The 56,849-nt window shown below is 61.8% G+C and overlaps 1 protein-coding gene across 1 annotated transcript; it reads left to right on the top strand.

The window, feature by feature from the left end:
* Positions 1–8,888: 8,888 nt before the first annotated feature.
* POC1A (POC1 centriolar protein A) lies at positions 8,889–54,698 on the top strand. The gene is made up of 13 exons (XM_090284853.1): positions 8,889–9,565; positions 11,013–11,118; positions 11,583–11,889; positions 14,163–14,247; positions 15,153–15,324; positions 15,690–15,869; positions 16,965–17,072; positions 17,893–18,008; positions 23,057–23,190; positions 28,884–28,952; positions 30,121–30,216; positions 46,197–46,340; positions 54,071–54,698. The coding sequence occupies exons 3-13, from the start codon at positions 11,872–11,874 to the stop codon at positions 54,167–54,169; spliced, it is 1,221 nt and encodes a 406-aa protein (XP_090140979.1). The 5' UTR covers positions 8,889–9,565; positions 11,013–11,118; positions 11,583–11,871; the 3' UTR covers positions 54,170–54,698.
* The last annotated feature ends 2,151 nt before the right edge of the window (positions 54,699–56,849 follow it).

Here is a 56,849-nt window from a genome sequence, read left to right as displayed (position 1 = left end):
TGGTCAGCCGGGCAAGAAGTCGTGCAGCCCTTCCCCCAAGGAGACCTGGGCGGGCGTGGGACCGTTGGGACGATGGTCAGAACCTCCAGCCTGTGCCGCCAAGGCTTGGTGTGGCTCCCAGAGTCCCCGGTGTCGCCCACAATGTGATCATCAACCAAGGCGAGGCCTTCATTTCTCTCTGGTCCTGGAGGCATTTTAGAGGCCTGCCCAGCACCCCTTCTGCCCAGACGGGGAGCTGGAACACAGGAGGGGGAAGAGAGCGAGTGAGTGAGGCTCAGGGAGGTGGTGCGGGGTGGGAGGGGCGGTACGGGGAAAGCCCGGGACGCTGGCACTACACGAACAGTGTGGCAGCAGTAGCAGCTCGGTTCAGCTGTTTGGCCTGGCACGGTGATCACATCTGTCACGTCAGCCCTCGAAGCAGCAGGCCAGTGTGACGATTAGCCTGTGCAGAGGCCAGAAGTTCAGAGGGTTCAGTAACCTGCCCAAGATCACACCGCCAGCGAGTGGGGAGCTTGGCTGACCTCTGCCCTCCAGCCTAGTTCTCCACCAAGGGAGGCGGCGGTGGCTGGCAGAATGAGGCCGGGGCTGCATCAGGGCTTCAGGCCTCAGTGGAAGTGGTCCTCGGCTTCTGGGGAGACGGGTGGCGCCCTGCCAGGAGCCAGCCAGCCCAAGTTTGTGGAAGTCACCCACTTTCAGGAACCTCTGGGCAGCCAGCCAGGGCCTCGCGGGGCAGGAGTCTTCCCAGACCCCACGTGCTGGTGGGCCCTGCTCTTCCCTGTCCCCTGCACCCAGGTCGGTGGAGGCCTCCTTCTACCCTTCTCTTTCTCTCTTTGGGGGACCGTGGAAGGAAGACGGGGAGTCCTGACCACTGTGGGTTTCTGCCCTAGACTCCGGGACTCGTCCCCAGGGTGGGGAGCAGCTCTTCTCTGCCCCCTCCAGTTCCCGCAGCCACGCCATCCTTCTCCAGCATTGGTAGGAGTCCTGGAGCGACAGCCCCTGATGGGCCCGGGTGCGCGGTGTGCTCCCCTCTCTGGCCGCCCGGTGACGCAGCTCTCCGCCTGGGTGTGCGCTCGGCTCCCAACTCCGTCCCCTCTGCTGCTTCCCCTTGAGTGGTCAGCACAGCCCCTCTGAGCTCCAATGTCCTCTCGTACAGAAAGGGAGGCTTTCTGTGACGGCGAGCTGCTGCGTGTCAGCTCGGCTGGGCCACGCGTCCGTCCTCGGTCAAGCACTGGCTGTTGCCGGGTGGAAATTTTGTGTGTGAGTAACATCCGCAATCGGCGATGGAAGTTTTCCTTGATAGTGTGTGCGGGCCCCATGCCGCCGGCCCACTGAAGGCCTTCAGAGTAAAGACAGTTTCCAGGGAGGGACTTCCCCGGACACTGGAACCAAATTCTGCCCGAGGTCCCAGCTTCCGGGCCAGTTACCAGCCTCCACAGTCACATGAGCCAACTCCTAAAATAACACTGAAGAGCTGGTTCTGTTTCTCTGCAGAAGCCTGACTGATACACTCTCCACTCACAAGGTGGATGGGGGGACTCGCTGAGATGCTGTCTCTGTGCCTGGGGCAGGGACCAGCCCCTGGACATGGCAGGCACGTGGTGTTAGCTGGTGGCTTCGGGTGAGGGCACTGAGGCTGGGAAGGGTCATGTCCCCAGATTCAGAGCTGGACCAGGCAGGACTCAAGCAGGCCTGCCTTCCTTCCTCTCTCAAGGTGTCCTTGCCCCGTCACCCACCTCCCTGCCGAGACCCTCAGGTCTAGGTGCCCAAGGGCCACTGGCAGCTCCCCTCTACAGGTGAGCTCCTTGGGTCTAAAGCCCTCGAGCCACAGCCAGGGAGGGGGGACGGTGAGGCCAGAAACAGTGTTGGGGCCCTGCTGGTGTTGAGTTAGCAGGTTCTTACACAAGACCAGCAGGCTTGTGACATGCCAACGGTCGCCGGCCCTCGCACTCTGGGGTCCCGCTGGGGGCTTCAGAGTGTTGTGGGTGAAACCGACCTGGAGCTGTGGCTGAATAGCCAGCCCTCCCCGGGGGGAGCCTTCTGCACCCCGCTCTGCACCCTGCACACCCTGCAGAAGGGCAGGGCCCCTGGGCCCCCCTGAGGGACGGCCACATCTCAGCACTGGCCATGGTCACCCCCAGGAACACAGCCCATGTGACCGGGCCTTCTTCCCATTTTTCAAGAAAAGCCTCACAGCCAGATTTTTTGAATTCTTACTGTTTTCTAAATAAGAAGAGCACTTATTTGAACAAATAATATTTGTATATGGTAAAGACGTAAACAGTATGTATGACGGTAAGCAAAGCAGTTCCCTCTAGGTCTTGGCCCAGACAACACGCTCGCGGTTCAACCCACTCGTCCGTTCAGCACGTATGAGGGACACCACCACGTGTCCAGCTCTGCCCTCAGAAAACACGCTCCCCCTTGTCTGCTCCTCGCTCTTTGTGCTTAACGCTGTGACATCACGCCCAGCACCAAGGAGGTCTGGGAAGTGCCCGTGTGTGGCTAAAACGTGAGCAAGGTGGCCTGGGTGACACGGTTGCGCAAGGCTCTCCAGGCCTCTGAGGACTGAGGAGGGGCTCGGGGAGGAGCCGGCAGCCCGCCAAGCCCGCATCGAGGTCGCAGAGGCCAGTGCAGCCGCGGGAAGGGGCGTGAAGGGCGGCAAAGACAGTCTGGGCCCGGCTGAGGGGCCCTGAGAGCCAGCTGAGAGGGCCCTTGCTCTACAGGTTTGGGGCTGGGGGACAGCTCTGAAGCCTTGGGGCTCAACCGCAGCTGAGGCAGACCCTGGGGTTCAGGCAGGGTGACTGCCAGACCCAGCCAGGCGGGCCTCGGGGGGTGGGAGGGCAGCCCTGCCATTACCCAACCTCCCCAGCCCCTCTGGCCCCGCGCAGCAGCCTGGTTGTGACACCAGCTCAGAGCTTCCCTCCAGCTAAGGGCCACCAGCCCACCCAGCCCCGGGTTCCTCTTTTCTGAGCCACCCACATCCCGATCCGTTGGGACTCTGCCTTCATTGCTCCGACCTGGGGGGCCGGGCGGGGGTCAGCAGTGCTGGCGGCTCACGGGGTGCTCCGTGAGCGCTGGGGAAGGAAGGAAGGAAGGAAGGAGCAGACGAGCAGGTGCATGTGTGCACGAAGGAAAGGTGCCCGCAGCGGGGAAACACATGCAGGCTCTCTGGGCGCCGCGAGCACGCGCTGCTGGGGGCTCTCAGGCCCGGGGATGCGGCCGGGTGCGGGCAGGCTGTGTCGGCAAAGGGGCAGCTGTGGAAAGGGGGAAGCCCATGCGGAGATGGGCAGCGAGTCCGAGCGGGGTCACTCACTGGGCGCCTGGTTGCTGGGGCCTCGGTGGGAGCCAGCCCCCGCCGCTCCTCCGCTTGTCCACGTCCCCGCTGACACGGGCCCTCCCAGGGGTCTGTACACCCTCCTCCACGCCTCCCTCTGTCTGTGCTCACCCTGGGCCTGCCGTCTCTGATCCTGGGCCTGCTCTGTGGACTGGGCACGCAGTCAGGACCCCACCGAGGCCCCCGTGGAGTGGAGCTGGGGTGGGAGCTGCGGGAAAGACCGCAGCGCAGGGGGCAAGTCCCCCGCCCCGGCCCGGCCCTCCCGCGGCCTCCTGTGGCTGGCAGATGGGGAGAGGACCACGGCTATGCAGCAGGGGGCCTCTGCTCTATCCGGTCACTACTTTTAGAGAGTAGTTTTTCCAAACCCTGCCCATGCCTTACAGACACAAGGTTGCTGGCATCTCTGAAGCAGGAGTCCCCATCTTCTTAGGGCCCCGTGTCTGCCAGGGCAGCCTGCTGGTCACCGTCATAGGTGCCGACACTGGGTATTTCTCACATGTACGCGTGGTCCCAGGCCCCTTGGTCCCGAGCCACTAATGCCCCCTCCTGCCCAGCCACTGTCATCAGAGGGGCAGCAACACACACACTAACAGCCATGTGTAGCTGCAAAGTCACATTGTCCCAGGCAGGCAGACACACAAGGACAGCCACGTACACCATGGTTGTGACATTGCACACGGTGTCACATCCACATGTGTGGAGCAGTGCAGGGTCACAGGATTGTGTATGCTGGATCATCCCTCATCCTTACCACTCCCTGCCCCCCCCCCCCAAAAAAAGTGCTCGCTAGCTTCCTGGGATGGGCCCTCACCATCCCTTCCACCGCCCGCCTCCCTGATGAGGTCTGGACTGGCATGAGCTCTGACTGTCCCTCCCTTAGCCTGCTGCTCTGTGGCCATCCTGCCCAAGGCTGCCCCTGGATTCCTCTGAAAGCCACGCGCTGACCAGTGTGGGCCCAGGGTGTTAGTCGGCTGTGTGACTCCAACACTCCTTTCGGGGCCTCGGGGCCTCCACCTGTTTCATGCAGGGAGACATACCTGGTGGTTCTAAATCTTTCCTGGCACCCACGACAGGTACAGCTACAATCCTGTGGCCTCCCTGGCACTTCCTGGTTCCTGGACTTCTTGGAGTGAGGCCATCTGGCCCCTGAGTCTCTACTCCACTTCATGGCCGGCTGCCCCTTGCTAGTGGATGGGCCCCCAGCAAGGTTTCCTGGGAGCCAAGAGCACAGCCCAGCTGTGCGTGAGCCTCCATGGGGCCCCGGAGCCAGGCCTGACGCCCAGTGGCAGGGCCAGAGTGGGGGCCCCCAGATTGGACACAGGACTGACTGCTGGGGACCTACTCAAGCCCCCAGGAAACGTGTCCTCAGCAAAAAGCCCCCTGGAGGAGCTGCCTGTAACTCAGGCACGGGGGCTCGGCACTAGAGCCGGTCAGTATTTCAGGAAGAGCTAGGTGGCTCTCCCTTCCCTTCCTGTTCCTGATGCTCCCATACCCCTGGGGGTGGCGGCGTTGCCCCAGGGCAGCCCAGGAGTGCGGATGCCCCACCCCCGAGGCCTCTGGAAAGGTCAGTGGGCTTGTGAGTGCCCCCGGTCCAGCCGGGGGCACCATTCTGTGCACTTAGAGACTGGCGCACTTCCCAAAGGGCAGTTGGTTGGTCACTCAGTGCCAGGCATAGTTTGGGGGGGCGGGGGCGATGTGGGAAGAGGAAATAGCCAAAGTGCAACTGAAGTAGCGTTTGTTGGTGTGCGGGGTGTTTAACAGGTGTTCTCTGGGGAAAAAAATGTTCTGGGGCTGAGTAAGGAAAACATATTATATAACCCAGCTGGGCTGAGCAAAGGTGAGCCAGTGTCTCGTTCGCAGGTCCTGGCAGTGCAGCTGGGAGGACCAATAGTGTGAGTCTCGTTTCCCACACCCCCACCCAGCTTTTGCTGCTGAGCCCCTGGTAGTGGGAGCTCTTGAGGGGTCCCAGCAACCCCTAAGGGCTCTGCACCCCACCCCAGGGCTCCAGACTCAGCAGGCACCCGAGGGCCTGCATTTCTCCAAGTCCTCAGGGCTGCCACTGGGACCACACTTGGCCAACTGCTCATCTTATCTCACGTAGTCAGAACCGTTTGAAGCAAAAAAAAAAGAAGAAGAAGCTGCCTGGAGTCCCTCCTCTGCTCAAAGCCCGAGTCGGAGTTTGCCAGGCCCAGCCACCTAGGTGACACCCACACACTGTTTGTTTTTCTGTCCCTTAGACACCCCCAGCTTGGCCTTTGCGGTTGCTGTCCCCACTGCCCCAGGATGGCCCAGCCCCAGATCTTGCAGGCAAGACCGCCCTCCCGCCCCTTGGACCACCGCCCCCCCATCCTGTGAGCCCTGCTCTTCCAGGAGATGGGCCCCTGCAGCTACCACAGCCCTGCCTGTCCCGGCTGAAGCCAGGGCCAGGCCATCTAGTTCAGAGCTCTGTTCCCAGTGCTCTGCAAAGGTGGGGGAGAGGGCTTTAGGGGTGCCCTTACGTGAACAGAGCCTAGAATAGCTCAGGGCCCTCCAGTGGGGCTGAAGCCTGGGCCTCCCAAGCTGGTCAGGCCTGAGCAGGTGGGGGCCCTCACCCAGGGGGGCACAGAATGGGGCCCTCTGCTCTGATGCCAGGTCTGGTGCCCTGGGTGGGGGTGGGGAGGAGGGGAGAGGTGCCCAGGCTGGAGTTGGGGGGAGTACCCCCATAAGCAACCCAGCTCCGGCACTGGTTCCGCGAACCGTATCAGTGCTGGTCTGCTTCCCATCCTTGGACCACGCCACGTTCCTGACGCAAACCCCAGAGGTCACGGCAGTGCAGATGAACTCAGCTCAGTGAGCGGCCCGAAGTGACCCTGATGAGCTCAGAGGGCGTCTTCTGGCAGGACCTGGCCTAGGGCTGGCCTCCCTGGACAGCCAGGGGAAGGAGAGTTAGCCCAGGCCTGCCTGTCTGACACCCTGGGGCCATGGGAGTCGTGGGGAGGGGCGGGAGAGGGGCAGATCCCCTCTGACCTCCTTGTCTGTGAGGTGGGGGGTGGTTGCTCAGAACCTTTGCTGGGGTCACTGGAGCCTGTCTGACTCTGTGTCCGTCCTCCCCCCTCCTGCCCCCATCAGGCCAAGGCTGTGGGTGTGAGTGGCCTTGGGGGTGGGGACTGTCTGTGAACGCGCCCTTGATGTCAGTGGTGACCTTGCTCAGGATTCCCAAGGAATTTGCTGACAAGCAAGGCTTGCACGTGGGGTCCTCCTGCCCAGGGAGCTGACATGAGGCCCTGAGTCTTGCGCTGAATGGTCCTGCCTGGTAGGTGGGCTGCAGGCTGAGGCCCGGGTCATCTGTCTGGCCTCCTGGGTGTAGTTCCTTGAGTGGGGCTTGACTTCCTGTGCACTCATATCTACACATGTGTGAACATGTATGTGGATACCTACCGGAAAAGTCCGCCAGACTGAGCTCCACAATCTGCCCCTTTCTGCCCTTCTTTTTTTTTAATCTTCACCCAAAGATATATTTATTGATTTTGAGAGAGAGAGAGAGACAGAAACAGATTGGTACACAACCCGACTGAGGATCAAACCCACAACCCAGGTACATGCCCCGATCAGGAATCGAACATGCAACATTTTGGTGCGAGGGCGATGCTCCAACCAACTGAGCCACCCGGGGCCCTGCCTTTCTTTCTAAAGCGACAGTTTATTGAGAGCGTACCATGTGCCAGGCCTGCGCTTTAACCCTCACAGCAGCCCTGTGCCCTAGGGTTCCTTTCCTCCTCTGAAAAGATAGCGGGAGGTCCTGCTTGTGAATGTGACCTTATTCGGAACTAGGGTCTTTGCATATGTAACCAAGTTAAAATGAGGGAAAGTTGGGCACAGAGGCATGTAGAGAAGGCGGCATAGGCTAGAGCCATCCGGCCACAAGCCAAGGAGCCCAGGGGCCACCAGGAGCCGGAAGAGGCAAGGGAGGGTCCTCCCCTAGATGCTTCAGGGGGAGAACGGCCCTGCCAACACTTGTCCTCTACTTTTGGCCGCCAGACCTGTGAGTGAATAAACTCGCGTTATGAATAAACTCAAGCCACCCGTGGGTGGTACTTTGCTCCAGCAGCCCCAGGAGGCTAACACACCAAGCTTCTCTCGTGATCCCACATGGTCTCCATGTCACATGAGGATGTAGGCTCAGTGGGTTAAGCTCTCGCCCCCAGTTACGCAGCAAATCAGTGCTGCCCCTGGGATGGGAACCCAGGTCTGCCCAGCCCCACCCTCTCCCCAGCAGACCCCCTCGCCTGTTACCTCCTCCCTTGGCTCCACCCCCTGGCCCCCTCCAGCACACCCCCACATACACACTAACCTAACGGGAGACCCCCTCCCCGCTGGGGGTCTACCCTGCTCGCTCCTAAAGACTTCCAGTGTGCAGGCTTCCCCGGCTCCAGCTTCACTTCCCGCCGGCTCCCTGCATTGGCGCCGTCCGTCCCCTCCCCTCCCACCAGCCTGCACCCTCCTTGTGCTCCCAAGCTCAGATCTCTCTGCTCCCACAGAGGAGCTTTTCCTGACTAATCCCCTTCCCTTCTCTCCAGCTGAGAACAGGTCCTGCCTGCCACAGACTCCACTGCAATCTATGAGCAATCCTGTGATTCATTTATTTATTTGGCAAATATTTATTGTGCTCCCACTCTGTCCGGGCCCTGCACTGGGTGCGACAGTATGGTCACATCTGCTCCCCAGAGCTGACATTCTCAGGGAGAAGACGATGAACCAATAGGTGCCGTGTGTCAGATGGTGATAATGCGCCAGTGGGAAATAAAGCAGGGAGCCCTGGCTGGCGCTGCTCGGTGGGTAGGGCATCATCCTGCAAACTGAAAGGTCACTGGTTTATTCCCAGTCGGCGCCCACGCCCGGGTGACAGGCTCGGTCTCCATTTGGGGCGTGTATGAGAGGCAGCAATCAATGATGTTTCTCTCCCTCTTTCTCCCTCCCTTCCCCTCTCTCTAAAAATAAATAAATAAAATCTTTTAAAAAATCAAACCAAAAAAACAAAAAAAGTAATACACCATAAAAAGGAAAGCAAGCAGGTGAGGGGAAGGCGGATGGAATTTCCGGTGGGGTGGTCAGGGAGGGCTACACTGAGAGGCTGTATGTCCTGACGGCAGCGATGGGTTGAGCTGAGAGGACACTGGGACAGTAGCCAGTGCAGGATCCGGAGACGAGTGTTTGGCACATTCTTGTTCAAAGAACAGCAGGCAGGCTAACGTGGCTGGAGCAGGGAGAGCCGGGGTGGGTGGCGGGAGGGGAGGTGGTGGGAGCAGAGGCTGGGAGGTGCGTGGTATGACTGAGGGCGAGTAAGAAGTCACGTGGGTTAAGGGGCAGCTTCGCATCAGGCTCTGACATGAAGTAATAACTCATGAAATCCTCCCTCCCCAGCTGCGGCAGGATTATTATGATTGCCTTAAACCTGGGGACACGGGGACTCGGAGAGGTGGCGTGACTCCTGCTCGATCGCCCAACCCAGAGGAGGCAGGGCCTGGTCTCACCTGTGGACCCGCCTGACCCTGGGACCAGTGTGAGCTGCCCTGCCGTGCGTAGGTGTAGTGCAGACTGACAGTGTTGATGGGGTTTTCCAGACACAGGCTGGGCTGGGATATGTGGGTGGGTGTCATCCCCGCCTTTCCACCTTTCCTCCTTCTCTCTCTGCCCCATCCTCTTGGTCCTTGGGTGGGCGGGGGGTCTGGGAGCGGTGACAGGGAAGGAGGTCCTCATAGCGGGGCCTGTCGGTGGACTTCGTACCAGGACGGAGACACCCTTGCCACAAAAGGGCTTAAAAAAGACGCTGTCTTCCGACAGCTGTCAACATGGCGGTCCCCCCAACACTGAGGTTCCTCCAACATCAAGCCCCCCAACATGGAGGTCCCAGTCAGAAATGGAGTGCTATCTGATGGCGGGTAGGGGCTGCTCAGTCGGAAAGTAGAGGCACCGATCTTGGCTGACGCAGGTTGTGCCCGTGGCGGGTCCTGGGTTGTCTGTGTGATGTTGGCAGAGCTGACTCATTGCATTTTTTTGGAGGATGAATGTGCAAGAGAGGGTGAGGCAGCCCCTGCTCCTCCTGCCTGATGAGTAAGGATGGAAGATAGTGGGACCTGAAAAGACAAGGCAGGATGAGTAAAATCTTCCAGTGCCTCTTGCTTTGAGCAAACCTGACATACAAAAATCGTTTTGCAGAAGGATTTCTCTACATTCAGTTCTGTAAATTACAAGGTACCATAGACCATCGGTGTTCCATGGCCTGAAAGTCATTCTTTGAAAAGTGTTGAACAATTTCAGGGTGTGAGTAATACTATACTTGTTTCCAGGAGAATTTCATAGCATCTAAGTTAAAGGGGCTGGACCATTTCTAACACAAAGGAGCCAATTCTATAGCAGATCACAGTGAAGAATGGATAAGATGTAGCTCTGCTTCTTGTGTCTGGCCCTAGACCTTCGAGGTCCAAAGGAGAGACCTGTTCCCCCACATTCCAGCTCCCTGCAGGCGCTGGTTTCTGAGCCTCTTGAATCAGGCTCTGGTTTGCAGGTCCAGCACTACATCGTAGGTCTCAGATGCAGTTAGAAACCTCAGGGGCTGGCCAGATCGTAATCAGTGTCGGGGCAGGGCCAAGCCAGCCTGCCCAGGAGAGATGACGGAGGTGTGAACATAAAAAAGGGCTCTGCCATAAACCCGACAAGCTATCTGGGGCTCTGTGGAAGTGCTCAAAAGTTCAGAGACTAAAAGTAACCACACAGGATGGTCTGACCATAAATTGCCAAGTGAGCAGGCCATGGCAGGTAGTCACGTCCCAGGCCTATAGCTTCCTGAGCAGGCTCAACCTTGACCTTAAGTGAACCTGTCCATTGCTCTTATGCACCCAGGGCAACATCCCTTTGAAATGTCACGTAGTTTTCTTTTCTAGACCTCTGGAGGGCATAGGCGCAGGTACCAGGGCACAGGACCACCCTCACCGTTACCTTGTTGCCTGCACACCATCTCTCGTTACTGTGAATGTTCATTAACTGTCCTGTACCCACCAGTGTGAAAGGAGCGTTTCTCCGTCTTGCGTTGTATCCAGTCCGAGAGATTTCCCCACTCTGCTTTCTCCCGCTTCTGTAACCCTACCACTAACGGGTTTCATGGAATCCTCCTCAGTTCTCCTCTGAGTCTAATGGGTAGAGGGAGCTGCAGTGCCGCCATTTTCCCAGCATTTTCTCAGTCCGTTGAGATTTTGCTGCCAGGCATGTCCTCAAACTTCTGGCTCAGATGAACTCACACAACTTTCCTACAGGCTGGACATTCTCTTGTCTACAGAAGTTCGTTGGATCTTGCGAAACATCCGGTCCGGGTCAGTCCCAGGTTGGGAAGGTGCCAATAGAGCCGTCTGGAGAGCCTGGGCCTTCCCACGGAAGAGTGGGCAGCAACGGCCTCTGGTGGCCAGGCCCCTGGATTGTCGCCTTCCCTTTTAAGCCTGAAATTCATTTACAGGGGTTTGGCGGGGCTCAGGCTGCACCCCACTCAGTGTTATTACAAAAGGGGAAACCGAGGCCCACAGAGCAGGGGGTACTTTTCCCCTAAGTCACACACGAAGGAAAACTGAGAACAGCACCTAGGTTTCTCCGCTCCGCGCACGTGGTTCCAAGCAACTAGTTTTTTTTCTATTTTTTATTTTACTTTCAGAGAGAGGGGAAAGGAAGGAAAAGAGAGGGAGGGCCCCACTGATGTGAGAAACATCCATCGGCTGCCTCTCCTAGGCGCCCCGACCCGGGACAAACCCACAGCCCAGGTATGTGCCCTGACCGGGATCGAACTCAGGACCCCTGGCTTCGCCGCGGACGAATCCCACCAACTGAGCCGGCCGCACCAAACAGGGTGACTAGTGGTTTTTTGTTTTTCTTAATCGGCACTATTTTAAGCGCGTTTGCGGGGGCGAGACATTTAAGAAGTGCCGAGGAGCGAAGAATCGGCTCTTTATAAGGTGCTGAACGAAAACCAAGCCCACAGAGCGCTTCAAAAAGACAAATATACGACCCACTTCCGGGATTCTTCTTTCCCCGGGGGTGGTTGATCCCGGAGCGCTCAATCCCTCTCCCTCAAGGCATCTTGGGAAATGTAGTTCTAGCTTCATCCAGACGGAAGGTGGCGCCCTTCTTGGAACTGCATTTCCCAGAAGGCCGTGCTCGCCGTCTCGGTAACCAAACTACGGGCGGGTGGGGCGAACCGCGCATCCAGTGCTTTTTAAATTCTCAGGGGGGATGCGTGACGGCGGACAGAGGTCTTTGGCGGCGCAGTCCGTAGGCTGCCTGGCCTGCCGAAGGTGGGAGCGAAGATCTTGGTGCCGGCCCTACAGCTCTGCTTCCGGCCGCGGAGCAAATAGCCACGGCGCTGCGTCTCCTTTAATAGCGGTGGGCGGGGCGCGGGGACGCGACCCGCGTTGCTATTGGCGGCGGTTGGGGGCGCGGAAACTGAAAGCGCCGCAACGGCTTCAGCCGCTGCCTTCTACGGTTCCTCCGGCGCTTTGGGCGCTCCCGGCCCCACCATGGCCGCGCCCTGCCCGGTAAGTGGGTACCTCCGTCTCCCAACGGGCCGGCGGACACCTGGCCGCGGGCTGCGAGGGGCGGGTGCGACTCCGGGTTCCGAGCCCGCCCTCTCGGTCCCAGTCTCCCGTGGGTGCAGGGGGCGCTGCGTCGCGCACCTCGTGGGCGCCCCAGGGATCACGCCACAGCCCTTGTTCGGAAAGGTAGTTTCGAACGTGCCCGGCCTGCTGCCTGCGCTGGGTCCGGGAGGCTGCGTGGTGACCTTTCGGCCCCTTGAGGCGTCCGGACAGTTGAGCCGAGGGCCCAAACTAGGACCCAGCACTTGGACCTGTAATCCAGGCCCCTTCCCACGAGACACTCCCCACCCCCAGTATAGAAACCATCCTTGGGGAGGACGAAGCACAGAGCCCGTGCGGCCGGGGCAGAGCGTGTTGGGGGGTTTCAGGGCTGCCCTGCTCAGGGGTGGCGCTGAATCGCCGCGGCCCACGGAGCCCAGAGGTGGCCACTGTCTTCTTATTCTTTCAAGAGCCTCAGGAGGGGCGGTTGCTGCTCTGATGGGGGCCCTCCCCCAGCTGCCACTCCCTCGGGTGGAAGGGGAGACCCAGGCAGGTGTGTTGGGGGTGGGGCTGGGCGCCCGCCATGGGGACCTCAGTTCTGGTTACAGCTCTGTAGGGTGGCAGTGGCCTTGCTGGCCCCCTGGTGCGCCCAAAATGCTTCTCGGAGGTGTCTGAATTCGGGGCTGGGGGAGATGTTTGCAGGTGGAGATCGGGGTCCTCACGCGCTGAGACGGGGGCTGCCGTTGGCTGGAGAGGGTCTGGAGCTTTCGCTCCACGTGGGCCTTCTCGGAAGCTCGGGGGCGTGGAATTGGGCGAGGCCACCAGGCGCCTCTCCGGGGCCAGCCTTGGGTTCACCAGCCAGTGGGGCTGAGCCGGTGGGATGTGGTTCCTGAGATGAGGGGCGCTGGAACGCCCCCATTTTCTCTTCTTCAGTTAATAAAAACAAACTATTGCGCCATTAGTCACATACCATAAAACTCACCATTTTAAATTGTGAACATCAGTGCTTTTTAGTAACTTCATGGCATTATGCAGCAATCCTCACTATCTAGTCCGGGAACATTTTTTTAAAAAGATTTTTTGTATGCGGGGCGGAGGGGGCGGAGGGAGGAAGCGGAGAGAAGCATCAACATGTGAGAGAAACATGGGTCGGGGCCTGGCCCGCCACCCAGGCGTGTGCCCTGACGCGTGCGCGCCACACCAGCCAGGGCGACTCCCAGAACATTCTTTTCGCCCCAGAGAAACCCGTTACGCAGTCACTCCCCTTCCTTCCTGTTTCTCGCTCTTCCCCAGCTCCTGGCAAACACCGATCTATTTCCTGTCCCTATAGATTTGCCTATTTGGGACGTTTTGTATAAATGGAATCAGACAAAACGTGGCCGTGTTTGTTGGCTTCTTGCACTAGTTATGTGTTTTCAAGGTTCATCCATGTTATAGCGTGTGTCAGAGCTTCATGGCTGAAAAATACCACATCAAACAGGCAGACCACATTTTGGTGATCGTTCGCCCATTGAGGGCATTAGGTTCGTCCTCTTTTTGGCTTAAACTGTTACTGCTGTGAACATTTGTGTACAGGTTTTTGTTTGGATGTGTTTCCAATTCTTTGAGGTATTTACTTTGAATTCCTGGGTCATTTGATAAAGAAGTCTGTTTTAATTATTTGAGGAGCTGCCAGGCTATTTTCTACAGGGGCTGATTTTTCTTCTTTTAAAAAAATTTTTTTAAAGCTTTTGTTTATTCTGACTCTCACATTCGCTGCAAAAAAAAGAAAAGAGGCACCTGGGATTTTCTTAGGGAATTAGGTTGATGTGTAGAACAATTTGGGGAGCATTGTACCTTAAAAGTGTCAGGTTTTCCAAACTATGAATATGGGATGTCTTTCCACTGAGCTAATTCTTTTTAAATTTTTTCAGTGATTTCTTTTTTTTGTAGTTTTCACTGGATACATCATGTACTTCCTTTGTTAAGTTATCCCTATTTTGCGTTTTTTGACATATCATGAATGGAATTTTTACCTGCCTTTTTTCAGCTTGTTCATTGCTGGCGTACAATCGATTACTGTGTATTGATTTTGTACCCTACAGCCTCGCTGACCTTGTTTATTAGTTCTGACGTCTTCTAGTGGGATCATGCTGTGGGCATTTCTTAGGCCCTCCTGGCTGTTCCAGGAAGGGCCCTGGCCCCGGGAAGGCCTCTTCCTCACCCAGCTGTCACACGTGTGGCCCTGTCTTCCCCAGGAGGACCCCTCGCTGGAGAGGCATTTTAAGGGCCACCGAGATGCAGTTACCTGCGTGGACTTTAACCTCAACACGAAGCAGCTGGGTAAGAGGAGGCGCCGTGTCCTCGGCGCTACGTTCTGAGCTGAGAAGGCCAAGTGTCCGCCTGGGAGGTGTGGCCTGGGGGCATGGGGCCCCGTGAGGACCCACACACTCTGCCGGGACCTGCCTCCTGCTTCCGGGCTGTGTGAGCTCCCTTCTGCATGGGGGGGGGGGGGGGCAGGGGGGGGTTCAAAGAGGTTGGGGGCCTTCCAGAGTCGACACTGCCTTTGAGGGTTTTCCCTGGACACCCAGCCAGCCCTTGGTCCTTTCCCTCGGTCCCCCCTGATTCTGCTGTCTGCAGCACTATGGGCTGCAGCCAGCTGGAGATGCCTACCAGGGAGGGGGATGGGGGCAGGGCCCGGTGCTCCCCGCCCCCGCTGTCCTTGTGCTGCACTTGTACCCTCAGTGCCCCCCAGCTTGACTGCTCAGGGTTCATACACAGCTGTCATGGCTGTGTGTCCTTGTTTCTGTGGGCAACACTCCTCCTTCATCTTACGGTCAGGGTCCCCTGCCGGAGGCTGCTGGCCTGTCGTCACTTACGATGAGCAGGAAACTAAAATCTGTTGTGTCCATTTTGGGGACCTCCTCTGGGCTTCCGAGTGGTGAAAGGCCCACTGAGTCGGGAGGACTTGCTCTGCAGGGCCCTCAGGGTGTGGGAGCCCTGGGACCCGGTGGGGGAGTTTTCCCGAGGTCCCTGGGTTGTGGCCCAGGGCTGGCCGTGAAGGGCATCTCGTGGTCTGGTTGGTTCCCCCGTGGCCCAGCTCCAAGCTCCTGGTCAGCATTTGCTGGGGGCATAGCCTGTCCCCGTGTGGAAAGGGGAGCTGCTCCTCCCGCCCCTGTCACCCCACAGTCCTGGGGGAGACTGGAGGCCTGCTAGAGCCAGGGTCATGGCGTTCCTGCTCTCCCCAGCCAGCGGCTCCATGGACTCGTGCCTCATGGTCTGGCACATGAAGCCCCAGTCACGTGCCTACCGCTTCACGGGCCACAAGGACGCCGTCACCTCTGTGAACTTCTCCCCCACCGGACACCTGCTTGCCTCGGGTTCTCGCGACAAGACTGTCCGCATCTGGGTACCCAATGTGTGAGTCACAGACTTGGAGGGGCTTATCTGAGTCCGAGGCCCTCGGTGCAGGTACTGTCCCCACCTGGCTCTGGACTGGTCACAGTGGGACATCTCCCCCACTCCTCAGGAGGTTCCATCAGAAGCTGAGGCTTCAGTGGGGGCCCTCCCATCAGGCTTGGGAGAGGACTTCAGGGTTGACCCCAGCCATCGTGGAAGGGACTTGACCGCTGCCACCCACGTGTGGGTGACGTGGGGGTGCTCCCCTTTGGGGAGGCTCTTAATGCTCAGGCCTGGATGGACTTGGGGAGAGGCTCTCAGGGACAGGAGAGCGTCACTGTGCTCATGGCCCTCGTGTCACCGAATCTGGCCACCTGTCCCCACAGCAAAGGTGAGTCCACTGTGTTTCGTGCCCACACGGCCACCGTGAGGAGCGTCCATTTCTGCAGCGATGGCCAGTCCCTTGTGACGGCCTCTGATGACAAGACCGTCAAGGTGTGGTCAACGCATCGCCAGAAATTCCTGTTCTCCTTGAGCCAGCACATCAACTGGGTCCGCTGTGCTAGGTGAGCGTCCTGCCCGACCCTTGGAGGGCTGCCGGGCGCCAGCACCATGAGCCTGGGCCAGGCGGAGCTCCTTGTGCTTGCTGGGCCCCTGCCCCGGCCCAGGGGACAGTAATAGCTCTGCCATTGTGAGCGGTTGAGAAGCTTCACTGGGCTGATGCATGGCTAGTCAGGTGTCCCCTTGCCAGCCACGGTGACCGACGTGTGCTGACGCAGCCCGGGCTGACACATCAGGGCCACTGGTGAGTGGGAGCCGCAGCGATCAGGTCCCTGTTCCCCGCTGGTCGCTCCCATTTTGTGGGCGAGCAGACCGCGGCTCAGGGCGGGCCAGCGGCAGTGGCAGTGCGGGGCCTGAGTCTCCGGCACTGAGGCTTGTCCTCTCCCCTTGGGGCTGTTCTGCCCCAGGACTGCCAGCTGGGGCCCAGGCTTCTGAGAGGGTGGTCCGGAGGCAGGGCCCCCCCTGGGTGTAGGGCAGGGCCGTGGGGAGCGGCTGACCCTAAGGGCCTCTCAAGGTCTGTGAATTGCAGACACAGACGTGCCTGCTTCCAGCTGTCTCTGTCCCTGGGACACAGGCCTCCCCTGTTGAGTCTCCGCTCCAGTGGAAGAGGTTGGGGGAGTCTGGGGACACTGGACACCATGGGAATCAGAGGTCGGGGACCGTGGCTGTTACCTGCGGCCCCCGTGCAGTTACTTGTTCTCCGCGGCGCCCGTCGCTTTGTCCTGGGAGGTCCCTGATTGCTCCGAGAGGCCTCTCCATCAGGCCCCTGAGAACCGCAGGGGCCAGGCCCAAAGGCAGGTGTCAAGCCTGCGCTGGCCTTCGGTTGCGGGGCCCCAGGACCTTCACCGTGGTGGTAGCTGTGTGTCGCTGACCCCTCTGACCTCAGTGCGAAACAGCGCCAGCACTCAGCCGAGCACCGCTGCGCGCCCCGTGTGGTGGCGGGGGCCTCCCGTGCCCGCTACAGCTCGCGGGCCGCCGGCTCAGAGCAGGGCGTGCCGATCGGGCGCCGGCAGTGGCACCGTAGGCAGGGGCTGCGAGGCAGTGGGTGGCGCCCGTGACATCTGCCGGTCTGCGGTGCGACTGTGCCCTGCCTGATCTAGGTTCTCCCCCGACGGGCGGCTCATCGTGTCCGCCAGCGATGACAAGACCGTCAAGCTGTGGGACAAGGCCAGTCGGGAGTGTGTCCACTCGTACTGCGAGCACGGCAGGTGAGTCCCCAGACCATCCCGTGCCTGATGTGGGGGCGGCAGGGGCCACAGCCATGGCTCTGCTGCTCCAGGTCCCCATCTTCCCCTGTGCGGCTGGCGGGTGCAGCCTCTTCCCCACCCCCACCGGCGAGGGTGCACGTGACCCCAAGGCATGTAGTTCTTGGAGCGTCTCTCTTCCCTTTCCTTCTGGGGCTCAGAGTTGGGGCAGGTCTGTCTGAAAGCAGCTGAACCCAGACCCCCAGGGAGCACTGGTGTGTCATCTGCGGTGGGGGCTTTATAAGTGAAAGGGTCCTCGGCCTTGGAGCGGGTGGTGGCTGCTCACACTGCCGAGTCATCCGTGAGGGGGCCTGCTCTGCGCAGGGGCTCCCTGTCCTGGGTTCCTAGATGAACCCCAGTTTCTGCCCCCTCAGTCAGTGCCCCTCCTGAGACCTGGCCAGCGTGCTGGCCTGCGTGTCCCGCATGGGGACGCTGAGGCCCCGGGGCCCTGCTGGCCCGTGGAGTCTGGGTCCCAGCGGGCAGGGCTGCCTGCCTCCAGTCGCGGGGCTGAAAGTCCCGAGCAGCGGCCGACCTTTGGTCTGAAGACCGCTTTCTCTACTTGTATTTAGACCTTGATGCTTTCTGGTGAGCCCAGCTCAGGTCACTGCAGCCACTCTGTCACCTGCTCCTCCTTGCTCTCCTCCGGCCACCTGCTGTAGAGACAGGGAGTGAGGGAGCATTCGGGGACAGTGGGACCCAAGGCAGGGCGGGGACGGTGCTGGGTGTCGGGTCTGTGCTGAGCCAGTGCCGAGCTCCTGCACACATGGCGGCCCTGTCTCTCCAGCTTTGTCACCTACGTGGACTTCCACCCCAGCGGCACGTGCATCGCTGCTGCCGGCATGGACAACACGGTGAAGCTCTGGGATGTGCGGACCCACCGGCTCCTGCAGCATTATCAGCGTGAGTGTCCGCGAGTAGCCGCGCTGGGACTGTGGTGCCGGTGTCGGGCCTGTCGCCGAGGGCTTAACTCGGCCCGATGGCAGTCCTGGTCAGGGGGAAGAGCCCAGGTCGGCAGGGAGGACCCCCAGGTCTGTTGGGTCTCCAGGCGCTGGAGTCTGTGCATGGCTGTCCTGCTTGGAGCCTTGCTCCCGGGCGCCACTCAGCCCTTGGTGCCACTTACGAGGGGCAGATTTGCGTGCACACTATGGGGCCGGATGGGAGCCCACGATGGGCCTCTGACCAGGGCTCCTCTTGAGAGGCACCTCTCAGGGGCTGCCCGCACCACTTGCCTTCCCTGTAATGGAGTCTCTGTCCTCCAGGGCCAAGGTGACAACCCTTGACCTGTGAAGGGGACAGGCCTGTCAGAAGGGGTCAGTGTTGGTGGACATTGGCTGCTGGTGGTCCCAGTGTGGAGCCGTGAGCCACATAGAGGGTCCATTTAGCTTAGGCCCGGGCTCAGGAGCCAGCCCGGGCTGGGTCCCGTATTTAATTGCTGCGCTTGGAGGGCAGGGCAGTGGGCGGTTGAGGTGGGCAGGTGGGTGGTCAAGGTGGGCAGGTGGGTGGAGTCAGGCGCAGGTCGGGGCCGACTCAGTGAGACCCGGATGGGAGAGCCAGAGGTGTTGGGTGTGCAGCTGGTCTGAGAGCAGGTGTGACTGGGCAGTGCCACGAGTCACCAGCTGTGGTCTGGGGCCGTGGGAGGACCTGGCAGCTGGGCAGGAGGCAGAGCGGGCTGGCAGGCCTGTAGGCAGGGCCGGGGCAGGGGCCGGGCAGAGCTGGTTGTTAGGAGAGCTGTGGTCGTTGACTTGGGACTGAGTTTAAAGTTTATGGGCTCACTTCCGAAATTCACACCTGAAAACAGGAAGGATGTGTCTGAACAGAGATGTGGGGCCTGGGGTGCTTGAGGACAGCACTTTCTTAGGGTAACCAGAGTGACAGGCCTCCCACGAAGGGGGAGCAGGTGGCCTTGAAAAGCACATGGTGGAGGGTGGGCCCTGCAGCCGGCTTCAGTGTCCCTGGCTGTGTGACATCAGTGGGTTGCTTGACCCCTCTGGGCTTCCTGGGACAGTGTCAGGGCTGTCTCACGGGTGGTGTGGGGAGGATGTTGAACTGAGGAGAGCGCCTGGCACCAAACGGGAGCCGGGTGCAGTGTGAGTGACGTTGACAAGGATGCTGAGCCGCAGTCTGGGCTCAGAAGGCCCGGGGTCCGGCAAGGCCAGCCTGCAGTACCCGACGCCCCCGCCAGGTGGCAGAGGGCGGCCGCAAGAGCCGGGTCTCTCCTCCCGGAGCCCGGGGGTTTGTCACTGACTTGTGTCTTTCAGAGGCTTCTGGAACAGACTGCTGTGCTGTCTGCTCTCTAGTTGGAGACCATCCGTCGCCTCCCCGCCAGCCCTAGAGGCCTCTCTTCTGCTCCAGGCCTGAACTGGAGATCGGGGAGGGGGAGCGGCGCAGGAGGCGCGGGTGTCAGAAGGAAGAGCCGGGACAGTGGAGATGGGGCCGCGCAGGGGTCAGGAGCGCAGCCGTCCCCTGTCTGTGAAGGGGATGGTGATAGTGTCTTCTTTACGGGGTTTCTGAGGATCACAAGACAGTGCCGGGGGCGTGGCTGGAGGGACCAGGCCCACTCCAATGAGTTGGGAACTGGCCCGGCGCTGGGGGGGTGCAGCAGCAGATACCCATTGGGGAGGGCCTTGAATGCCATGCTCTGGCCCGGCTTCCAAAGATACAGCCTGGCTGGCAGTGCTGGGACCGGCTGCCACTCACAGAGCAAAGGGATGAGGGCGTCAGTGCCGAGAGCAGCCCGGGAAGGAAGCTGTGAGCCAGGGGGACCGGCGCGTGGGCTGTCCCTGCCCGATGTCTGCGAGAGAGGGGAGCAGGGTCAGGCCCAGGGCGTGGGTTTTTGTGTCCAGAGGCAGAGGCTGGGGCCGTGGGGGGGAGGGGCTGGCTGGGCCCAGGGATCTAGGGCATGAAAAGGGCTGAGGCCACATCCTGGGTCCCTGCACTGGAGGGACCATGGAAGACAAAGGTCCAGCATGGGAGGGCTGAGGAGGGCAGAGCCAGGACACGAAGGAGTGCGGGGTCTCGTGCAGACGGTGGTCAGGCGGGGTGACGCAGAGCACTCGAGGGGAGTGGTGGGCACTGCAGAGAGGTCCCTGGGGTTCCGGAGGGAGCAGGCTTGACGGTGGGGCTGGGGGTCAGTGACGGTGGGGCTGGGGCCTGAGCAGACCTGAGGCTCTGCTTTCGCTGCTGTCCTTTCCTCTGTGGCAGAGGCGCTCAGCGAGCCTGCATCTTGTTTCGAAGCCACCCCTAGTGTAGATCAGAGGCACCCCGGAAACACCCACGTTCCCTCGGAGCTCCCTGCCCAAAGCCGGGTACATGGTGGGTGTTCACGGGGCAGCAAATGCATCCCATCACCCTGCGCTGCCCTCGGGCGCTCCAGGAGAGCCTGTGGGTTGCAGGGCACACAGCCACCTCGCTGCTGGAGGGACCCAGCCGGCCTGCCCCGGCCCCGCAGCCCCTGGGGAGCTCCGTGTAGAGCCTTCTTCCTGAGACGCTCTCCCCACCCCGGGGCCAGGGGCATCTGTTTGGAGGCTGATTCCCCAAGAAGGGCTCCCAGCCCTCTGGCAGCAGACACCTGAGCAGTTTCCTGTCCCTGATCTCCAGGAAGCCCAGGGAGAGTGTTTAAGGGCACGGGAACACCCAGTGTTTCCTGTGGTGATGCTGGGTGACCACCAGGCACCCCTGCATGGGCTCTGGGTGTGTGAGCTTATTGGGCTCCTCTGAGAGGATTGGGTTCACAATACTGTGGTGTGCGGCCAGCCGCCCACGGTCATGCTCCGTGGGGGGTACTTCCTGGTCCGGGGATAGGGGGGTGGTTGGAGTCACTTTGGGCTACAGCAGGCAGCTGGTGCCCTTTGTCCCAGGCAGGGTTGATTGGCTCTGGCCAGTCACTGAGGGGAGCAGCTCTGATCTCCCAGTTCAGCAGGGAGGCGGGGGGCCGTGGCGCCCCAGAGTGCCTGTCCCCGCGGGGGTGGCTTGGGCCCCATATGCTCTGAGCCCACATGAAGGCTGTTCCGACATCTGCGCAGCAGCCCCCGCCCCAGGTCCACAGTGTGCTGCGCTGTGGCTTCCAAGCGCGTGCAGGTCCGTGAGCCAGTGGTGGCCCTGGGTGGTCAGTGCGGCAGGCCTGCTCCCTGCCTCAGGGTGGGCTGGTTTGAGGCTTGCCCACGGTCCCGCAGCGGAACCTGTGACTCTGGATCTCCAGCTCAGGGCCCCCGAGTCTGGTGTCTGTCCACCATCCCACACCGGGCTCCGTGTTGATTCTTGTCGTTGGCCTGCTCAGGCCTGTGGAGGGGGCTTGGCCCTCATCTGAGGCTCCGGCCACAACCCAACGTCCCAGGTTCTCTGTCCCCTGGGCCCTGCAGACCCCCAGGCCCACATCCTGCCCCAGGGATGGTCACAGAGGGTTTTAAAGCAGCTGTGCAGCGGCTGTCCCTCCACACGTGGGTAGTGACAGTCTCACTCTGTGTTGCTGATACTTTTTTTGCTACCGCCTGTGGCTGGTGCCTCTTTGGTCCCTGCCTGGGGTCGGCTGTGGCTCTATTTCTCTGCTCTCCCTGCCCCCAGTTTTGCTCAGCACTAAGGCTGCGGCCCCTTCCCGCCCAGCCTTGAGTTAGACAGTGTCCAGACGTGAATGTGAAGCCCTGGCTGCCTCCCTGATGTGCTTGGGCTCCGTTTTCACACCCCTAGGCGCATCAGCACGCCAGCTGGGCTGGTGTCTGAGGCTCCGTGGGCCCCGGGGCCTCTGCTGAGGCCAATCCGTGCTGCACGTGTTCACTGGCCCAGCGGTGGGTCCTGCCAGTGGCCTCCCAGGGCCAGGACGGGGTAGCTTTGAATTTGCTGAGTGTGGCAGTTCCGGCTTGGAGGGCTCACAGTCATCTTAGCTCTGCTGGGTTCCGTCACCAGGCTCGGGGTGATGGGCGTGAAGGCACTGGGTCTTCCAAAGAATGTTGCTGGTCCACACGTTACTGTCCCCATGTGGCCTGCCTGGGTCCAGCTCACCCACTCAGCAACCGCTTTTGGGCTCCCATGCGGCGTCAGGCACTGAGCCAGGAGCCAAGGACCCACCACCACTCCTGCCTGGTGGAGCCTGTGGTCTTAGGGGACCCGGTCTCGAGTCCAGCAGTTGCTGTGAAGAGGGCGCTGACCAGACAGGCAAGGGGGTGGCCCGGATGGGGGTTCAGGGAGGCTTCCCTGAGGAGGTGATCTGTGGGGAACAAGGGGTGAAAGGTCCCATGGTGGGGGTGGCCGGGCCTTGGAGAGCCAGGGACACCAGGACGGGGCGTGGGGGTTGCACTGGGAAAGGGGGGGAACAGCCGTGGACGGGGAGGAGCCGCTGAGTGAGTGGAACAGCAGAGCCTGCGGTTGCAGTGGGCACTGGGGGCGGCGCAGAGGGACACCGGAGGGCGGGCTCTGCAGAGCCCTCGCAGGCTTGGCTTGGGAGGACCCCATAGCACCCTAACTCGCAGGACAGAAGCTCAGGGTGTCGGGGTGCTGGCTCGAGGCCACAGGTGCACTGGGGGGACGCCAGGACGGGATTCCGGGCCCGACCTCTCCTGAGAGCATGTCCTTCCTAGCTGTCTGCTCGCTGCCCCACACCGTCCCCTGCAGGTCGGAGGCATCGAGTGGCACTTCCAGGGTCTGGTTTCCACGTGGCTTCCCTAAAGCAGCCGTGTGGGAGACAGCGTCCCGTTGGCGCTCTCTGGTCTGCGGCTGTGATGGCGCGGGCAGGAGCCACGCTGTCCCTCTGGGGGCCACGGCTTCCACCGCCCCGTGCCTCCCGCTGCCTGCCCTCAGATGAGTCTCCTCTTGCCCTGGATCGCACTGCCGTCCTGGGCAGTCCTTGTGGGGTCCCCATGGCCCCTCCGAGCGATGCTGCCCCTGTGGCTCAGCCTCAGGCTTCAGCAGTGTGCCCGGGGCCTCCCAGCCAGCGCCTAACGGCTGTCCCTCCCCAGTGCACAGCGGGGCGGTGAACAGCCTCTCCTTCCACCCGTCGGGGAACTACCTGGTCACGGCCTCCAGCGACTCGACCCTGAAGATCGTGGACCTCATGGAGGGCCGGCTGCTCTACACGCTCCACGGACACCAGGTGAGGGTGTCGGCCTCCCTTCCCCCTCCTCCCTGCTCCTTCCTCCTCCCTTCTCCCCCCACCCCACCTCTTCCCACCTGGCTCCCCCTTCCTCACCACCTCCCCCCCACCTTCCTCCCTAGGCCGGTGGTGAGCCCGCCATGCACCCCTGACTGGGGGCGGCGGCTGGGTGCTGGGCTCCGCAGGGGCCGCTTAGGCAGACCTGGCCCCTTCCTGTGCCCCCCCTGCCTCGAGAAGACACTCTTTTGGGTGCTTCCCAGGGACATGGGAGCAGCATCACACCCCGAGTGTCTGGTCTCAGTAGTGCGGGGGCCCGAGGACTGTCTGCTCTGGCCCTGGGGGGGTTCAGAGGCAGCTGGTAGCGCCTTCCTGAGGGCAGGTGGGGCTGTTGAGCAGCCTGGAGGGGGGCAGTGGGTTAAATCAGAGCCCGGCAGCCAGACCTGGTGGGCCAAAGCCGGGGCTGCTTTGCTCAGCCCTGGGGTCGGGGTGGGGGGAGAGCCTGGGGGCTGGGCCTGTGCTGTCGTCCGGGAGCTGGCGTGCTCCGAGGACAGTCCCGACGTGAGGGTTTGTGAGATGCTGTCGGCCGGGAGGCTCAGCTCCAGGAGGTAGTCCTGTGACCCCAGCTTCAACCCCTTTGGGACATGCATCACCTCCGCCGAGCCCCAGGGACAGAGCCTGGCAGGGGTCCGGGAGGGGCCAGTGAGGCAAGGGCTGGCGCTCCGCCCGGCACTGTGTGCGGGTGCCGAGTCCCACGAGGCTCCCACCCACCGTGACGTCCGCTCCCTCCCAGTCCTCCTAGGAGGGCCCGCACCTGGGCTCCCTGGTGACTTGGGCTTTCACATTCTGTCCTGGGAGGTGACGCGTGTCTCATCCAGCCACTTCCTGAGGCCTGTGGCTGAGCAGCCCCAGGGCTCCTGGGGGGTTCCAGGCTCCCAGAGATCCTGCCACACAGATGAGGGGGGCAGATCTGAAAGCACCTTTGGTTCCAGGTGGGGAGATGGAGGCTCAGAGAGTGGGCCGGACTTGTAGGGGTCTCATGCAGCTGGGGAGCCAACAGGGACAGGAAGCGCGCCTGAGTTCCCGCCACACTCACCGTCTCACACGGGCGGGCGGCTTTCAGAGGTCCAGCCGCGACTTCCCCTTGTTTCTAGGTCACTGTGGTCTGCACAGGAGGCCGGCCGGCCGGGGCTGCTGTGTCCCAGCCTTGCTGCTACACTGCCCTGTTCTGGTGCAGCAGGAGGGGACCAAGCCCGTGACACTTTGCTTTGGACTCAGAGAATCTCTTAGTGACAGTCCCCAGGCATAGCCCCGAGCAGGCTGGGGGCAGGAGGACTATTACGGTTTCCTGCCAGTGGGGCAGCAGCCCCTCGGGCTTCCAGTCCCCATCTGTGAGAAGGGACTGCGCAGTTGTGGGGGTGTCAGAGGCCCTCGGAGAAGCCAGCCGCAGGGAGCAGGCGCTGGGGTGAGACCTCGACAGGAGGGGACGCTCTGTGCCAGGGAGTGTCATGCTGGAGGGCAGGGCTGAGTGGGGACCACAGTGAGGCAGTGCTGTCGGGCTGACACTCCCGTCTGGGTGGAGGCCGGACGCGCCGTGCAGTGGGCTCCTAAGGCCGGGCTGGACAGGGGCACTTGCTGAGATCGGGGCCACCGCACCGCCCAGTCTCCTGGGCAGGGCCTGTGTACTGGGCGCGCAGGCAGCTCGTCAGCCCCGGGGTCTGAGCAGGCCAACAGTTTGGAGGGTCTCCGGCATGCAATTGGCCACACTTTCAGCTGGCTCCCTCTGTGGGGCGGGGGTGATCGTTAGTTACACATCTGTTGCAGGCCTGAGAGATTCTGGTGCCTCTGACCTGCAGCCCTGGCTTGGGGACTCTGAGCTGCAAAGGGCTATCTGGGAACAGAGAGGGGTCCTGCCCATGCGAACTGGACCCGGGCTGCCGCTGGGGTCCAGGTGGCTCTTCAGAGGCTTCCACGGGCTGAGTGTCACCAAGTGATTTGTGTGGCAGGCCAGGAAGCTGGGCCAGCCCTGTGCTGGCACCAGTGACACGCGCTTTGGCCCCTTGACAGCCCTCCTGCTCTAGCTGCGAGGGGCTCGGCCATGACCAGGCAGTGGGTAGCGGCAGGTTCCCCAATGCAGCTCGAGCAGACACAGATGCCTTTGCGGGGTGGGGGTGGGGCAGGCTGAGGAGCCTGTCGGGGCCGGGAGGTAGGTGCCTCCCTCCCTACCCCTCTGCCTCCAGCCGCAGCCGCCCACCAGCTGGAGAGTGGACGGAGCAGGCCGGCCCCCAGCCTGGATGTGGCCCTGGCGCTCCTCTCTGCCTTCCCTCCTGGAGCACGTGCCCTCTCGGTGGCCCGCACTGGGGAGGAGCCTGCACCAGCCGCCCTGGCCCGGGTGTCTGAGGGCACTGGGCTCGCTGCGCGGCTCCACGAAGTCTCCCTATGGGATCGGCCCGGTCGGCACAGCAGGAGGAAAGGGAGCCTCGTCCCTCACCCCACGCTCCGGGTGGCAGGAGGACCGGAGAGGGGGGCTTCGCCACCAGCTACAGCTGCCGTCCGAGGCCTCGTGCCCCGAGCAAGGCCCCCGTCGCTCGGAGTGGCAGGCGTGCAGGCACTGTGCTAGAAATAGAAGTTGACTTTTCTGTATTTTCTGAAACATCTCAATCCGTGCTCAAGTCCCAGAGCTATGTGGGAGGAGGGTGGGCGGGGCGTGGGTGGGAGTGAAATCTGCTGTGTGGCTGTGCAGGCGGCGGCATGTCGCTCGGGTGACTGCGCTGCACAGGGGAGTGGCGTGTGGCTCCACGCGCCCAGCTGACCCGAGCGTGGGCAAGCCGCCTTCGCCCGCGCCCGGACCCCCAGCCCAGGGCTGCTGCCTGTGCTCGGAGGCTCGGTTGTCGTGACACCACAGGCTCAGCTGCTGGGACCTTGGCTGGGGCTGGGACAGCAGCCCTGGGCCTTGCCCGGGAGGGGGCGGGCAGCAGTGAGGCCAGCGGCCCGGGGCCTGAGGGCTGCCTCTGGGCTGCTGCAGGGGAAGGGAGGGTCAGAACCCCTGGCTCAGGTAATGGGTGCCTCTTGGAGAGGAGATCTCAGAAGCCGTGAATCCCGTTTGATCCCTGTGGGTGGTGGATGAGACGCCCCAGCACCTCATTTTGGAAACTGGATCCCCCCACCCCAGTCACTGCTGGGCTAACGGGACCTCACAGAGGGAGCTGACCCCTCACAGGGGACCGGCCGCAGAAACGTCTCGAATTGGAAACTTTGGGGATCTAGCTAAGGTGGGGATCGGAGCCAGATTTATAGCCGTGAATGAGTTTATTTAAAACCAAGCAAGACTGAGAGTAACAGTGGAAAGCTGAAGGCAGAGGCTCCGGAGGAAGGCGGGGGAGAGAAATCCACCAGATGGGGTTTGAGCAGCAGGCGCCCTCAGGGTGCTGGGCACCGGGGAGGGCTGGCAGAGGGGGCCTGGAGGGGGCCCGGAGCCGTGACGTCAGCAGTGGGGACCCCGTCCGCTCTCCAGCACAGGCTGGTTTGGTGCACGGCAGAGCCAAAGGCCAGCCGCCCTCTTCTGCTTACCTGGGCCCCTGACAGACGCGCAGACAGTGGCAGAGGCCTCGTGGAGGTGCCTCTGTGCGGGACACTGAGGTCCCTGGTGGGGGCCTTTGGGGAAGACTGCAGGCCTCACCCCCTGAGGTTCCCCTTGCAGTTCACTGTCGGAGTCTCCCGGCGAGGGGGACTGGAGGAAGTTCTGGCGCTTCTTGCCTGCAGGGCTCCGAGCACCTGCTCTCTGGCCCTGAATCTCCTGCCGAGCCGCGTTCTTCGGTGTGGCTGCTGCTGCCAATGCTTGGTCTCCAACATCTTGTCCCCAGTTTGGCATCTGGGACTGAGTGAGGACAGGAAAGGTGACTGACTTCTGGGGACCTGCCATTCCTCAGCCAGCTCTGGGCAGGTGCAGGGCCTGGCTTTTTAGGCACTCCATGTACTAGTTTCCTTCCCTTTTTTCTCTCTTTGTTTTTCTTTAAAGTGAAAATAGTTTTGTCATCTTGTGTTTATGTTAACGTAACAACGCCATGTACTGTTAAAAATTCAAACACGGAAATCACAAAGGCTTCCAGGAACCGAGTGAAAGTCACCTGACCCTGTACACACACATTCACACTCACCGCCCCTGTAAGTCCTGTTAACCTCGTTAGCCCTTGGCGACAGTCCACCTGGGAGGGTCTCTGAGTGACACCTGACCTGCCCCAGCCCACACTCGGCCCCGTGCGTGCAGCTTTGCCCTGGCGTTTTCACACTCAGGATGGACTGGGCATGGCTCCCTGCTGGGGGTGGGTCTCCCTCATCCTGCCTGCCGATGGCCGATGGCCGCTGGCCGTGCGGGATCCCCAGCTGCTGCGATTCCTAGTCCCCACCCTCCCACGCCTCCCCCGGCCCAGCGAGAGATGGCGGCTTGGGGCACAGGCTGGAGGCAGTGCCTGTCCTCTCAGCAGGGGGCACGTGCAGACCACCCCGAGACTAAGGGGGTCAGTGCAGGCGAGGGGCTCTGAGCCAGGCTGAGCGCTTGGTGTCAGCTGGCCCGTACTTCGCTTCTCTGCGGCCCCTGTCCCGTCGTGGGCACCCTGGAGAGGAGCCATGGGCGGGGTCTGGAAGTGCGGGTGGACAGCTTCCCTCCGGCCCCACGTGCCTGGGCCCTGGGGCCAGCTCTCAGCCTTGCTTGCTCCATGCCCTCGGGCCCCTCTTCCGGCCCACTGACCGGGTTCCCGAGCACCGTGGGGGAGGTGCTCCCCAGTGCTCCTGGCCGTGGTTCCACCGAGTCCACCAGCCCTGCTGCGGGAGGCGCCTCACATGGGACTCGGTGCTCTTGCTGCTCCCTGTGCTGGGGGCGGAGCCATGGTGGTCTTTGTGGCCGGGCCACACTGCCGTCATCCAGGAGAGAACCTCCTCCTGCTGCCGCTCTGGGACCCAGGCTCTGCCGCTCTGGGAGCTGGGCCAAGGAGCGAGCTTGGGGGTCAGCTGAACACCTTGTCTCCCTGAGCACCCCTCATGCATGTGGGGAAGATCCCCCCTCTTTACTGGGAGATGGTGCCCCCCTCCGGGCCCTGCACAGGCCTGGCGTCACCCTTCAGGTGGTCACGGAGCCCTCAGCACCTGTGAGGCCAGAGTAGGCACAGACCCTGCCCCTCCTCGAGCGGGGCTTTCCTGTTGCTCTTGGTGGCCCCTACCCCAGCCTCCCTCCTGCCCTGGTTCTGGCCACTGGGGTCGCCTGGGCTCCCTGACTGCACCCTGCTCTGGGGCTTGTCCTTGGGGCTCTGCCTGTCCGGTCAGCGGCCGGTGGTGTGGGAGGGGCGTGGCCCGGTCAGGGGGACCGAGTCCTGGCCCCGCCACTAGCCTCGGGTATATTGGCGTGCCTCTGCCTGCCGGCCCCTCCTTGGGAAGTGGGGGCAGTGGTGCAGGCCCAGGCAGGCCACGCCTTCCCCTGCCCACCCACTGCCCCACAGCCTGGCCTTTGCCCTGCCTGACCTGACGGGCTTGGGAGCCTGAGCACCCACGGGTTTCTCGGCACAAATTGGGGAGGACCGTGGGCCAACCGAGGCCCTCAGCCCTGTCCCGGGGCTGCGCTCACCCAGCTGCAGGTTCCTCCCTGTGTGTGTAAGGCCCTCGAGTGACCGTGGGTGTTTGTTCTGCCCCACTTATCCTGCTAGGGCCCAGCCACCACGGTTGCCTTTTCGAGAACGGGGGAACACTTCGCTTCTGGAGGCTCTGACGAACAGGTGAGCGCAGTGGCCGCGGGGTCTCCGCTGACACTGCTCCGGAGGCTGGGGCGTCTTGGGGATGTGCCGGAGCTGGGGTGGGGCGCTCGGGCCCAGGGCCCCTGCCCCCCAGAGCAGGTCTCCTTCAGGTGCCGACCCGTGGCTGCAGCCTGAAACCCTCCCCGCTCTCAGCAGCATGAGTGGAAGGCGCCGGGGCTACTGGTCTTTAATAGCCTCCCCCTCCTGATTGTAAATGCACTCTCAGGCAGTTGCTGGGGTCTTATGCGGGCCTGGCAGTGTGGGCGGAAACTGGACCTCACTCCGTCCGCATGGCAGGCCTGGGGACAGGCCCCCCATCTCTCCCTGTGGCAGAGGACACTGGGTTTCCGCAGACACCAGGGCTGGCGGCTGCCTCCCCTGCCCTCCTGTGCACTGTGTGAGGGGTTGGTGTTTTCCAGCTCCATGGCTGCAGAGAGGACACCTGCAGGTCCTGTCCTGCTTTGTCACCTGTGTGCTGAGGCTCTGGTGCCTGCTGTCCAGGCTGCTGAGTACCGTGGCCCTGGGGTCTGGCCCAGAGCCTGGCCTCTGAGAGGCCTTGAGGGTGTCGAAGATCCAACATGGTGGGTCACCGGGAATGTCCTTCCCCGCGATGCCGAGCCTCACGGCTCGGAGGTCTCCGTGCCAGTGGTCTGGGCTGCAGCCGTATGTTAACCACTTCTCCCAGTGCAGAGGGCCAGGCTGCCACCCTCAGGAGCTCTTATTTTGGTGGGAAGGCATGCTAAATGAGGAGAGGACAAGGAAGGAGCAGCCTGCGACCCCGGTGCTCCGAAAGAGCCGTGGGGTGAGGTGGGACTCAGTGGGGCCGGGGAAACCCTCTCTGAGACGGTGGGGGCGAAGCAGGCACTCGGGCCCGAGGAGGCAGCTGCCGGGCATGGCCGGGGACAGCCCAGGCGCAGGAGCAGCGCGCGCAGCAGCCTGGTGGTGGCGCATCCAGGCCCGCTCCAGGCCTGCCACTCGAGAAGCCTACTCTCTGGGGACCTGGGGCAGGTCCCAGAGTTGAATTGGGGTGTTTCAGGTGGGGACCACTGTCCTGCCACTGGCCCAGAACTTCGGGGCGGCCTCTGGCCCGTTTTCTCTCTGAAGGACTGGAGGGAGCTCTTCTCTAATTCTGTGCCCGTCGGTCCCGCAGGTGATGGTTTGGAAGAGTAACTTTGACGTTGTGGACTACGGAGACGTGAAAACGCAGAGGCCCCCAGCCGCGCTGGCCAGCTCCTCCAGGGATCTGGTAAGTGGCCTGGCTGGGCTGTCAGCCCCAGGGCTGGCGGCTGGGGTCCTCATGGACAGCACTGGGCTCAGGGACTGTGGGGTTGGAGGCTTAGGCGGGTCACAGGGGAGGGGCCCTTGTAAGACCTTGTCATCCAGCAAATGGTGCTCTGGCCCCCGAGGCGCCGCTCTGTTTCAAACCTGCACTGAACGGACAAGATGTGAGGCGGCCGTGGGAGTGGATGGTGCCGGCCGCCCGGCCCCACGCGCAGTGGCAGCGGCGTTGCCGTGAGGGCGCGGCGCTGAGGCCCCGGCCCTGCCCCCCTCACTTCTTCCTTCCAGCCACAGAAAGGAAGTCCCTCAGCCACAAACCGTTTCAGTACCTTCGTTGGTGAAAGGGCATTCAGTGTTCCTGAATTAAAACAGTTACGATGCTTTTTGACAAATGTTTTGGGGGGGAAACGGGAGAACTGTTAAGGTCTCACGGAAGAAGGTGGCGTTCAGCTTTGGCTGAACTCCCCATTAGAGCCAAGGCTGTGGAGCCGCAGGTCCCAGGCTCCCATGGCCGCAGGCGGTGCGACTCTCCCTGCTGGCCCCGGAGGCAGCGCGGCCTTTCCCACACCCGGAAACTGGCCCGAACAACAGGAAGCGGCTTGCCCAAGGCCCCCGCGAGCCAAGGCTGGCCCGGAATAGAACCAGGAAGCCTGAGGCCACCCAGCCTTCGGCTCTAGCAGAGGGACCCCTCCCCCCACATTCCCACCCTTCCCCGTCCCAGGGGAGGGTGCCACCTGAATCTGGAGAGGGCCAGTGACCACCAGCACCATGGAAAGCCCACGCCGTTTCTTGGAGTTATTAGGGACATAGCTTGGACAAGCCGCCTTGCCCCTGCAGTCCTGGCTCAGGGATGGGGGTGAGGCGCCCTTGCTTCCCACAGCTGTGGGGCCTGGTAATCTAGGAAGAGGCCTGTGGGTAGGGAAGCCAGCTGAACAGGGCTGGGTGGGCATGGCGGGCAGACGCTCAGCAGGGCTCGTGTGTTTCCACACTGCCTTCAGGGCACAGCCCGGTGGGCATCCCCACGTCGAGGGTAGCATGTGGGCTCTGAACCCTGACTCTGGTTCCAGGCAAAGCATCCCCCTTCCCAAGCCAGCCCATTCTGTAGAAATGTGTGGCTTCTCAGACTGGAATCTTCCAGAAGTAATGGTAAATAAAGGAAGACCTTAGAACTTGGTTTTCGTCACTTAGATCGGAGAGTACGCTTGCCCTGCCTGCCTGTGGGCCTGCCTCGCACCAGGATGGCACCTAGTGAGGGGTCTGGTGGCCAGCCAGGGGCTCAGCCTCTCAGATAGCCCATGAGTACCGCCGCTGTGCCCCGCGAGCTTTGCGGGCACCCTGGGCCTTGGCCCGGCCCCAGAGCCCTGTGTGTCACATCTGGGCATTTGGGGGCAGGAGGAAGCGCATCAGGCTGGGTCTTGAATTCCTAACCATGTGCTTGTCAGTGTGGCAGTTAGAAGTCATGGGGCAGAGCGGGGCAGAGCGGGGCAGGACAGCCACATGAGCCCTGGAGACCCCTGCCCGGCTCAGGGCCCGGCTCTGAGCGTGGCTCTGAGCTCGCAGGCTCGGAGTGAAGGCTGCCCTCGGGCCTCCTCTGAACAGAGCTCTGTTCACTGCCGGAGCTATTTTCAACCTCTGGTTGAAATTCACAGCTTATTTTTAGGCACATTGCATGTTGAAAAGCAAAAGCCATTTCCCAGCCCTTCAGAACGAGAATAATAGGTCCTATTTTCTCTCTATTCTTGGCCGAGTTGTGATGAGGGATTTTTGGGCCGTGGCCGGGGAGCTTTCTCTGCTTGGAGGGCTGGGGGCGGGCAGGAAGCTGCAAGGCTGGAGCGAGGGTGGAAGGTTCCAAGCAGACGGGCGCCTCCCAGGGGGGCTTGTGTGTGGGCCCACGAGCCGTCTGCGCAGCTCGTGCTGGTGTGCAGCTCTGCTCCCCACGGCACCCCGGCCCCTCACGGGCCTGTCTCTGGGGCGTAAGGACCACTGTGTCTCGGCTGACCTTGGATTTGGCACCTGCCCCTCCGTCCCAGCTGCCATGGGACTGATTCTGCCTCAACCACGGAAACATTTTAAAACCACTTTGAGCAGCAGAGATTCATTTATTCTGATTTATTCTTGCCCTTCCTCCGAACATCTCCCCGAGCCCGTTATGCAATGGGAAGGAAGGCTGTGCCGGGCGGGGGCGGAGCGCAGATTCTAGGTGATTCAGTAAAACTGGAAACCCACTTCCTGAGCTCTCTGGGCTGCCTGGCCTCCGGCGCAGACAGTGACCTTGACTTCGAGGGCCAAGCGCCTTTCTCCACCCTCCTCAAATGGGGGGATGCAGGCCCTCCTCGCTGGGCTTTCACGAGGTGGCACACGCCAGCGGGCACTTGGAATCATGCCTGGCACCTGGCGAGTGCTCACCAAGGTTCAGCTGTTTTTAAGTTGTTTCCTTTCCTTCCTCTGTCTGACTGGGAGCGAGGCGAACCCTGCCCCCCCCCCCCCCCCCCCCAGTCAGGGTGAATGTGTGTTCAAAACCTGCGGGGCCAGGGCCGGCGGGCAGGACCAAGGCCGTGCTGACCAGGGTCGTTCTCCATGTTGGCTCCGCGCTGCAGGCTGTCCTGGCGGGGGGGCCCGGGGGGGGTGCTTCCTCATGGGAGACCCAAGTCCTCTGCTCCCAGACATGAAAGCCAAGCCACAAGGTGACTCTTCTCCCCTGCCCCCAGGACCCCTAAGCCTCCAGGCGTCACTGAGGGTTTCCGACCTGAGGCTGCGTCCCCCAGAGGATGGCCGGGTTCATCCTCCTGGGCCCTCTGGCTTGGAGGGCAGGGGCCCAGCCACTCCTGCACCCTCACTTCAGGGTGTTGCCCAGGGCTGGGCCAGACTTAGGGCTTCTCGGACCCGATTACTAGCCCAGAGGGCCTTCGCCCTGGATCTCGCCCGTGCTGAGTTCTGGTCCTGGGTGGCATCTGCTGGAGACCTGGCTTCTCACCGGGCTCTGAGCCTGAGGAGTCCTGGGGGTGAGGCGGGGGAAGGGGCCCGTTTCCACCTGCCCCATGGAGTTGGGTTCTCGCTTGGGAGTGTGAGGACGCGGGTCTCTCACTGACAACGCAAGTTTCTGGCTGGCATTTGCTTTCCATAACGAGAAGAGTGTGGATTTGAGGGGGTGCTGGGCAGATATGGGGCGTTGTGGGTGCGCAGAGCTGGAGTGAACCTCAGATTTACGTGGCTTAGAGAGGAGCCGCTCCTGTCTCCCTTGCCCCAGTTCTGGCTCCGAAGTTCCATGCTGCTCACGGGGGCTCTTGGCAGCAGGTGAGTCCAGGGCTGCCCGGGCCCTTGGGCATCTGGAGAAAGGGCTGGTTTCATGGGGCCAAGATGTGCTTCCTAAGGTGCTGGGGGCTCCGGCTATGCTCTCGCCTCGGGCTGGACACCCGGCCTTGACCACAGCCTCCTTCATCGCTATGAAGGCGGGCCTGGTGACAGGTATGGGGACGCATCTGCCCCTGGCTTGGCCACTGTGGGACCTGGTGGGGCTGGACTTCGTGAGCTGAGTTGGGGACATGGGGACTTCATTCCCACGTTTCCTGACACTTAGCTGATGGCACATGTGTGTGGCCCCACGGGATAGCCGGTTTCTGCCCCTCAGCTATGCAGAGGTGGGACCTAAACCCAGGGTCCCCTGCTGGTGACGGCCCGGGACGGAGGAGCCAGCAGAGCTGAGAGACCCTTGACTGGGAAAGAACAAGAGGGGTTCTCTGGCTTCCCGGTGGGAAAAGGAGCCCAGCGCCCTCAGCCCCTGGGACAGACGCCCGGTCCCTTTGTGGCGCAGACGCCGGGGACGCAGATACGGCCCCTCTCACACGTGTGCCTATGGAGGCCGCACTGCCTCGGGGCCCGTCGCCCTCGGGGGAGCTGGGGTCCCTGTGCCCATCCCTGTTACCCCCCCACCAAGACCTGGGGCTCCCTCTTCTCCGGGGCACCTACAGGTCGCCTGTGATGGCCTGCCGTAGGGGGCCTGGCTGCAGACATTGCCTGTGCTGGGCAGCAGTCTTCCCAGGATGGGCGTCCCGGGAGGGATTCTCTGGCAGCCCTTCTAGGGAGGTGGAGGACGCTGGGACATTTTGGCCCTGGGAGCCACTCTGCGAATGTGGTGGCAGTGGCATCGGCCTGCCCTGCACGGGGGCCGTGTGGGCCCGTGGGGCCCAGGAACCCCAGCAGCTCATCTGGAGCCTCAGGACCCGGGTGCCTCCCCACCAGCCCACAGTGCAGCCTTGGGGCACCTTTCATTGCAGGGCTTGCTCTGCGGGAGGCCGTGCTGCGCCGGGGCCCGCTCTGGGCGGCAGAGGCCCTCAGTCACGCTGGGCCGCACGGCAGTCACGGCGGTGCCCTGGGTCTCCCAGCTGCGGGGGAGACAGAGGGGACGAGAGTTAAAGAGGAGTCAGTGTTCATCACCAAACTACAACCTTCGAAACCTTTCTTTTGCTTGAAACAGCACGTCCTTGGACAGTGGCTGGTGGGTCGTGTGGCTGTGCCGGGTTAGGGGCCCTGAGGACCCCAACACGCCTGCAAGGGGCTCCCGGGCCAGGGGGCGGGTGGGACCCCTCTCCTTCCCCGTGAGCGGCTGCGACTGCCCGTTGGGAGGGGCTCGGGCTGCTGCCAGGCGCGTGCTGAAGGACTGCTGTGCGTGCGGCGCAGGGCTGCCTCTGATGAGCTCGGGGCGGCCGGCGGCAGACATACGTGAGCTCCGTGGATTCAGCGGTGCCATGAGGACTTAGGCCTTGTGCCACCGGGCGGGACTGCAAGTGACTCGCAGCGGCCCCCAGGCTTCAGGGGACACCAGAGTCACCTGGCGGCTTGTTAGAGCGCAGCCTGCCCCGCCTCTAGAGTGTCAGGCTCAGGAAGGAATTTGCGTTCCTAACACATTTCTGGGTGACGCGGACACCGCTGGTCCGGGGACCCACCTGGGGAGTCGCTGGTCTGTCAGAAAACAGTCTTGCCTGTTGTGAGCGTGGCACTCTGGGCGGGGCGGGAGGAGCTCCCGTGGCTCCCAGGGGCTGCTGCCTAGGAGGGCGTGTGCGGAGCAGCTGGCAGCCTCTCCCGGGAGGGAGTGGTGGGTCCTGGGGCCCCTCAGGACGGCACTGAGAGAGACTTTGCTGCCGCCGGGGCTCTTTAAACCCAAAGGCACCTGCTGCGCTCTGTTGACAGCTGGGCAGGCAGAGGTGTGGTTTTACTTCCAGCCAAGGGCGTCTGTCTGTCCGATAGAGGGAGGGTGGGACCCAGTGCAGCCCTCCATGGGCTCCGCTGGGCCTGTCATCCTGTCCGTCTGTGTCGCTGCATCTGTCTGGTCGCCTGATCTCAAATCCACAGGCCACCTGCGTCCTGCCCTGGGCCCTGCAGGCAGGAGGCCCCATCAGCTCCCCTCCTCCAGAGCCTGGGGGCCTTTCCAGAAGCTGGCAGGTGACAGTGTCTGACACTGAGCTTGTGGTGGCCCGGTGCTGGGGCTCTGCAGTTAACCCCCAGGGCAAGGGCCTCCCTGCAAAGCCTTCTGGGGCAGTGCCTCCAGGTAGCAGGAGCAGGACTGAGCCCTGGAACAGTGAGGACCGAGGACCGCAGTGGGGATGGAGGCCGGGCTGTCCCCTCGAGGGGCTGACGGGAGTTTCCTGCCCTGGGAAAGTTCCATCCATTCTGCAGGCAAGTAGGTCCCTGTGCAGCAGAGAGTGGCCAGACTGTTCGGAAGAAGGCCTCATTAGTGGCTCAAACCGCCAGGAGACACGGTCACAGAAACCCAGGGTGGGCGTTTTAAGGCAGTGACAGTGTTGTGAAGGTGGATGACCCTGACTCTGGCGTCCTGGCGAAGCCCGGTGGCACTGCGTCCAGCTCTGTGAGTCACAGCACACCTGCTGCACAAACCTGGGCGTGCACACACACCTTTGAGAGCTCTGGGCTCTTTTTCAGGGGTCTCAGCTGTTCAGCATTTTGCTTTCCCCTGGCAGCCAACAGTGGGGTTCGTAGCCGGTGGGGGTTCCACAGTGGCACGTGAAGAGAAGAGCCCAAGCCACAGGGCAGTGGGCAGGGAGGTCCTGGCTTTGGCTGCTTCTTTACAAGGTGCGTGGCCCCAGGCAGGACTGGCTCTGCCTTGGAGCCCCTTCCGTTCCGGCCCCGGGGCCTCTGCGGTTTTGCTGACAGTGGTGACAAGCATCCGCAGCCCGGTCAGGCTGTGCTGACAAGTCCCCTGTCCATAGGAGAGCCAGCGGAGGTCACAGGTGTAATGCAGAGCAGAGAGGGTAGGCAGGCCCTGAGGCCTTTGGCCTCTGCATCTCTCTCCCTCCCTCTCTTCTCCATGCTGCCTTTTCAAACGAGAAACCAAGGTGGAAGAGGTGATGCTTCCGTGGGAATAGACCCAGTTGCTTAAGTCTGGCTGCGATGCTTTGGGCCATCCTCCCTGCTCCCCAGCAGAGCTACTCTCCTGTTCTCCAGATGGCACCTCCTCCAGGCAGTCTTCCCAGGACAGACAGCAGGTGTGGATCGCTCCCACGCTGAGTACTCTGCTTGCTGGGGCAGCCCCTCTCTCCTGGAGTCAGTTCCTCGCAGGCCCCACGGTGTCCTGGAGGGCTGGGGCCTTGTGTCCCGTGGTGCCAGCGCACGCCTGGAACGGGATGCTCAGGACGGCCACGTTCAGTGGACGTGTGTTTGTGGGAAGCGTGGGTGGAGCATGTGAGGCCAAGGGCAGGCTCTGGCTCTCCCCTTTTGGCTTTTCTGGTGGTCCCAGGCTAAATGAAAGAAACCACTTTCTGGCCTGGTTTGTCGGTTTGGCCCGAGGCTGGTGGCATGGGGCGGTCCGGCAGTGCCTGGGCAGTGGGGGTGCTGGAATCTGTGTGTCTGGGCTAGAAGTTTCAGTACTTCTCTTCATCTTCAGTGTAAGCCCTTTGCAGCTTCTGTTTTCCAGATTGGATGGCAGCCTTGCCCATGTGGTGGAAGGGTGTTGGATAATACTTGTGTTTATGTTCTCATCGGTTACCATGGGAAAAATCAGAATAGATGGTTTCCATAGAGATTATCTTAAAATTAGTTTCTTAGAAGGTCCGGACATTGCTGCAGGTTCGCTGCTGCTCCAGGTGCCATCGGGGGCTTTCTCGTCAGTGCCGACATCTGCCTCCTGGGCTGGAGCGGCCAGGATGCCGAGGGGGTGACCCTGGGCCTCGCTTCCCCTTGGGGTCCCACTTGCCTGGCCTCAGCTCAACAGCTCATTCCGGTGGCCCGGAAGCTGTTTTATTTTTATGAAACAGCAAAAAACCTTTGTATTGTGGAAATTTTTGAGCCAGCACAAAAAGTAGAGATACCGTAACGCAGCCATGTACCCACCACCTCGCTGCGTTGTTTCGTTCCTCTCCCCCGCGTTTTTTAGAAGAGTTGGAGTACTTTCATCTGATCCCAGGTGTATTCTTTTACCCAAAGTAAAGACTGCTCTTGGTTATATAACGGCAGGGCTCCTGTCACGTCCAGCAGAACGCGTCATCCCTCAGTGTCGGACGCCTTGTCCACAGTCGCGCTTCCCCATGTGGTGTCAAGGACGCTGTCCGGTGCTTTCTGTTGGAATAAGGACGCGGAGACTTGGAGAAAACGCACATCCCCCTCCCCACCATGGTCTGGTGGCGCCGCGGGGACGGGTGCGCAGTCTTGGCCTGAGCCGGAGCTGGGCTGGGGCTGGGGGAGCTCCTGGGCTCCCCACTTTCCTCCCTCAGGGACAGTGGTGACTCTGAGCCCCAGGATGAGCCCCGTGTTCCAGCCGAGAGGGTGTCCCACAGGTGGGCCAGTTACTGCCCGCTGTCCCGGGCTGGCGTCCACCGGGGCGCTGTTTCCCTTCACAGCCTGCAGTGGGGGGAGGGACCGGCGTGGTCACCTGGTCCGCACAGCTGTGCGCAGCGCTAGGACGCGGAGGCTGGGAGACCCAGGGGTGCCCTCGGGCAGCAGGGGGTGAGGGCTTTGCTCACCTGACCCCCCCACACACACACACCCCGGCATGGGAGGCAGGCCGTGCCAGTGCCCGAGATGCTGCGCAGACTGAATGGCCAAGCCTGGGAGCGGTGCCCGGTGCGGTCACTGCCTCTGACACTCTCCATTGAATAAGTGCAAGGAGAGTTTAAAATAGCCAGCCTTTGTTCCCGAGGCTCCGAACGCCAGCTCCAGCAGTGACAATGAGCTGTCTTCAAGTGGGCCTATAAATAACTGCTACTGTTCCTCTTTGTCAGCGAGGGCTTCGGCGTCTTCCCGACACGTCGCTCTGCCGCTCATCTTCCTGGGACGCCGCTCATCTGCGGGGCAGCTGCAGCCCCCAGCGAGCTGGGCGGGCCCGCAGAGTGTGTGATGATAGCGGCACGTCCCCTTGTAAAAGCCAGCCCTCCAAGGAGAAATGCACGGGGTAGGGACGTAACTGAGCGCAGGGGAAACCCGGCAGAGAGGTCAGCGTCGCTGGTCAGGGTCAGTGCCACTCCCGGCTTGTCCTGCCTCGCGTGAGCCTCGCGACATCCTTGTGAAAAATGTGACCTTGCCCCAGCCATGGGAAAGCATCCCACAGACCCAGTTCAAGGGACATGTGACCGTATAACTGACCAGTGCCCTTCAAAAGTGTGCAGGTCATGACAGACGGGGGGAAACTGGGGACCCGACACAGACTACAGGAAGCGAAGGAGAAATGGCCAAGTGCAGCATGAGGTTGCGGGTCGGGTTCTGGGACGTCAGGATCCAAGGACTTTAGTAGAAAAACTGGGGCAAGTCCAGTGGGGTCCTTGGTTTGGCTGATGGCACTGTCCCCATGTTGATTTCCTGGGGGGGGGGGTCACTGTCCTAATGGTTACGTGAGGTGCTAACATGTGGGGAACCTGGGAGGAGAATAGATGGAAATTCTTTATTTTTTGCAACTTTTTGTAAATCCAAAATTAGTTCAAAGCAGTTTAATTAAAAAATAAAAATAAAAACCTACACATGGGCTTTAGCAGAAGCCTTGATCTCCCAACCACAGCGACCTTAGTCCTGACATGGGGTGTTACTGTCTCAAGGTCAAGAGCAGGAAACCCGCCAGGTCCTCAGTGCCCAGCCGGGAGTAGGCTCCTGGTCACGTTTGTGGAACGGACCTGAGCAAGGCCGGCCGTCGCAGAAATGGGGTGTTCAGCGGGAAAGCTCTTCCTAAGGCCTTGGCCACATGGGAGGGCGCGCACCCCCCCACACACACACACGGCAGTGGCAGTAACCGAACCCCAGACTTATGCTCGGCTGGCTCAGAAGAACATTGGCAAGATTGCCAAACAATTACATGGCTTTAAGAAACCAGAACTCCTCTCGGTTTGGGGCTATATTTAGAACCAGGAGTTTCCTCTCTTGTTGGATTCTGCACCGGAACCCTAAATTAGAGGGCACACAAGGCTGTCGTGTGTCTACAAGTATGTGGGGAATAGGGGACCCGTTTCCTTTGGAGCCCGGGGCGGAGACAGCAGACTGCTTCCTTCCACTCAAGGCGCTGGAGACTAGGGCGAGCGCCAGGGAGTGCTGTCTGCTCCCTCCTCTCCTCTGTGGCCCCGGTGTAGCAAATGGAGGCAGCCAGCCCTGGGTGCCTGTTAGCTCTCCCCGGGGGCAGGTTGCCAAAGGCAGAGGCCTGAGGGGCAGACCAAGAAACGTCTGTGGTGGAGGCTCTCTGCACCTCGCTCAGCAGACTGCAGTGAACAGCTCGATGAGCCATTGTGGTGTGTGTGTGTGTGTGTGTGTGTGTGTGTTCTGCATCTTCCTGTTCTGCGCTCAGCCCTGCTTTGGAAACAGTGACATGCTTTCATGTTTTAAGTGGGCAGTGGCCAGACATGTTCCTCGCCTGGGTCTCCGCAAGGAGGTGGGACCAGGGAGACTGCCCAGATCCTAGGCCTGGGTCACCTCCCTGTCCTCTCCTGACCGCAGACTCAAGCTGTGGACCAGTTCCTGGATGTTTTTGTCTCTTTCAGAGTTTGTTTCTGGAGCAGGCTGGCCAGGGACAAGGTCCAGTGTTAGAGATTAAAAGGAAAAGAGTAATTTCTGCTTTGAGCAGGTGTTAATAATTGATCACCCCGCCCACTAGAGGGGTCTCTCTGTCAAGTCAGCCCGGGACATCTTCATGGGAAAATTCCAGCCACTCCTGGCTGCTGGCCTGACGTCTACAGACTCACAGCTGCTGCTTGGGGAATCTGCCTGGGGACAGTGAGGTGCTGACACTCGGGGAGACTGAGGCTTTGGGACTGAAAGCACTGAGCTGGGACGCTTGTTTTTGCATTTAGAAACTGTAACCCTGGGCCAGCGGCGGATCGCAGGGGCCGCACCTGGGGTCTGCAGCTCTGGGATTTGCCTATTGGCGATGCCGCATGGCGAGGTGGTGACTTGCACCGTGAGTGCAGAGTGGCCGTGACGGTTCGGGTCAAGTGCATTGTCATGTGATGAGCAGATTGGGCTCCCAGGGGCATTTTAGTTGTAACTGCATTTATAAAAAGTCAGGCTTAGTAACATATAAGCAGTAAAAATGTGAACCGTCTCTGAGTTTTGACAAACACAGAGTCATGTGATCACTGTCATGATCAGGGTGTAGAATGAGTCCGGCATCCGCGCAAGTTCAGTCCACCCACCTCCAGCCCCAGTCAATAGACAGTGTGTGTTGTTCCGAGTGTTGCACAAATGGAGTCACGTAGTGGTGTCTCTCTCACAGCCTCGTGATTTTGAGAGCCGCCTGCGTTGTTACGTGTATTAGCAGTTCATTCCTTTTTACTGCTGATTTGTAAAATTTGTGTTCTAATTTTACGAACCAAATTTGTTTATCTGCTCATTGGTGAACATTTGGGTTATTTTCAAAATTTGGCTTTTACAAATAAAGCTGCTGTTAACTTTCATGTACTCACCTTTCTGTGTATACGTATTTCCACTTTTCTTGGGTAAATACCGAGGAGCTGAATGGCTGGGGCATATAACGTGTGTGTATTTAACATCTTAAGTAACTGCCAAACTGTTTCCCAAAGTGGTTGTACCACCTTGCGTTCTCCCTGACAGCGAGTGACCGTTCCGGCTGCTCCACCTGCTCCCCGGCGTGGCACGTGGTCCGTCTTGTCAACGCCAACCGTGCTGGTAGCGGTTATGGTGGGAGCTCTCTGTGGTTTACTGTGCATTTCCCTAACGACTCATGATACAGCGCACCTTTACAAAACAGAACCTTAGAGAGAGGAGCATCAGTTTGTTGTTCCCCTTAAGTAAGCATTCATTATTGATGCTTGCACGTGCCTTGACTGGGGATAGAACCCACCACCTTGGCGTGTTGGGACGTTGCTCTAACCAAGTGAGCTACCTGGCCGGGGCTATAGCACATCTTTTTGTGTTTTGTTTGTCATCTTTATATTTTCTTTGGGGAAGTTCTGTTCAAATCTTTTGCCTACTTTTTAAAAAATTAGATTGTTTGTCTTCTCATTGATGCTTGCAAGTTTTTACATGTTCTGGCTACACGTCCTTTGCCGGATATGTGACTTGCCAATGTTTTCTCCCAGTCTGTGGTTTGTGTTTTCTTCTTAACAGTGTCTTTCAAGAAGCCACCATTTTGAGTGTTGATGAAGCTCATTTTTAAGCTTTTCCTTTTGTGGATCATGCTTTGGGTGTTGCATCGAAGAAACCTTTACCCAACCCCAGGTCCCAAAGATATTTTCCTCTATATTTTAGGAGAAAAAGTATGCCAGTATTATAGTTTTAGGTTTTACGTTTAGTCTGTGACCCATCCTGAGTTACTTTTTTAACACGGTACAAACTACAAGGATGTACCGAAGTCCCTGTTTTTTTTGTTTTGTTTTTTTTTTGCATATGGATATTCTATTGTTCCAGCATTTGTTAAAAATACTCTTTTCTCTACTAAGTTGTTTCTGTACCTTTGTTAAAAATTACTTGGTCTGGTATCTGTGGGTCTATTTCTGGATTCTGTTTGTTCCGTTGATCTGTGTGCCTCTCCTTTCGCCAGAAACATGCTGTCTGGGCTGTAGCTTTAGGCAAAGTCACAGAGTCAGGTGAGTCCTTGAATGTTCTTTTTTCAAAATGGTTTTGGTTTTTCTTGTTCCTTTGCCTGTTCATATAAATTTTAGAATCAGCCTTTTCATTCCTGTAGGTGATTTTGGGGAGAACTGACATCTTAAACCAGTTAAGCCTGCAATGCAGGAGCATGGTACGCTTCTTCATTGACACTGGTGTTCTGTGACTTTTCTCATCAGTGTGTTACAGTGTTCAGCGTACAGGTGTTGTACCCATGTTACCTGAATTATGTCTAAGCATTGTGTAGTGGGTTGGATGATCGCCCCTCCCAAAAAAACATCTGTCCCCTCTTAATTCCCCGAACCTGTGAATGTGACCTTATTTGGGGACAGGGTCTTTGTCATTGTGATTAAGTTAACGGTCTCGAGATGAGATCTTCCTGGATTTTGGGTTGGCCATAAACCCAGTGACACAGAGGAGACACCTGTGACGACTGCAGCGATGCAGCCACAAGCCAAGGAGTCCTGGAACCACTAGAAGCTGGAAGAGGCAGGAAGGGATTCTGTCTCGGTGTTGCCAGAGGGGGTGTGGCCCTGCTGACACCTAAACTCCAGACTTGGGGCGAACACATTTCTGTTGTTTTAAGCCACCACGTGACAACTATTTCAGAGCCGCCCTAAGAAACAGATACCACATTCCATGGTTCTGGGTGCTGCTGAGAAGATAACGGCCAGGAGTTTTTTAAAAACAATGAAAGACATCAAACCACAGATCCTAGAAGCTCAGAGAAATGACAGGGAGACTGAAGAAACAAATCACAAAACAACCCCATACACACTGTAGTCAAGCCTCTGAGAACCGAAGTTTAGGAAACAGTCTTAAAGTCGGGAGAGGAAGGAGACACGTTACACACAGGGGATCGAAGGCTGGAATTACAGAGTTATTCTCAGATGAAATGACACAGGCCAGACGACATGGAAGTAACGTTGCCAAAGTATGAAAAGAAATAAAACTGTCAACCTGGAATTCTATACGCAGCGAAAAGATCTGTTGGAAATGGAGAAAGACTTTTTTTTTCAGATAAACAAAAGCTGGGAGAATTTATTACCAGCAAGCTTTCATTGAAAGAAATGCCTCACCTGGGATTCCAGCCAGCACGTGTTTGGGGGTGGTGCTGGGGAACACCTGAGACCCCAAGGGAGCTTCCCACAAAGTCACGTAGATTCATCTGTTCTGAGCCCCACCTTTTTCTCTTTTGACATCAAGATGTTCCTGTTTGGCAACAATGAACGTTGTGGACTTGCAGCCCCGCGGGTGTGTGGGGTTCGTGGGATACACCTGAGAGGCGCCAGGCAGGGCCGTGCAGCCCAGGTGTTCGACAGAGCGCAAGTGCGCTTGTCCCCGGAACGCTGCTCCGTGTGCTCTGCTGCCGCCGTCACGCACGGCCCTGGGACGTGGGTCCTCCCGCTCTCGTCCATCTGCGTATCTCCGCTTCATTGCTTATTTGCCCAGCTCTCGGGGACGTGCCACATCTCCAGAGTGCCGGGCGCAGGTGAGGGGCTGCGATCCAGGGCAGGGCAGGGCTGCTGGCCCCTCGCCTGGGGATGGTGTCATGGCACAGGAATGTCACACGGTGGGCTCGGCTCCTGGAGGCGTCGATTGTTTGCAGAGGGCCTGTCTGTGTTCAGCTCTGTGCCAAGCAGGCATTCCAGGGCAGGCGGGGTGGGGGAATGGCCCAGAGAGTTCAGACCAAGGCGGGGGGGCTCCGTGGGGATGTAAGAGCAGCCGGGCCTGTGGAGGCGCAGCTGCGGGTGGTGTCGCCTGTCAGAGGCTGCCCCGTGCCCGGGAACTGCCTGTGCTGGGTGACTGAGAGCCAGTTATCGACCCTCTCTGAGCCTGCTATGAAGGGCCGCGGTTAGGATGCAATGCAGTGACATGTACGAATCGCTGGCGCGTGGGTGACAAGTTCACAGCAGTGAGTGCCCCGTTGATGTGCGGGGCTGGCAGTGTGTTCAGTGCTGGGACGTCTGCTGACGCAGGTGGACAGGAAGCAGAGGAGGGCCGTGTCCTGCTGGAGGCGAGACGCGGACCAAGTGGCCTGGCCAGAGGCCTAGCCCAGCGGTAGGCAGGACGCTGCACTTGGACGTGAGGCTTGAGGCGGACCCTCCGCAGCCACCCGTCTGAGCCTCAGTTCCTGTGTTGTGGGATGGACACGGCCATGACAGCCCGGAGAAGCCGTTCCCTCGGGCCGCCTCCCCCACCCTGCTCTGCTTCCAGAACCCCCATGGGGCCTGTTGGTTTCTGGGCCGGCCTGCAGCTTCCCTTCCCTGCTGCCCATGCCGTGGACGGCACCCGTCTGGCTGCCTCTTAAGGGCGCCGACTGCCGGGGGGCGGCCACCGGCTCCCGCCGTCCTCTGGAATCGGGGTCCTTTGGCGCGGTGGGCGCAGGGCTGCGATGTGTCTCTTCTGAAGGAAGGCCTGCTGGTGAGTTCAGAGGAGCGCTTCCCACAGCCCAGCCCTCGGAGCGTGGGGGTCACTTAGCGGGTCAGCGTGGAGCGCGGTGTCCTTTCCCTACCGCTGGGTCTGGGGCTGAGTGAGAAAAGCGCCCCCCTCACCCCTGTCACGCGGTCCCCAGCGCGTCCCAGCAGCCCAGCTGGGACAGCACACTTGCACCCACTGAAGGAAGGACACGTGGGGGACAGGTCTGGCGTCTGGTCTTACAGAGGGGCCCCGGCACCACTGTGCACATGCCGGCGGCGCTGCTCTGCCCTCAAGGGCTGCTGTCTGGCTCGTGTCTCACACGTAAGGTCTCGCGGACCCGCAGGGCCTGCGTTTTTCCAAGTTCACGTGGATGCGTGCTCGAGTTTGTCATCTAGGCGGTTAGAACGCTTCCCTCGTGCAGGAGAACATGCGGGCTGCCTCTGCGCTGGGCGCCCGGCGGGCGGGCAGGCTGTGAGCCCGGGTCTCTCCTGAGGGCAGCGGGCAGAGGGGTGCTGAGCACGGGCAGGAGACGGAGAGGGACCCAGGCATGGGCAGGTGGCGGCCGTACTGCTCAGTGCCCTGGCCCTGAGACGCGGTGGCCGAGGAGCAGGGCAGGGCGGGACAGGCCCGGAGTGCGGCGGCTCAGAGGGCGTCTGACGGGCAGCGCGGGCTGCGGGAGGACGGAGGGCGGCTGCTCAGCGCAGGGAGAGTCCAGAGCGGCGGCGGTTCGGGGCAGGCCGAGCAGGGGGCCTGGTCCGGGGCTCGAGGCGGCCAGGAGCCCCGGAGGCCTGGCAAAGCCGGGCGTGACGCGGCAGCTCTTGGAAGGCCCCTGAGCGAGGCTTGGTTTAAAGCGCTAGGCCCAGGGCGGCGGCTGTGGTGGGTTACGGGGCTCGGGGGACACGCAGCACGGCACTCCCGCAGGAAACAAGTCCACAGAGGGGCCGTAGGTCCCCGGACCAAACCGGGTCCCCAGTTGCTGTGTCCACGGGAACCGGGCGGCTGGGGGGGACCCATGCTTCCCAGGTCAGGAGAAGTCTTGTCTGCGCCGAGCGGTGCCCACCTCCAAGGACATGTGTTGGGCTGGCCTGAGTCCCCTTATGAAGCTGCTTGTCCTCGGTGGTGGGGGGTGGCTTCTGCACTTGGGGACCGAAGGATCTTTGGCCGATACCCCGAGTGCTGTCGGAAGCAGCCTGGGGCCTCCTGCCCGCAGCTGAGGGCGCTGTCCTGCCCCCCTGTCCTCCCAGCCCCAACTGCCAGGCGTTTGGGCTCCTGCTCACCTGCAGCCTCTGCTCCGAGGGGAAGGCCTGGAAGCAGTGTGCCGGCCTGGGGCGGGGGGTTGTGGGGGTCACTGCGTGTGGCCTCCTCCCACCGTTTGGGGCTCATGTCCCCACGTGTACTGGGGGTTTGCCACTCGCTCTCCAAGGGCCGCACTCACCCGGAACTGAGGGGCTCCCTTCCTCTCCTTGTCTTTAGCCGAAAGTGGATTTCCCCGTCCCCGCAGACGCAGGGAGGAGCCAGGAGCCGGTGCAGAGCCCGCCGCCGGAGCCCAGCAGCGTGCCCCAGGCGCTGACCAGCACGCTGGAGCACATCGTGGGCCAGCTGGACGTCCTCACCCAGGTGGGCCACGCACAGCCACCCCTGCCCCACTCAGAAGCATCATTAGAATGGACCCGCTTTCCCGCCCAAGGGAATGAGGTGGTGGTGCCCGTCCTGGGGTCCTGACAGGCCACTGGACCCCGATCCCCGGTGCTGGTCCTGCCAGAATGTGCCCACCCGGGGCTTGCCCGGGCTGCCCAGAGCCTTGAAAGAACCACTGTGTCCATCCACTCTTTTGGATGGGCACTCGGGGGGACGGCGAGGGAGAGTTCGCGCTGGTGCTGTGCCTTGTCCGTGGAGTGACAAGTGCAGGTGGGCCTGTGCCCGGGCCCAGGGAGCGGTGGCCCTGACCCTCATCGGCAGGACACACGTGGGTCTGCAGCGTAACAGACGGGGGTGGCAGTGTCCGCGTAAAAGGCCCTGACGAGGTGGTGGCTGGCACTGCGGGCTTGCCAGCTGGGTATCTCCTGGGGCGGAGAGCGGTCCTGGCCGAGGGGCAGCCTGCCCGCTGGCCGAGGGGGCCCAGGGCACATGAGCCCACAAGCTGAGCCCAGCATAGCTGGCGTGGGGCCTATGGGGGGGGCGTGAACAAGGCGGGATTTAAAGGTCCTCAGGCCCCTTCCCTCCTTGGCTTTGGGTGCAGACCCCATCTCCCGGGCCAGCGCATGGGTAGAGTGACCTGGCAGGAGGGATGCAAAGGACCCTTGAGTGTGACAGCAGTGACAGTGCACCTGCCTGGCCCATGCGGGGGCGTCCCTTCACGCCTTCTTCCCATGAACTTCCGCTGCCGTCCACCCAGGGCTGCCAGGTTGGGAATGAGCACTCGGGGCATCCAGACAGAGGCCCTGACATTTCCCCTCGTGCTCCTGTGGGGGCGTCGCCAAGTGGCATAGGGGTTCCTTTCCCTGAGTCTGAGTGAGCAGGGAGAGTCTGGCTCCCAGAGCTGGTCTCCTGCCCTGGCTCCCTCGCCGCCTCCAGGCTCCTGAGGGACACGGTCTGGGCGGCATCTGGAGGCTGCAGAGGCCCCGGGTCCCCCTCATGGCCCGGCCAGGGCATGGAGATGGGGCGGGGCGCAGGCATTGGGGGGCTGCTGCGACGGGCCCAGGCTGCCAGCGCCGGGCAGCTTTGCCTCGGGAGCCCACGCAGTGGTTTTTGACCCCAGCTTCACGTCTTGCTGCTTTTTCAAAAAAGGCATGAAATTCCCACTCCATCTGTTTCTTATGGCGCTTGGGGTTCGTGCTGGCCACAGCGTTGCTGGGATGTCACGTTCGGGTTCCGTGACTCACTGGGGGCCGCTGCGCTCCGGGACCTCCGGGACCGGGACGTGTGCGGAGTGGGGAGCAGGTGGTGGGCAGCCTCCGGCCCCGCCGGTCTGGGTGTCCGGTGCTGGCGTTGGTGACACGCGCAGGGAGTGGCCCCGCTGCCCAGCTCAGCGAGGCTGAGGGCCCTGCGTTCGCTGCGGGGCTCTGGAGGGAACGTCTCATCTGCCGTGAGGCACCCCGACCCGCGGTTCCTCTGATGGGCTCCAGGCGAGGCGTGCAGTTCCACGCGGTGGGGAGGGTGGGCGGAGCCACCAGCGCACCCTGGGGTTTCGTGGTGTCTCCCGGGCAGACCCGCTGTTGTTTGTGGGGGCGGCTCCAGCGTGTGAAGCGGTGCCGCCCCTCCCGGGCGCGCGCAGCCCGGACTCGGGAAGGTGCAGAGCGAGTCGCTGCGTGTGTGTCCCCCCGCCCCCCCACGTCAGCACATCCAGCCGCCAGCCGCCGCGTCCGGAGGGGTTTGGCCGTCCTCTTCGTGGACGTTTAAGGGCTGAGTCGAGTCGGGGCAGCCTGAGCTCCTGCTGCTGGGCCGGGAGACACGAGACTTGCGTTTCCTTCGTTCAGGGGCCACTTCCCAGGGGAAGGGACCCAACCCTGGGCCCTTCCCCAGCCCTGCTACCCCTGCGGGCCGCTGATCACAGGCGCCCCTGGCTCCACACATGTGGGACGTGGGGGAGGCTGCGTCTCCCCAGGACCAGGTCAGGGCCAGGCCAGCTCATGTTAGGTGTCGCATGGGGGCGCTGGTGGGCACCCCGTCTTCCATCCGTCTGCGGTTGTGACAGAAAGAAGCTGCAGGTGGAGGCCCCCTTCAGCCAGCTGGGCACGGGAAGGCTGCGGCACCTCTGGGGCCTGGGAACGGTCACGGTCGTGCGAGGTGTCTCCTGTGAGGCCCGGCCGGCCTGGAGCTGCGGGAGGTGAATGGGGGTGCGCTCCGAGAGGCAGGCAGACGGGGGCTCCAGGGGAGCTGCTCTCGCTCCTCTGGGGGCCCGAGTGCCCTCCAAGGAGGGGTCCAGCCCAGACCACGAGCCGGGGCCCATGTGAGTTCTGCGGTTGGCATGGCAGCCCCAGATGGCCCGGCCCGGCTCTGACACTGACCACAACCAGCGACGCTGTGGCCCCGGCGCCTCCCAAATGCGGCAGTGCTGGGGGGCCGGCGTCTCCCTCCGCCCGCTCTGAGGGGCTGTCAGAGCAGGGGCTGTGCCCACAGGGGTCATGGCTGGGTGGAGGGGAAGCAGAAGGAAGCTTCCAGCTCAGTGGGGCCTGTTGTTCAGGGCAGCGCCTGGGCACAGCTGGCGAGTCCCGACGCTGGCCGGGGGGCCCGTGAGGCCGTCCCCACCCCTGACTGGGTCCTGCCCGTGGGGCCGCAGCCCGAGGTCTTCCAGGCCTCCAGGGAGGTAGGTAGCTGTCCCTCTGACTTGAGACGATTGTGTTTTGTCGGGCCTTGGTGAGTTCATGCCTTTACATGTGTTGTTGTACAAGTCAGCCTCTGCGGAAATGGGGTGCAGGCAGCTGAGGCCCGGGCCCCCACCCCATGCCCAGACCTCGGGGTCAGAACACAGCAGAGCCTGCGGCTGAGCGGTGCCTGGCTGCCTGCACCTTGGGGCCCCTGTCCCTGGGAGGCACTCGGCTTCCCTGGTGGCCTGCCCGTGGCTGGCGAAGGGATGGGCTTGAATGCAGGCCTGTGTTGGTGGAGTATGTGGCCCAGCCCCCCCCCCCCGCCCCCTCGCCTGGTGTGGGGACGGGTTAGCACCCCTCGGGTCCGAGGAACATCCGGTTTTCCGGGTGGTGGTAAGTGAACCCCCTTTTTATTGCTTTTCCTTTGGGGCCCTACGGAAAAGCCTCCGTTTACTTAAAAGGGGTTGCTATAGAGCCACGAGGGAAGTAAATTAGCCAGGGTTCCTTGATCCCGTGGCTGATCCAGCAGTAGAAATCCCTGTTCCATGTACTTCCTGTGGAGAGTGGGCCCTCTTGGAGGCGGGGCGGGGCGGGGGGACGCAGAGCTGGCAGAGGAGCCCCGGCTCGCTGAGATAATGTGAAACGGAGACGCGGACCTGTGGGCTCCAGGGACAGAAGTGGGTTGTGTGTCTGCAGCAGCCTGGGGGGCGAAAGGGGTGGTTGAAAACAGTCCCCGAGCCAGAGACTGGGGGCGACTGCTTTAGAGACTCGCTCTCTGTGTTTAAGCCGCGCGGTCCTGGGCGGGTTGGCGCACAGACGTCAGTGCGCGAGGGGCTCTTCCTCCCTCCCCTCGGGAGTTGAGGCCGATCAGGATGGGAGGTGGGAAGAGGGCAACTGGATTGCTTCCTGGACCCATGCCTCCCCCACTGCGCCCCTACTTCCCGCGGAGGCCAGGAGGTTTCCTCCTTCCACAGGCCTGCTGGCAGGGCCCCTTGGGCCTCCCCACTGTCCCCGCAAGCCCACCAGATCCAAGGCCCAGGCTGGGGAGCATCCCTCACAGCCAGACAAGCTCATTCCTGCCGAGGCTGCCTTTCAGGGCCTGGGCTGGCCGGCGCAGGCCTGCGCTGTGTGCCCCAGGGCTCAGGGTGTGTGTCCTTTCAGCAAGTGGTGTGCCCCCCCCATGGGCTAAGAGCTGTGCCCAGAAGCGGGAGGCCAGTGTGAGCAGGAAGAGACCAAGCCCCGTCCTCGCAGCGCGGGCACCCAGGCCCTGTGGGGAGGCTGCTCCGAGGGCTGCGGCTCTCCCCGTGCTGGGGACCGTCGGTCTGGACACAGACTGGGGCGAGGGCAGGGCCCTGGTGGGGGGAGGGCTGGGCCGGCTCCTCCAGCCCTGTCGCCCCTCACATGTGGCAGGGGGCCAGCCCTGCACGTGTGCCTGCATGCACATGCAAGCACACACAGACTCACATGCACAGATGGACAGTGAGACAGAGCTGGAGCAGGCAGGGGTGGGCAGAGCCGGGCAGGGGTGGGCGGGGCAGGGCAGAGCCGGCAGGGGTGGGCCCACGGCCCCACTTTGTTTTGATAGCTCACCAGACCCCACAGCAGAGGGAGCCCCGTTTATTGCATCTGTTTTAGATCTTCGGAATCCAAGTGCAGTCGAACTGGGCTCCAGCGGAGATTAATTCCACATTTTTCCATCTCTGCAGTGAAACCAGCGGCGCGTTCAGCACTCTGTGTGGCACGGTCTAGACGGGCGCTGAGCCGGTGGCCAGTCCCAGGGGCTTTCCCTTGGCCTGGCACTCGCGCCCCAGTGACATGGCTGGGCGACTGTCCTCTCCTTGAGACCCTCTGCCCCCCAGTAATCTGGCTCCTGTGTTGGGGGTCGGGACTGGGGCACCCCAGCCCCCCTGGGGAATCTGCCTGGGGGAGCCCACATCAACCATAAGCCTGGAAACAATTAGAAGGAACTTTTCTGTCACAGGAGGAACAACCGGACCACCACATGCCCCAGAGGCTCAACGCCCCGCCTAGGCCTGACCCCAGGCTGGTTTGGGGCCTCATCATGGGCCCCCAGTGCCCAGGGCTCCCCCAAGAGCCTAGCTCAGCCACGGCCCCATGAGGGTAAGAGCTGGGGCAGCCCTGTGCCCGGCCTGGCTCAGACCAGGGGCCACGGAAAGACTGGCTGTTGACAGTGTTGCAGTGTCTACGCACGGACGAGGAGTCCGAAGCCCTGAGTCGGGTCATTTGCCCAAGTCTACTCGCAGGCTAGCGGCCAAGTGCAGATGCAAACCCAGGCTGTACAGCTCTGGAACCTGGGGTCTTACCATACGTGACAAAGGTGGGGACCAGGAGACATTGGGATAGCATTTTCCAAGGACCACAGCCGTCCTCCACCCACGATGTGCTAGGAGATGAAGGCAGATTCCTAAGCACTGGGGCTCGGACCAGGAGGACTTCTTGGAGGAGGAAGGCTGGAGTAGAGCTTCAAGTAGCTGGGGTTTGGGCAGGAAGAGCATCGTCGCAGGCAGCAGAGGCCTTGAGTGCCATGTAAATGCCGCACCATGTGAAAGTGTGAGCCATGGTTTTGTTGGGCAGGACGGGGGCATGGCAGAAGCAGTGCAGGGGGTCCCCAGGAATCACCAGGAAGGCAAGGCGTCAGGATGGGGACTGAGAGGCAAGCGCCGGGGGCAGGGGGGCCTGCCTGCACCTGGTGAGGAGGTGCCTCGGGAACACCCTGGCATGACTGCCCGGCCAGCCCGACACAGCAGCTGGGGGTCTTGGACACGGGTCTGGCCGCGGTGTCTGTTTTCCGCACCCCTGTCAGCCCATGCAGTGCTCCCCCCACCCTGTCCCCCCGCCCAGGGGCTGCCTCTGCCGGACACCCTTCTCTCGGCCTGAGTGTCTGCCCCCCGCAGCCTCCTGCTCGTGCAGTGCCACCCCCAGACACTTCAGCCTTCACGCCCCACTGCCCGCCGTGCCCCGTTCAGATGTCAACACCCCAGTCTCCTGGCTTCCCGCCGGGCTGCCCTCCAGGGCAGTTGTAGCGCCCCAGGCGGGCCGAGCGCGTGTGGTGGGGCCTCTGCCTCCATCGCCAGTCTGTCTCCGGCCCAGCCACCCCGTCCGCCTCTGGGCCTCCCGTCTCCCACATTTCAAGGAGGCCCAGGACGGAGTTCCGGCCATAGAACCTGTGCCAGCCGGAGAGGGGCCCTGCGCCGAGCGGGCTGTGGGCACGGAGGTGAGCTGGGCGGTGGGCCGCGCCACGGGGAGGCCGGGAGCAAGGCCTGCGCCCACGGGAGCGGCCTGTGAGCCACGGGCCGGACTGAGAGGGCAGCTGGCGTGGCCGCTGGTCACCCCCGTGCCTCTCCTTCCTCCAAAGCTTTCTTTTCTGTCAGAGCCAGAGCAGCCAGGACTGGCCGTGTGGCCGCATCGGGGCTTCGGAGCCCCGAGGAGCCGGTTCCTCGTTCGCTGCACGAGGCGGGCACCTGGGAGACGCGTGGGAGTGGGTGATGTCGGGGGGCCCGTGGCTGTGCTGTGGCCCGCTGGGCTCTGTAGAACTCCGGTTTTCCCACCACGCCCACTCACGGGCACGTGCAGGAAGCCTTTAGCCAAGGGGGCAAAGCCCGGATGAAGGACGGTGTTGGAGCCTGGCTCGGTGGGAGTTTCTCGGCAGCCAGTGGAAACTTCAGGAACGCGGCTGCGGGCCAGCCCGGGGCTGCTTCTGCCCCACTTTCACCAGACACAGACCCTCTGCGGCTAGCCCGGGGGCGGGGAGGGGTGGCCGTCTCCGCTCAGCTTTGCGCCTCGGGTGCAGTTCACAGTCCACGGGCAGCAGCTCTCAGGCTGTGCTGCAGCCGGGGTTCAGAGCCCGTGCGGCCCCGGCCTGCTCAGTTAGGGGGGCCGCTGCCCAGAGGAGGGGGGCTGCCGCCCGGAGGAGCAGGTCCACCAGCGGCTGACACCGTGCGGGATGCTGCAAGGATTCCTCGCGGCCCTTGTGGGCCACTCCCGCCCTGGGACCAGTGTGTCATTCAGCGCATGAAAGGGAAGGCTCCTGCCCACTGGAGCGAGGCCAGGGCCTCCAGGGAGCCCTCAGGGAAGGTGGCAGGGCCTCTCGGGAAAGCCCCAGGCAAACGGGGAGAACGCACAGAAGTTCTGTTTCCTACCTGACCCGTCCCTGAGGCCTGTCCGCAGTGTGCTTGCCCAGTGCCCGCCGTGGGCCTGGCGCGCGTCGGCACTCAGCCGGCGCTCAGCGAGGGGAGCGCGGGAGCGGTGAGCCCAGCCGTCATGCCAGCGTGGGTCAGGTTGAGCGAGGGCTGGGGTGGGCGTGACCGCGGGCAGGCCTGTGGGGAGAGGGCTTGAGGGCTGTGGGCCAGCCCCTCTGGGGAGCACACAGGCACCGGGCACCACTGCCCCCTGCTGCCCCTGTCCAGCCCTGACTGGGAGCCCCACCTGCAAGCCGGGCCTGGCTCACGAAGGCCATGCGGCCCCGGCAGCTGCATGCACTGGACAGGCCCGCTAGCCACGCTGGGAGTGCTGGGAAGGCCAGGGAGCCAGGGCTCAGCCTCCGGAAACTACAGTGATGACGGGCACCCGAGGACCCACGTGGGGGGGCCTTCATTTGTGGTTGAGGTGTTCTCACCTTTGCCATGAAGGTGCTTGGTGGTGTCCGGCTGTTCACAGGCAGCCTGGCCCCAGTGAGGAGGCGGTTCTGCCCCAGAAGTCCAGTCCAGACGCTAGACCACCAGGGCCAGGGATTCCCGACCTGGCTTGTCTCAGCAATGACCGAGGGCTGTGGGACCCACCACCTCTTTTCCCTCACTGTCCCCCCACCCGCAGACATCCAAGGACAGCCACCCAGAGCCAGGAGGGGTGGACACGAGGGCAGGCACTGTCCCAACGGCCACCAGAGGTGCAGGGCCAGGCAGGACCCTGGGTGGGGAGAGCTGGCAGCTGGCCTTTGGAGAGCGGCCAGAGCAGGACGGGCAGCGGGGATCCCCAGGGTGGCCCCTGCGCCCTGTGAGCCTGCACCCTGTTCTTTTGCAGACAGTCTCCATCCTGGAGCAGCGGCTGACACTGACGGAGGACAAGCTGAAGCAGTGTCTGGAGAACCAGCAGCTAATCATGCAGAGAACGACACCGTGATCGGGGGAGCAGGAATCAGGAGCTTGGTCAATTTGGGGGGGCGAGCAAGTGGGGGTTGGTACTGCAGGACTGGGGTAAATAAAGGGGATTCAGCTCTGCGGGAAGGGCACCCATGCCGAGCCCAGGGCTGTGCCGTTCTGCCTGCCCTGCTGCCCACACCCAGAGGCGCTCAGCCTGGCGCGGGCGGCCCTGGCAGCGCGACCTCTCCGTGCACAACGGACCACGTGTGGCTTAATGTGAAGGAGCCACTTGAAAATGTTCGCCACCTCGGAGTCCTAAGGAGCCCTGGGACCCCAGCTGCCCCAGGGGAGGGAGCCCCAAGCCACCGTATTTCACTCGCCAGCACAGCGGAGACAGGGACTGCTCCTGGGAGGAGGAGCTGAGACTTTGCTGTGACCCTGACGCCAGTCCCGCGTGGGCCCACGGGCCGGCTTTGCAGTGGCCTTGGTTCTGCTCTACTCGGGGCCTACCGGCTCCCTCCGCCTGCGCCAGGGCTAACGGGTCTCAGCATTAAAGCGGACGCCATGGAGCTGGTGGTTCTGAGTGAGGCCGGGACGCCCAGAGGCCCAGGACACCTTGTGTGCGGCCCATCGGGGTGTGGGAGGAGTGAGGACAGCCCCGCCGCATGCCACTTCCCCCTCCTCCTGGCAGGAAGCGCCAGCTCCCCCTCCTCCTCGGGGACCCCAGCCAGCTCCCACTGGGCCGGGCAGGCGCCTGCACTTCCATGGGCTCCTCCCTCTGCACCCGTGCAGGAAAGCCAGGCGGGTGTTTTCCATATGTCTGGGCGTCCAAGCCTTCAGCATTCGGCCTGGGGCCCAGCAGCTGGGGAGGGCTTCGTCCTCCAGTGCACCTGCCCGGGGGCGGGGAGACAGTCAGAGCTTCCTGGGAGCTGTCAGTACCGCTCACCTAATGAGGCTCCCGGCCTCTGCAGCTTCCAGGTGGGAGAAGAGCCCAGAGCCTTGTCCCGGTGAGTGACGAGAATGGGCAGCTGCCTTTGGCCCGCCGTGTGACCTCACATGGTGACATGGCCTCTCGGGGCCTCGGGTTCTTGTAAGCGGTGGTGATAAGCCCCGCTCCGGCAATTCCGAGCTGCACTGGGGCCCCATCGCCCCCCACCCCACCTGTCCCGCTGGGACAGCAGGGCCTGCCGCTGACAGACTGCCCCTCGTGAGCTGTAGCTGGGGAAGGACCAGCTCGGGTGGTTCTGGAGGCCCCCAAGGACCTGCAGCGTGGCCCTGCTGGCTCGTAGGTGGGCTGGCAGGTGAGGCCTTCAGCTGCCATGGCAGGTCATGGGCCCCCAACCCTGGAGGCTCTTAGGGAGAGTCTGGGCAGCCCCAAGTCTGCTCAAAGGGGATGCAGCCTGAGAGGCCAGCCTTGTCATCCTGGCCCACGATAGCTGGCCTGGCACGGCTCTGACCTGGAGCTCTGGTGATTTGGGCAGCCAGTCCGGGGAGAGGTCACTTCCAAAGACACCGGTGGTGTGGAATTGAGTCTCAGGGATTTGGGAAGTGACCGGGTGGTGGTATTTGTACCTGGAGGCCCCACCAGTTATCCATTGTAGACTGTCCAGGGGGTACCCCACCCATATACCATCCCCCCCTTTCCTGGGACTCAGCCCCTGTGTCAGTGGGGTTGGGGGATGGTGGTCTGCAGGTCCCTCAGCTCTGAAATTCCAGGTGGCCAGTTACAGCCACTTGGTCCCATGGTCTATGCCATGGGCATCCCCAGAGGTGAGGAGGAATCAGACCGGCAGGCAGGGGCTCAGCACTCCAAGCCCAGCTCCTGCTGTCACCAAGGCCGCCACAGGCTTGGGGGTGGGAGTTTGTGCAGCCCGGAATCCCGGAAACCCCGCCTGCTGAGCCAGCCAGAGCAGGGTGGTGAGTCATTCCGGCCCTGTTGTCCCCGCTCTGCCATCAACCTCATCTTCCTAAGTGATTTGCTTAGCTCCAGCCTTAATTGGTGTGTGATGTCTAATGGGACAGAGAACTCCTGGGGGGGGGAGTGTGTCTGCCAAGCACCCCTGCTCTGGCTGCTGAGGGGACCACCTTGCTAAGGCAGCGATGGCAGGCTGGTGGCAGCCCCGTGGCCTGGGGCATCAGTCCCCTTCCTGTGAGCATCGCAGTCTGGGCACAGGGCCTTGTTCTCTGCCTGCTGGGCCCACCCTGGCCAACTGACCAGGCGCCCTGGGCTCACGCGCACGGCCACTCCGGGCAGCCTCCCGACCCAGGGAGGCCCGGGATGTGGGGCCCTCATAGCCGTGCTCCAGAGGAGACGGGCAGGCAAAGCCATTAGGGATGTGTCTGGGCAGCCCACCTTCTGGAAATTCCCAAGAACCTGTAGGGAGCAAGGCCAAGGGTGCTTTCACTTTAAGTGAGGCCACCTCGGGCCCCATCTACCCACAGGGGCTTCCTGCGGCAGGAGCCCTGGCCCCCACCCACGAGGATCTGAGCTCTGGGACAAGGAACACAGGACAGGACGTCATGTCCTCCTGAGCTTCCTTCTCCTGGGCACAAGTGTGTGTTCCTGCAAGGGGTACTCTGGCATCGTTCGTGGGCAGAGCCCACGTCTCCATCCTTCCCCAGCTGGGCACCTGCACTCCACCTCGGAACCGAGACTGACTCCAAAGCCACGGACGTCCCTGAGCACCTGGGCTCAGCCTAGTCCCTGCTATTCTGTCTCA

This window comes from Furipterus horrens, unplaced genomic scaffold (genome assembly GCF_987537825.1).
Source record: "Furipterus horrens unplaced genomic scaffold, mFurHor1.1.pri manual_scaffold_7, whole genome shotgun sequence".
In the NCBI taxonomy this organism is placed as follows: Eukaryota; Metazoa; Chordata; class Mammalia; order Chiroptera; family Furipteridae; genus Furipterus; species Furipterus horrens.
Note: the sequence above shows the minus strand (reverse complement) of the source record. Positions and strands in the feature narration are given on the sequence as shown.

Bases quoted from the DNA above. Each gene is read 5' to 3' on its own strand.
- POC1A (XM_090284853.1), top strand. The intron at 14,248-15,152 runs GTAAGAGGAGGC...TGCTCTCCCCAG, and splicing joins CCTCAACACGAAGCAGCTGG to CCAGCGGCTCCATGGACTCG. The intron at 15,325-15,689 runs GTGAGTCACAGA...CTGTCCCCACAG, and splicing joins CGCATCTGGGTACCCAATGT to CAAAGGTGAGTCCACTGTGT.